Genomic DNA, 72,089 nt, shown 5'->3' with positions numbered 1-72,089 from the left:
CATGATGGTGGTGAAGATGTGTGTGGGCAGCGGCAGAGCCCGTGTCCTCGTCGGTACACGCGCCGCTGTAAGCGTGGCCTGTGCTGCGGCCTCGCCCGCCCTCGCCGTCGCGCCTCGTCGGTCTTGATCGGCGATGATGAGTGTTGTTGAAGTAGCATGATGCAGTCCGTTTAGCTAGGACTTCTTGACGACTTAGCGGCATCGTCGGGGTGCGCAAGGGGTACGCCTCGCGAGAGTATTTTTATCAGGAGACCGGCGTCGGTGTAAAACCAACACACGCTCATGTCGGCATGGCCGGTGTGGTCGGCGCCGTGACTGGGTCCAACGCCGAGTATACAGCAGTCGGCGCAGCTTGGGCGCCATCTCACGGGGTCACGATGAAGTGGTGTCATAGCCGCCATCCAGCGGCGTCCCGAAGTGGTGCGGTCCATGAAGCAGCACCACGGCGACCTGTACGCCGCGAGCATCCGCAGCTCTTGGTTGTTATCCTGTTGGCCACGCACGCACTCGCCAAGTCCTGTGCATGAGACATGCGTGAAGCGTGAACGTGTGTTCGGGAGCCATCATCCATCCACTTCAACCTGTACGACCTGTTCGCCGAGCTGAACCACGCCCATCCGCCGGTTTAATTTGCACACCAAGTGCCGCCTTGAACCTGTACGTCGGCTTGTTCTTGTGCGCTCGCTGGGCTGTACACCATCAACCGAGCCATGCCTATCGGTCACGGCCGAGCTGCTCCTGTCCGCCAGCGCCGAGCTGCACCTATATTGTCGTGTCACCCGCTGCACCTGTACGTCAAGCGCCGAGCTGGACCTATATCGCCGCGTTGCCCGCTGCACCTGTACGTCAAGCGCCGAGCTGGACCAATATCGCCGCGTTGCCCGCTGCACCTGTACGTCAAGCGCCGAGCTGGACCTGTACGCCAAGGGCTGCACCTGCATGGTGACCGCGTGGCTCTCCTCGGTCACTGCCTTCAGCCTCCGATGCATCGCGGCTTGTGGTTGTGTTGATGGTGTCGCGCTGCATGCCGGCAGCCTCGTCGCGGACGCCGTCGCCGCGGCTCGTGGGTGTGTTGATGGCGCCGCGCTGCACGCCGGCAGCCTCCTCGCGGGCGTCGTCGTCGAGGCTCACTCACGGGTGGTGGAGTTGGCGCCGCGCTGCATGCCGGCAGCCTCCTCGCGGGCGTCGTCGTCGCGGGTGCCATGGAGATGGCGCCATGCTACGCGCCGACAGCCTCATCGCGGACGTTGTCGTCGAGGCTCACACACGGGTGGTGAAGTTGGCAATGGGCTGCGCGCCGACAGCTCCAGCGCCTGCACTTCGTCGTCGTTCCCGGTTGTGCAGGATGAGGGCGAGCGACACCGGTTGACGTGTATGCTGCATGGAGAGGAAGAAAAAGAGAGAGAGAGGCTGACTATATCAGCCATGATTCTCACCGTAGGAAAACGATAGCTTCGCCTCCATTGATCTCGTCCGATTTTGCTCCTGACCTGCACGTGCACGTAGTGCTGCTCTTGCTCTTGGCTTGGTGGATGTATAGAGATTGGATCGGTTTTGTACGAGAGCTGAGCTTCTTCTCCCGGACGTCTTTTCTCTTCTTCTCCTCTCTTTTCTCTCTGTCCTTGGCACGGTGCATGGTTGCTTCTATTTATAGGCGGCCCGGCCAGCATCAAGATAAAGATCGCAGCGTGTTTTCCGGAACAAACTCTCCGATGGATTCCTCTGATTTCTTTCGTCGACCGCACGTCTACTGTTTAAAATTTTATCTGTTTTGCTTCTAGAAACTCCACGTACGTATACAACATATTCTCTTCTGAACCAAGTTGTTATGCATCGGACTCTCGGCTGATTGGCTCGTCGCGTGCGCGGGGAGATGCTGGGCCGGACAGCATCATGCTCGTATACGTGCTAAATCCATTAGCATACCAGAGGTATAAATACACACGTATTTAAATGGTTTCTTGGCTGACGAGTGGACCTGGCCGATCGATACGACGCTCGCATGTACGTGACGAGCTAGCTCGCGTATTCGTTAGATCCTTTCAGACTAACAGAGCTACTCATACGTGTATATACCTGGTTGCACTTGTACAGCACAACTCTGACAATTAAACGCCAAAAATCCATCGAACAATGCTACCGTCGCGTTCTAAGCAAAATAAGATGCATAAAGGATTAACATCACATGCAATTCATATGTGATATGATATGGCCCTTTTGTCTTTGCGTCTTTGATCTTCATCTCCAAAGTACGGACATGATCTCCATCATCAACGGGCATGATCTCCATCATCGTCGGCATAGCGTCAAGGTCCATGGCGTCGTCTTCATGGTTGTTCACCTCATGTAGCAACTATTACAACTACTTTGAAATACTACTCAACATGAAATTTAAAGACAACCATAAGGCTCCTGCAGGTTGCCACAATACAATAATGATCATCTCATACATATTTATCATTACATTATAGACATATCACATCACCAAACCCTGCAAAAACAAGTTAGACGTCTCTAATTTGGTTTGCATATTTTACGTGGTTTAGGGTTTTCGAGTAAGATCTAATCTACCTACGAATATGAACCACAACGGTGATACTAGTGTTGTCAATAGAAGAGTAAATTGAATCTTCACTATAGTAGGAGAGACAGACACCCGCAAAGACTCTTATGCAATACAAGTTGCATGTCGAACGAGGAACAAGTCTCATGAACGCGGTCATGTAAAGTTAGTCCGAGCCGCTTCATCCCACTATGCCACAAAGATGCAAAGTACTCAAACTAAAGATAACAAGAGCATCAACGCCCACAAAACCATTGTGTTCTACTCGTGCAACCATCTATGCATAGACCTGGCTCTGATACCACTGTAGGGATTCGTTGCATAGAAAACAAAAAATTTCCTACCGCGAGAACGCAATCCAAGCCAAGATGCAATCTAGAAGATGGGAGCAACGAGGGGATGAACGAGACTAACCCTTGAAGATTTCCAAAGCCTATAAGAGTAGGCTCTTATTGCTGCGGTAGACGATCACTTGCCGCTTGCAAAAGCGCGTAGAAGATCTTGATCACGGTGCCACAATCGGGCAGCACCTCCGTACTCGGTCACACGTTCGGTGTTGATGAAGACGACGTCCTTCTCCCCGTTCCAGCGGGCAGCGGAAGTAGTAGCTCCTCCTTGAATCCGGCAGCACGACGGCGTGGTGGCGGTGGCGGTGGAGATCTCCGGCGGAGCTTCGCTAAGCGTGCGGGAGAAGAGGAGGAGAGAGGGGGCGGCTAGGGTTTGGGAGAGGGGGTGGCGGGCCTCAAGGGGTGCGGCCTAGCTATGGCTCTGTGGTGGCCGGCCACCTCCCCTATGCCCCTCATTATATAGGTGGAAGCCCCAAGAGTTGTAGTCCAAATCTTCGAATAAGACCCCAACACCAAAACTTCCCAAAGGTGGGAAACCTACTCAAGGAGGGAGTCCTACCCAAGGTGGGACTCCCACCTTTTCCTTAGGTGGGGTGGCCGGCCACCTCAGGTGGAGCCCACCTGGGACTCCTCCCTTAGGGTTTGACCGGCCAAGCTTGTGGAGTCCTCCTTCCATAGTGCCTTTCTTCCGGACTTTTCTAGAACCTTCTAGAACCTGCCATAAATGCACCGGATTATTTCCAAACTTGGAATATGACTTCCTATATATAAATCTTATTCTCCGGACCATTCCGGAACTCCTCGTGATGTCCGGGATCTCATCCGGGACTTCGAACAAAACTTCGAACTCCATTCCATATTCAAGTTCTACCATTTCAACATCAAACATTAAGTGTGTCACCCTACGGTTCGCGAACTATGCGGACATGGTTGAGTACTCTCTCCGATCAATAACCAATAGCGGGATCTGGAGATCCATAATGGCTCCCACATATTCAACGATGACTTCAGTGATCGAATGAACCATTCACATACGATACCAATTCCCTTTGTCACGCGATATTTTACTTGTCCGAGGTTTGATCATCGGTATCACTCTATACCTTGTTCAACCTCGTCTCCTGACAAGTACTCTTTACTCGTACCGTGGTATGTGGTCTCTTATGAACCATTCATATGCTTGCAAGCTATTAGACGACATTCCACCGAGAGGGCCCAGAGTATATCTATCCGTCATCGGGATGGACAAATCCCACTGTTGATCCATATGCCTCAACTCATACTTTCCGGATACTTAATTCCACCTTTGTAACCACCCATTTACGCAGTGGCGTTTGATGTAATCAAAGTACCTTTCCGGTATAAGTGATTTACATGATCTCATGGTCATAAGGACTAGGTAACTATGTATCGAAAGCTTATAGCAAATAACTTAATGACGTGATCTTATGCTACGCTTAATTGGGTGTGTCCATTATATCATTTACATAATGACATAACCTTGTTATTAATAACATCCAATGTTCATGATCATGAAACGATGATCATCTATTAATCAACAAGCTAGTTATACAAGAGGCTTACTAGGGACTCCTTGTTGTTCACATAACACACATGTATCAATGTTTCGGTTAATACAATTATAGCATGGTATGTAAACATTATCATAAACTCAAAGATATTATAATAACCATTTTATTATTGCCTCTTGGGCATATCTCCAACAGAAGAGGGGTTTGATTAAATTAAATGATGAAGATATGAGGGAAGCCAAGAAATCTCTTAAGGAGAAAGGTATTAAATCTGAAGATGTGAAGAATTTACCTCCCATAGAAGATTTATGTAAGATAACTCCCCCTTCATCCATGATTGAGGTACATTCTCTTCAACGCTTTAGTAGGGAAGATATTCCGTATTCAAAACCTCCTGATCAATCCTTAGATGAGTTTGATAATTATATTGTTAAGCAAGACAATTTTAATATGAGAGTAGAGAATCATTTAATGGAAATTTCTCAAGCTATTAGTAAATTGCATGATATTGTGGAGAGAACCTCCAATGATGTTAAGATGCTTGTTAAACATTTTCATATGATTCAAACTCAAATTGATCAACTCACTAAAGTGCAAAATGATTTGTTAAAAAATAGTTCTAAAGAAAAACATGCTTATGAAGTAACAACTAGAGGCGGTGTTTCTACTCAGGATCCTCTATATCCTGAGGGGCATCCCAAAAGAGTTGAACAAGATTCTCAACGAACTGATACTAGTGCTCCTTCTAAGAAAAAGAAGAAGAAACATAAAACTGTTGTAGAATCCTCTGAGCCTGTTAATGATCCTAATAGTATTTCTATTTCTGATGCTGAAACTGAAAGTGGTAATGAACATGATAAAGATAATGATAAGAATGATGCTTCTGATAAAGAAGAGGTTGAAGATGAACCTGAAAAGCATGCTAAAAATAAAAAGTATACTAAAGAAGATTTTATTGCTAAGAAACATGGTAATGAAAGGGAACCTTGGGTTCAAAAGCAAATGCCTTTTCCTGCTAAGAAACTAAAATCAAAGGAAGAAGAACACTATAATAAATTTTGTGATTGGATGAAACCTTTGTTCTTGCAAATCCCTTTGACTGATGCTATTAAATTGCCTCCTTATTCGAAGTATATGAAAGATATTGTCTCTAACAAAAGGAAAATTCCTAATGAGGAGATTTCCACTATGCTTGCTAATTACTCTTTCAATGGAAAAGTTCCAAAGAAGCTGGGCGACCCAGGTATACCGACTATTCCTTGTTCCATCAAAAATAATTATGTTAGAACTGCTCTATGTGATTTGGGAGCAGGAGTTAGTGTTATGCCTTTTTCTCTTTATAAGAGACTCTATTTAGATAAGTTGATACCAACTGATATATCTTTGCAAATGGATGATAAATCTACTGCTATTCCTGTTGGTATATGTGAGGATGTTCCTGTTCAAGTTACTAATAATTGCTTAATATTAACTGATTTTGTTGTGTTGGAAATGCCTGAAGATGATAATATGTCTATTATTCTTGGGAGACCTTTTCTTAACACTGCAGGGGCTGTTATTGATTGCAATAAAGGAAAAGTTACTTTCAATGTTGATGACAAGGAGCATACTGTTTATTTTCCCAAGAGGATTTATAAAGTATGTGCAGTTAACACAATTTCTAATGTGAGAACTATCAAAGTGGGAGTTATTGATTGTCCTATATATGAGCCTAAAGAAGGATATCAAAATATTATGATTGGATCCATATCAATACAATACAAGGTAACATGATTGATTTGAGGTTTATTTCTTCTTATGTCATGTAAAATTTATTTGATGGAAAGACTTGATCAACCTTGTTAACAAGTACATTTTATATACATAGAGGAGCTAAACAACATTTCTTTCTTCCTCCACTTGTTCTATTTGCTGTAGCACTACTTGTTTTGCAAGGTTCTTTAGTTGTTTAGAGGTTTGAAAATCTTTCTCTGCCCTGTAATAATAATTTTAACACCCAGAAATGTGCATTTTTCAAAGTTTTCAAAAATTTACAAAAATTATACCGTTGGTCTTATTTTTCGAAGAGCTACCTGGGAGTGCCTGGGCCTGACCAGTGGGGCACCCCAGGGCTGCCCCCCATGAGCCGGCGCGGCCAAGGAGGGGGGGCGCGCCACCCTATGGTGTGGGCCCCTCCTTGCCCCACTAAGTCATCTCTTCCTCTCTCTCTCCCGAAAAAACTCGTACCAACTTTCTCTCACTCGCATTTTTGCTCAAGAGCTCAGGATTTCTCGTCTTTGCTCAGCCCAGATTTCCGTCTGAAATTTGGCACATTTGCTCTCCGGTATGTGACTCCTCCGATTATCCAAATAGAATTTTGTTTGGTTGAGTATATCTTGAGTATTTTGCTGCTGTAGGTAACATGTTAAGTGAGCTTGCATGCTTGTTCTAAGTTGTAAAAATTAGTTTTGATGCATGTTTAGTACTCTACCAAGTTCCTATAGTAGTTTTCCTCATTTATATGTCTCCAAATCAACTTTTATAATGTTTGTTGAAAAATTTCAGAAAAAGAAGATGCATAACCATACCTTTGGAGAAGTGTTCGAAAGAGAGACGACAGGCACGGGGAGGCCCTCAAGGGTAGCCACTCGAATTAGACGATCCTATAATGAGGATGTCATTGCACCGAGCTTCGAAGTTGAAGAGGATAATGGAGTTCCTAATGCTTCATCCTTTCCATGCTATGACTTTCTGCGTAATGCAGGACTGCTTGATGACTTCTTGTTCCTCATCAATAATGTGGGCTTATCTACCTATATGGAAGATGAGACGAGTCAATACTACATGCTAACTAAAATCTTTGTTGAAAGCTTTCAGTTCAACAACACACACTTCCAACCATCAGTTACATTCAGGATTTATGATAGGCCTATTACTATGAAGTTGAAGGATTTTTGTGCTGCATTGGATATTGCTCCTGTAGGTACAGCGAAGAAGATCGAAAAAAGTTCCAAGGCTTTGACGGAGCTCTATCGAGAAGTTACCAATGATGATAGCCGCACCATTCAGCGCGGCAAGATAAGAAACATTCAACTCCCTGCCATTAGATATTTTGCTTACTATCTTGCTACTAGCATTCTTGGTAGGGAGAACACTAGCAACATTTCTAGTTATCATCTTGCTTTTATAGTTTCTGCACTTACTGGAAAGACACCTTATCATCTTGGTGCTCTTGTTGCTCGTCGTTTATCCAACAAGGGGCCTATTTTTGGAGGAATTGTTGCCTCACGCATTATGGCATATCTAGATCTTCCTCTTGACCCTACTGATGAGAAATTAACTCCTATAAGGCTTGATATTGCTGCTATGAAGAGTCACCAATTTGTTACAACTGACTCTAGTTTAGAAAATATTGTCTATAAAATGTTGTTTATTGACGGGGATGAGAGGGAAATCCCTTTGCCGCAGACCGATTTGTTCAGTGTTCACAGGAGACCGTGATCGCGCTCTAAGGAGGAGGTGGATGAGCAGCTGATGATACATGGTTTTCACCAGCAGCATGACTCCGAGGACGCCGAGCCCTCCTACGGGTACACCGTCACGTATCCTGGTCCGTCTTCCAGCACATACCCAGAACAGGATCCTTCTTCGTCATACTACGGAGGTTCCACTTCATGGGCACCGTGGGATTGATCTCCACTTAGGCCAAAAGCTTAAGCTTGGGGGGAGGTATACCGGCATCACTCATTCATTGCATATTACAATTGCTGGATACTTGTACATACTTGTTTAGCTTCTTAAGGTGGTTTCTAATAAGAGGGAGATGATATTTGGGGAAGTGCTGTTTGAAAACAGATTCTGGACTGATACCAAAAAAAATTCCCAAAAACAGCAAGAACTTTATTTTGCAAAGCCAATTTTTCGAGTTGAGAATTTTTCGAGTTGAGAACTTTATTTTGCATGTTCCCCAGGTTATTATCTAACTTTCATTAGTTGAAAACTTTTCGAGTTGAGCAGCGGAAGATTTTCGTAAAAATTGATTACTGTACTGCTGTCAAGTTTGACGAAAATCTGCTACTTTGTGTTTATGTGACTCTTTTAGCTTTCATTTTCTTGTTTTTGCTTTGTTTCCTTCCTAAAACACAAAAAGACCAAAAATATTTTTGTTGTTTCTCTTTACCATTTGTTTATCTTGGTTTCTTGCTCCTGTTTTGCTTTATTTGCTATCGTTGGTTTGCTATAAGAAAATCCAAAAAGATTTTTCTTTGTTTGCTTGTTTCCTTTTGTTCTTGTTTCCAATTCGAAAACACCAAAAATATTTGTTGTTCTTCTTTGGTTTTGTAAATTTCATTATGGCGTTCACCGGTCTTCGGTGGCTGGAGTTTGGTTTTCATTCCATATTATTCAAGCTACACAAGTGAAAGGCAATAATGACGATCTACGACAATTCGACTGTGGTGAGAGGATGGTATGAACTCTATTTGTTTTCATTTTTGTACATATACTCATCCATGTGAGCATGCTTAGTTGGTTCATGTGAGGTATATGTCATTTAATGAAAGTCTAGTAGTTCATGATCTCTCATGTTTAGCTCAAGTTTATTAATATGAGTAGCATCTTATAGATATTTGCTTGCATTGTCTTATTCATAAATGGGTATGACATTGTGGTATCCTCCTCTGAATAATTCACTTGAATCGACTTGGCACATGCTCACGCATGCATATGACTGAACAAAAGTCAATTAAGCCTCGATGATTTACTTAGCCTCAGAGTTCTTGTATCACTTTTATGCCTCCGTTAATTTATTTTGCCGCAAGCATGATTATGACAGTTATTGCTCTCTTGATTGTCGCTCCCCAGTCTATTGCTAGCCTTCACTTGTACTGAGCGGGAATGCTGCTCGTGCTTCCAAACCCCTGAAAACCAAGTTATTCCAAAGTTTCCACCATACATACCTATGCATGGCATTTCAAATCATTCCAAGTAAATTCTCATGCGCTACCTTTAAACCTTCAAAATGCTTCTCAATTTGTGTCGATGTTTTATAGCTCATGAGGAAGTATGTGGTGTTTATCTATCAACCTTGTCATTTACTCCAGACAGACTTTCATAATGGACTAGTGGCACATCCGCTTATCCAATAATTTTGCAAAAAGAGCTGGCAACGGGGTTCCCAGCCCCAATTAATTAACTTTCATCAATAATTCTCTTCACATGTTTTGCCCTGATTTATCAGTAAGCAACTTAATTTGCAAATAGACACTCCTCCATGGTATGAGAATGTTGGAAGGCACCCGAGGATTCGGTTAGCCATGGCTTGTGTAAGCAAAGGTTGGGGGGAGTGTCATCCATAATAAAACTAAAGTACGTGTGTAAACAAAAGAGAAGAGGGATGATCTACCTTGCTGGTAGAGATAACGTCCTTCATGGGAGCCGCTCTTGAAAGTCTGGTTGACGAGGTAGTTGGAGTGCCCACTACCATTCGTTGACAACAACAAACACCTCTCAAAATAATTTTACTCCTGTTTAAAAAAAATGAATAGCTCTACCGCATGTTAATCCCTGCTTCCCTCTGCGAAGGGTCAATCTTTTACTTTTACATTGAGTCACCATCCTTTCTTTGAGCACTTTCTTGAGAGCACAACTGTCATTCTTAGTATAATATGCTTGTCCCAAAATGTGATTAACTGTGGTATAACTTTGATGCTTTTATATTTGATAATCTCTACTTCCAGTCTTTCCATGAACTTCAAAGGTGCCTGAGCATTTATGTTTTGCTGTACAAATACGGGCAAGCGAGATACCACTTTATCATATCCTTTTATGAACATTGCAATCTTGCTGATAGACATGATTCATGATGCTTATTATTAATTTGTTGGTACCTTTTCCATGATTGACATAGCTATTAGATGACTTTATTTGCATGTATCTTATTATGAATTGCCTGAGTACTTGTCCATATCATGAGAATATTTACATCATATGAGCAAATGTGTTCGTGAAAGTTCTTTTATCGCACTCAGTTGTTAACTGAATTGCTTGAGGACAAGCAATAAGCTAAGCTTGGGGGGAGTTGATACGTCCAAAACATATCTACTTTCCCGAACACTTTTGCTATTGTTTTGCCTCTAATTTGTGTATTTTGGATACAACTAACACAGACTAACGCTGTTTTCAGCAGAATTGCTCTGGTGTCTCGTTTTTGTGAACTTTCAGGAAAATCCCCGGGATTAATTCAATTGGGCCCATTTTCCCATAATATTGACGGAGCCAGAAGACCAGAAGGAGGGGGGCCACGAGGCGCCCACCCCACAAGGCGGCGCGGCAGGCCCCTAGGCCGCGCCGGCCTATGGTGGCGGCGCCTCGGCCAGCCTCTGACGCCCCCTCTGGACTACTTAAGGGTTTCGACCTAAAAACGCACGGGGGTTAGACGAAATCGCCAGAAGACATCCAAAATACCGCCGCCATCGCGAAACTCCGTATCGGGACCAGAAACTCCGTTCTGGCACTCCGCCGGGACGGGGAATTGGAGGGGATCATCACCACCGATGCCTCTCCATCGACCAGCCATGTTTCCCCCATCCATGTGTGAGTAATTCCCCCGCTGTATGCTGAAGGGGATGGTAGGGATTGGATGAGATTGGTCATGTAATAACATAAGATTGTTAGGGCATAGTGCCTAGTGTTCGTAATTGGTGCCGAGTGGATCGTCGTCAATGCGGAGGAGGAATTCGAAGCAGCGGTCCTCCTGCGAAGACGAGGAGGCCGCACTACAATCCCTTTGCGGTACCTTGAGCGGTAGTACCGCTTGAGAGCGGTAGTACTGGCCCGGTACCGCTTAAGTACCATAACATAAGTTACGGCACTACCTCTTCGGTACCGCTTGCGATCCAAGAACCCACAGAGGCCATTGCGGTACCTCAAGCGGTACCGCAAGCGATAGTACTGCAATGTGTCCACGTGGATAAGTTCTGTCGGGATTTCGAATCCGAGCGGTAGTACCGCTTACCAAAGTGGTAGTACCGCTTAGGGCGAATCTGACCGTTTTCTCAGCCCCAACAGCTATATTTTGGAGCCCCTATTTATACCTCTCTTCCACCTCCGACCCAAACACTTCTTCCCCTCCATTCTCTCTCCTCCAATGTTGACCTTGAGTTGTTTCTTCCTCCTCTTGATCCCTCCACTATTTCTTGCATATTTTTGGGGGAAAGGAGAGAGGAGACCTAGATCTAGAGCTTCACCAATTGAATCCCTCTCCAAGTGAGGGGATCTTGCTAGATCTAGGTCTTGGAGTTATTTGGTGTTTCTCCACATATTTGTTCTTTGTAATGTCCCAGGTTTAGAGACGATCGAGGGGTGGATTTTAGAAAGGGATGTGCATTGCATAGTAAATTCTGGGGAAATTTCGCGCTTTTAAACAAAAACTGCATCGAAGGGGGACAAGTTTCTCTCTCGACACCTTACAGGGTTAGGGTTTCGAGAGTGCGACAAACTTGTTTCTTACTTCACTAGTTTAGGGTTTTGAGATGAGAGAGGAGGGTTTACTTGATTGAATTCCAAATGATATGACATGGTTGAATTCAAACCAAGGTTGAATTTGAATTTCAAATTTAAACAGCATATGAATATCTCATAATTCAAAATTGAGGAAATTCATTAAACAAATATTAATAATCAAGAATATAAACATTACATTTATTTAGTAAAGCTCATTAAGGAAACTTTGAGCTTTATTGATCATCACACACATTACAATGTCATTACAATATCCATAAGTGAAATAAAAGAACAATACAACACATTACAAGAATTGAAAATAGAAAATGAAAATTACAAAGATATTGTAAATGGCTAAACTAGATAAGAAAATCTTCATGAATTTCTTGGACATCACTTGATTGAACTTCTTGATCATTTCCTTAAACCTGTATAGCAAGACAACGAAGACAAGAAAATAGGGATTATGCCAAGTGGTAAAACCACTTGGCAGGTTAGCAAATATGATCAAATTGAGAGGATAACTCAAACACTGCCGGGGTGTCAAGCCAAAGGACCAAGTCCCAACCTGTGAAGCACACAGGCAGCTCACAGGGATAGCTGCATGCCTCACAGCACACACAAACCAGGGGAGAGTCACCAAAGTGACCAGACACAAGCTGTCGACCAGGGAGAGTACAGCAGCATCATATATAACCTTTTCAGTGCTCAAACCCTAGCCATTTGCTCATCCATCGACAGCAGCAGTAGTAAGAACACCAAGAACAGCCAAGAACACCAAGAACAGATGAACAGCTAGAGCTGTTTTATCTATTCCCAATCACCAGAAAATAAACCAAGCTTCACAAGCTCACCAGGAGGAGCAGGGCAAGCAACTCAACCATCAGATCAACACTGAAGAAAATCCTCTACACCAACACTCTATTTCTAGGAGCTGGAGTGAGGTATACAACTCAACATGAACAAACCAGATGGTTTTGTTCATAAATAAGCATATGCATCAAACACACAGAAGCAAAAGGGTGTGAGTACCCTGTTTGTGTCATCATCTGGCTACTAAGCCATATGGTGCAAGCAAGAGTAGATAGGCCACTGGTTAAGCATCTAAAGGGAACAACAGCCATGTAAATTAATGCATAACTGAAGAAATCCAGCAGCAGATGAAGACACAGCTAGCCTGGCCACATACTCAACACCTATAGCTATTGATTCCATCGGATCGATAGACAATATATGTCTATTTAAGTTTGTCAACAGCAAAGAGCCACTGGAAGTCCAAATCTGGATCAACCAGTAAGCATCCAGTAACCACAGCAAGCCAACAAGATGTGGGAGCTTCCTGAACAGTCAAGAATGGCTGTTGAGGCAACCTCTACCACTTAAGCAATCAAACCATCAAATCAGCACATATATCATTACCCAGAAGGGTTCAAGTGAAGCTAGGGTTCCCAATATATGATTGGCATCCCTCTAGCTTAATTAAATTCATTTATAAGATCATTACTGCTAAACAGTTCACATCATTTATCCATCTAATAAAGCCAGGAAACACAGATAAATGAAACAGTCAAGTAATCCAAGCATCAGTTGATGCTTGAGCAAGCATCACCTGGCACCAGCACAAGATATGGTGTCACACAACTCAAAAACAAACACCAGAGAGGCACATACAGTAGATTAGCCAGCAACAATCAAGCAGCTGATGATCATAGGATCATCAGAGCTTGGCATGCTATGCAAGTGATTGTCAGAGACAAGCCTTGCATCCATTCATGAATTATATAAACCAAACAGTCACAGTTAAGCAACAATTGAATTACAGATAATTACATAAATCATTTTATGTTTGTATCCAGAAGCATATCAACAAGAAGTTAATGTATATGGATAACAATGAAGCAAGGCAGAGCCTACCATGAGCCATCAATATTTAATCATCACACAAACAACACTGGTTCTTGCTAAACAGCAAGAATCACTCACAGTAGTGAACCAGGGGAGCCAGAGCATAAGCATAGCACCAACAGGCAAGCCACAGCAGTGGTTAGGGATGCTCAATTGAGCATCTAGATAGATCATACCATGCATAACCACTAGGGTGAGCAGAGTCAGTAGACAAAGGAAGCATACGCCACAGTAGGGTGAGCACACGCGTTTAGACTAGGGCAAGTAGAGTAGCAAGACAAATAAGAAACAGCAAGAAAGACGCAAGCTTGCACAAATAGCTAGACTGGGCGGCAGAGCATGGGCACGGCAGGCATCTCCACGGATTGGAGCAGCCGTGGCCAGAGCTAGAGATGGAAGAAGGTCAGGCACAGGAGGGGAGCAGGAACGGAGGCGCACTTACCCGGAGTCGAGGAGAACAGCGCAGCCATGGTGGCCACGGCGGCACACGCCGGAGCGCGGCAGCGCCAGGCCAAGCCAGGCCATGGCAGCACCATAGCACCACGGCCTGGCACAGCAACACCGCAGCATCAGGGGCGCCGGCAGGCGGCGCATCGCCATGAATCCATGCGGCCAGGGTTGCAGGCGAGTTGGGGCCGCATGGTAGCGTGGATGAAATCCAGATCGACGCGGACCACCGTGTCCGCCGTCGAAAGGCGGATCAGATCCATCTGATCTCGCCGGTGGCGGCGGCCTGAGTTGGCCGGAGAAATTCCGAGAAGGGGGCGGCGACGAGGAAATCGCCAGAGAGGCGAAGGGGATTAGGGTTAGGTCGAGCGGCGCGGGGAGAGGAAGTGAGCGACCGACCGCTCGGGTCGGTTGGACCCGAGCTAGTCTAAACCAACCCACTGGGCTCCACTGACATGTGGGCCCAGGGGCAAAATTGGTATTTCACAAATTCTATAAATACTGAAACTTTGAAAATTCATACTAAATGTTTAAAAGCTCCACAAAAATAATTAAAAATATGAAAATCACTCAGTATAAAAATCTCTATCATAATAAAATATGAAATAGAATTTTTGGAGTTAAACAAGAATAAGTTAAAATTTGATGATTTAAATAATTATTTAAATCACATATATTATTTTCAATAAGGAAAATAAGTCCATTAATGCATTTGGACTCCAAAAACACCTTGACAACATTTCAAGGTTGTATTTTACTTTAAATCAGGTATTCCCAAATTATTCTTAGTATTACCCTCTTACATGAAATAATAACGATATCGGAAGGGGGGAACAAACCCTAAAAATGGAATCATGCATAATTGCTTCTTTAACCATTGCCCTTATCGGACAATGATGCTATTTTTTAGAACAAGAGGACAAGGGTCAGTCCATACCTACCAACTCCAGAACTTTGCAGTGTTCAGGCAAGTTCATCACTTGCTCATGTCATTTGAGTATTTCTATCAAATTACTTGCAAAGTATTATGGTTATCACTATTGCATAAAAATCAAAACCACTACTTTCATAACTATGAATATGACTATGTGGTGGGCAATGGAACCATGGATTGTGTTGAAATGGTGGAGGTTCCATTGCACGGGCTTATATCCATCTAGGATTAAACAACAAATGTCGCCAGTGATTCTTGTGCCGTAATATCCGTGTTAACCATAAGATCCGGAGTGGGACGGAATAGTCAAAAGTGTTTCCACCTCTCGTTCATCAACGGATGCGCTTTACCGTAGACACTTGTATCTGTCAGGGCAAGCGGTGGGCTGGGGAAGCCTAAAGTCCCCACGGCATAGTCCGTAGACACTTGTCGCTCGAAGTGCAAGCGGTGGGCTGGGGAAGCCTAAAGTCCCCACGGTATCGCGGTCTATGATGGGTTGCAGCTACCGGCGAAGGAGTTTGGTTAACGAGTCCCAAACTGTTGTCGTGGTCGGGGTCCATCCTTAAGTGGTATAAGAGGACCGACGAGGACCCAGGGTCGGGGTATGCAACAAAGGGTGGGTGTTCGAGGTAGCGGAGGAACATGATTGGCTAGACCTTATACCGGGCCTCACACCTAAGGAAGTGTGGACGGGAAAGCTGCCCGGTTGGCACCAAGGTTAAGATCTCTTATGGGTAAAGCAACACACCTCTGCAGAGTGTAAAGAACTGTGACCTGTCACTCCCTGTTCCGGGATTGAGGAACTGCGAACGCGGCCGGAAAGGAGCTCCATGAAGTTCTAGTAAACCGGTGAAGGCTGACGGACATAGCTCTTTGAAATAAAAGCAATCTCTTGAAGAAATGTTTATCAAAACTTGCATTGGTATTAGACTTTCTGGTCTAATATCGTAGCTAGTGCATTAAACACCTCTTATCTATAATGAACTTGTTGAGTACGCTCGTACTCATACCACTCTTAAACCCCATGCTTAGATTGTCTGAACCGTCTGGAGGAGGAGGACAACGACAGCAATGATGGAGCCGAGATCATCGGCTACGAGGAACCAGACCTCTCAGGAGGAGTGGAAGGCGTAGACTACATCATCGTCTACGGATCCGGGGAGGCTTCCGGAGGAGAGCAAGCCTAGAGATCTCTGAGGAGTAGTAGTAGCCAAGCAGCACAAACTCTTACTACAGAGCTGCTTGATTAAATAAATGTTTAGTTTAATGAGACAATGGTATTGTAAGTTAAGTTGGGTTCGCCTTGAACCCAGGAGTTATCCTCTTAGGACCCAAGAGGAGCTCCGAGACGACTTGTGTATGATGATTGTAATAATATGTGAATGAGTTATGGACCTTGCTATGTTCTGTTGTACTACTCTGAGGGATGTAATATTTGCGGAATGGTACTTCGCGAATGTTATATCAACGAATGTCATACTACAACATGCTGTGGTATGCGGGGTCACCACGGTTGAGTATCGAGCAAAAGCTTTGACCTTAGGTTGGAACCTAGTAAATGGGACTAAACGTTAGGAGTCTAATAGGATTAGTAAAGAATTCTCTAAAAATATGGTGTATATTCAATTGAGAATACCACAATCATATCTTTTAGTGCGATAATTCTTTATTATCTCTATTATGATGCATTATTACTAATCTTATAATCTTTCTATTTCTACAGCCAACATGGCAAGTGCACGACCTGGAAGAAATGTGAAAGTTATGGATTCCACATTGAACGAGTACCAAGGAGGACTTGCTGATATCCTACGATCCATGTTGCTGGAATTTGGGTGTGATCCCCAGATTCCGGTAAAGAAGTACATGTTCTATGATGGACCGGTGTTGGCCAAGTGCAGAGTAGGACTGCGACTTCCCGAATCTTTGGGAATGAGCGTAGTCATGCCAGCTGGAGAAGCTAGGACAACCAACACAGCCTATCATATCGCTGTTATGAGAGCCATAACCGACATACGGGAACATAAGACAAAAGAGCTTATGGATTCCGAGTTCTCCCATATTCCTCATAATCAGGAGGAGGAAGATCCCTTGCTCAACCACTACAAATACGCCAAACGCAAACCCATAGCAGCGGCAAAATATATGGATAATAGCCGTAACTTCATATCATTACTCTTTCAGCTGAATCATCATCTGATAGGAGCTATTGATACGATGCTAGAGGAATTTACCGAACCCAAGGAGGAGAGTAGGGGGAAAGAACCTATGGAGAATGTAGTGCACACACCAGTTTATTCAGCTGGTGACTACATCAGCTTTGATCCACTTGCACGTGAACCTACACCTGCTACACCTGGGAACTACCTGAATAGTTCCTATGGGGATACGAAGGCGGAGCGGAATCCGGAAACAACCAGCGTTCCGAGACTCCGATCGAGAATTCTAGGGGTTGGCGTTGGGGTAGTGATACTGGAACCCATAGTACTACTGAGTACTATGATAGAGAGATGAACGATGATGCAACAACCCAGAACCAGAGCTATCCTAGTAATGAAGGAGTGGATGGAGGATATCCGACACAGGTTGAGTCGGGTATGGGTTTTGGTAACCCTTATGGTGGGGCTACAGGAGAGTACACCCGATGGGTGGACTATGATGCACTCAACGATCAGTTTGTGAACACTGATTTCTCCTTAGGGTCATCATCGGATTCGGACTACAAGCCAACGGGGAGACCTTACGTTCCAGGGTCTATCAGGAGGACGACACGTTCGACCGGATGGAAGCCTGGAATGTATCGGGAATGAAGACCGAATAGAAGTCCACCAAGGGAGGCGTGGCTATAATACACAAGTACCACGTGTATTATAGTTTGTAATATTTGTATAAATTTGTACATATACTTTAATAAGTGAGTTTGCATACTCACATCGACTTGAGTATTGTAATAAGACCACTTATGTATGTATATACAGGGTATATGTTTTGTATGATTTGGATTTGCTTCTTGATTTCCATTGCGTGACTAGTTCTGTGCACAAAGTTGAGCTCAGAAAACTTGCGCATGGAGTAATTATGAGTATCATCTTGTGTTGCAGAACTAGGGGGATATGTCGGGAACGTTAGGAAACGAGACGGAAGCGCAGCGCATGGAGCGCGAAGCAAAGGAAAAGGAAGAGGCTGAGGGTGCAGCTAGAGATCAGTTTCCACCACCACCACCACCCATGACGCAGCAAAACTTTATCCAGTACATGCAACTGGCGGAAGAGAGGCAACGTGTAACACTGGAGCTGCAGAACAAATTCCTTCAGGATCTGATGCAGCAGAATAGGGTGGAGAGACCTGAGAACCAGGGAGTCACATTAGCAGACTTCCAAAACACCAAGCCGATATCTTTCGCATACGCGCCCGAGCCGATGGACGCGGAAGATTGGTTGATGGATACTGAGCGCAAGCTCAACACTGTTGGATGCAATGACCAAGAGAAGGTCCGATATGCTACCCATCTGCTATGTGGACCTGCCGCATCATGGTGGGACAACATTGTAGCCGTGTATCCGGCAGGAAAGGTATTCACCTGGGAGGAGTTTGCAAGGAAGTTCAGGGAATCCAATGTCCCTGAAAGTATTGTGGAACTGAAGCGTCGAGAGTTTGAGAGTCTCGAGCAGAAGGATAAGGCAATCCTGACTTATGTCAGGGAGTTTTCAAAGCTGTCCCGGTATGCGGTTGAGGAAGTCAATACCGAGGACAAGAAGAAGAAGAGATTTCTGAGGGGGTTAAGTCCCCAGTTTAAGGTGCAGCTACGGATGATGAGAGCAACGGAATTCCAAGAGTTGGTGGATGCAGCCATCACTCTTGAAGATGACTTCAAACAACTGCAAGAAGAGAAGAGGAAGAAGGCCAAGTATGAGCCTAAGAGGTTTGTTAGTAACAAGCCCAATACCAGCTTGAGTTTCAAGCCACGGTATAACAACAACAACAACAACAACAACAGCAATCAGAGGAGGAACCAAGGATATCAGTCTGCAAATCAGATTATATGCCATTCCTGTGGTTTAAAAGGACATGTCATGAAGGATTGTAAGAAACCAAGGATTATATGCTTTGGTTGTCGTCAGGAGGGGCACATGCTGAAGGACTGCCCCAAGAAGAATAGTGGAGGAGGAGGAAATCGAGGAAACACCGGAGGGAATTGGAAGAATAAGAAGCCCTTCGGCAAGCTGAACTGTACCAGTCTGGAGGAGGTGGTCAACTCTGACCAAGCGGTGATAGGTACGCTCCAGATACTCACTCATCCTGGCAAAGTACTTTTTGATACTGGTGCAACTACATCATTCATTTCTCAACAATTCATCATCAAACATGGGATTAGTTGCACTAAGTTAGATACACCCATAACTATACTTTCTGCGGGGGGAACGATATTAGTAACCCATGCCAAACAAAAACAAGTCATTATGATCAATAAGTGCGCGTTTGACGCGGACCTGTTCATTTTACCGATGAAGGACATTGATGTCATTCTTGGTATGAACTGGTTAGAAGCTAATGGAGCATTGATCGACTGTGTAAGCAAGACGGTGTCATTGAAAAGTCCCGATGGAAGTAGAATGATCTACCAAGGCGGCAAACATACTCAGATTGAAGTGGAGCTACAGCTGAATAGCATGAAGGAGGTGAAGTTAGAAGATATACCTGTAGTAAATGAATTCCAGGATGTGTTTCCTGCGGAATTACCTGGTATGCCACCAGATAGGGAGATAGAATTCACTATCGACCTAATTCCAGGAACAGCTCCGATTGCTAAAGCACCATATAAAATGGGGCCTAAGGAATTGAAAGAACTGAAGGAGCAATTGGATGACTTGGAACAAAAGGGATTCATTCAAGAGAGTGTTTCACCATGGGGATCACCTGTGATCTTCGTGGATAAAAGGGATGGAGGAAGAAGGATGTGCGGAGACTACAGGAATCTGAACAACGTCACAATCAAGAACAAGTATCCACTTCCAAGAATACAAGATCTATTTGATCAGGTTAGAGGAGCGGGAGTCTTTTCCAAAATTGATCTAAGATCGGGTTATCACCAGATAAAGATCAAGAAGGAAGACGTTCCGAAAACGGCTTTTGTCTCAAGGTATGGACACCATGAATACCTTGTAGTACCTTTTGGATTAACCAATGCCCCAGCAATATTCATGAATCTCATGAATAAGATTTTCATGCCATATCTAGACAAGTTTGTCATCGTATTTATCGATGATATCCTGATATATTCCAAGAGCAAAGCTGAACATGCTGAACATTTGAGGTTAGTGTTGCAAACACTAAGGGAACATCAACTCTATGCCAAACTTAGTAAGTGTGAATTTTGGCTAGATCAAGTGGAATTTCTGGGTCATGTCATTAGCAAAGATGGAATTGCTGTCAACCCGAGTAAGGTAGCAGCAGTTCTAGAATGGGAAGCACCCAAGACTGTCAAGGAAATCCGAGGATTCCTAGGAATGGCAGGATACTATCGGAGATTCATTGAAGGATTCTCTAAGATAGCAGGACCTATGACAAAGTTGCTAAGGAAGAATACACCATTCGTGTGGTCAGAGGAGTGTGAGAAGAGTTTTCAAACTCTGAAAGAGAAACTCACCACAGCACCGGTGTTAGCAGTTCCGGAAGTTGGCAAAGATTACACCGTGTACTGTGACGCATCCAAACATGGATTGGGTTGCGTACTCATGCAAGATCGGAAAGTGATATCCTATGGATCGAGGCAACTCAGACCTCATGAAGTAAACTATCCAACACATGACTTGGAATTAGCAGCGGTCGTGTTTGCATTAAAAACTTGGAGACATTTTCTTTATGGAGCTAAGTGTGAGCTCTATACGGACCATAAAAGCCTCAAATATTTCTTCACTCAGAAGGAACTCAACATGAGGCAGAAAAGATGGCTAGAATTGATCAAGGATTATGATCTAACGATCAACTATACACCAGGGAAGGCTAATGTTGTAGCAGATGCCCTGAGTAGGAAGAGTACGGGAGGAGTGGAACAAGAAATATCACCGGAGTTGAGGAAGGAAATAAGCCAAGCCCAAATACAACTTTGGGAGAAGGAAGCCCATGAAGGATTATCGGCGTTGCAAGTAGCCGATGAACTTAATGTTAACTTGAAGAATGAGATAATGATGGGTCAGATGGACGATCCATTCATTATAGAGGAGATGAGGAGAATAGATGAGGGAAGACCATCAGAATTTCACCGAGGAGAATCTGGATCTTTGTGGTTCCAGAAGAGAATTTGCGTTCCGGATATTGCTGAAATTAAGGAAGTAATACTCCGGGAAGCTCATCAAACACCATATTCCATACATCCGGGAAGCACAAAGATGTACATGGATTTAAAGGAACTATTTTGGTGGAATAACATGAAGAGGGAGATAGCACAGTATGTGGCAGAATGCCATACCTGCCAGTGAGTGAAGGCTGAACATCAGAGTCCGGCAGGGAAGTTACAACCTCTACCTATTCCGGAGTGGAAATGGGAGGAGATAGGGATGGATTTCATCACCGGACTACCCATGACCAATAAAAAGAAGGACATGATATGGGTAATCGTGGACCGGTTGACGAAAAGTGCACACTTTTTAGCGGTAAACCAGCAGGATAAAGGAGAGAAACTTATCGATCTTTACATCAAAGAGATCGTGAGTAAGCATGGAGTGCCTAAGAAGATAGTGTCGGATCGAGGATCCGTGTTCACATCAGCATTCTGGAAACAGCTTCACGAAGCTTTAGGATCCAAGTTAGACTATAGTACCGCTTATCATCCACAAACTGGTGGACAAACCGAGAGAACCAATCAGATCTTAGAAGATATGCTTAGGGCTTGTGCCCTAGACTTCGGAGGATCATGGGAGGAGCATCTACCTTTAGCAGAGTTTTCATACAACAACAGTTATCAAAGTAGCATCAAGATGGCACCATTTGAAGCTCTGTATGGAAGGAAGTGTAGATCACCCATATGTTGGTATGAAGCCGGAGCTAGCAAAGAGTTCAATCCTGATTATGTCAAAGAAAAACAACAAATCATTGACATTATCAGAGACAGGCTCAAAATAGCCCAGAGTCGGCAAAAGAGTTATGCCGATCAGAAGAGAAGGACATGGGAGCCACAAGTTGGAGACATGGTTTATCTTAAGGTAAGCCCGATGAAAGGACTTCAGAGATTCGGAGTAAAAGGAAAGTTGAGCCCTAGATACATAGGACCTTTCAAGATACTGAGTCAGAATCGAGGTTTAGCCTTTGAGTTGGATCTACCGGGAAGGTTAGCTCAAGTTCATAATGTATTCCATGTGTCACAACTTCGGAAATGTTTGAAGACTCCAGATGAACCAATATCACATGAGGAGCTTGCGTTACAACCAGACTTGACATACATCGAGAAGCCAGCCAAGATTCTCGAGGAAAGCTGGAAACAACTCAGAAATAAGGCAATCAAGTATTGCAAGATACAATGGAAGCACCACCCCGAGAGGGAAGCCACCTGGGAAAAAGAGGAAGATCTGAGGAAAACATACCCCGAGCTGTTCAGGTATTACAACCACAACTTCGGGACGAAGTTTTCTTTAAGGGGGAAAGGCTGTAATGTCCCAGGTTTAGAGACGATCGAGGGGTGGATTTTAGAAAGGGATGTGCATTGCATAGTAAATTCTGGGGAAATTTCGCGCTTTTAAACAAAAACTGCATCGAAGGGGGACAAGTTTCTCTCTCGACACCTTACAGGGTTAGGGTTTCGAGAGTGCGACAAACTTGTTTCTTACTTCACTAGTTTAGGGTTTTGAGATGAGAGAGGAGGGTTTACTTGATTGAATTCCAAATGATATGACATGGTTGAATTCAAACCAAGGTTGAATTTGAATTTCAAATTTAAACAGCATATGAATATCTCATAATTCAAAATTGAGGAAATTCATTAAACAAATATTAATAATCAAGAATATAAACATTACATTTATTTAGTAAAGCTCATTAAGGAAACTTTGAGCTTTATTGATCATCACACACATTACAATGTCATTACAATATCCATAAGTGAAATAAAAGAACAATACAACACATTACAAGAATTGAAAATAGAAAATGAAAATTACAAAGATATTGTAAATGGCTAAACTAGATAAGAAAATCTTCATGAATTTCTTGGACATCACTTGATTGAACTTCTTGATCATTTCCTTAAACCTGTATAGCAAGACAACGAAGACAAGAAAATAGGGATTATGCCAAGTGGTAAAACCACTTGGCAGGTTAGCAAATATGTTCAAATTGAGAGGATTACTCAAACACTGCCGGGGTGTCAAGCCAAAGGACCAAGTCCCAACCTCGTGAAGCACACAGCAGCTCACAGGATAGCCGCATGCCTCACAAAGACACACAAACCAGGGGAGAGTCACCAAAGTGACCAGACACAAGTCGTCGACCGGGGAGAGTACAAGAAAGATCATATATAACCTTTTCGGTGCTCAAACCCTAGCCATTTGCTCATCCATCGACAAAGCAGCGGTAGTAAGAACACCAAGAACAGCCAAGAACACCAAGAACGGATGAACAGCTAGAGCTGTTTTATCTATTCCCAATCACCGAGAAAATAAACCAAGCTTCACAAGCTCACCGGGAGGAGCAGTGGCAAGCAACTCAACCATCAGTATCAACACTGAAGAAAATCCTCTACACCAACACTCTATTTCTAGGAGCTGGAGTGAGGTATACAACTCAACATGAACAAACCAGATGGTTTTGTTCATAAATAAGCATATGCATCAAACACACAGAAGCAAAAGGGTGTGAGTACCCTGTTTGTGTCATCATCTGGCTACTAAGCCATATGGTGCAAGCAAGAGTAGATAGGCCACTGGTTAAGCATCTAAAGGGAACAACAGCCATGTAAATTAATGCATAACTGAAGAAATCCAGCAGCAGATGAAGACACAGCTAGCCTGGCCACATACTCAACACCTATAGCTATTGATTCCATCAGACTGATAGACAATATATGTCTATTTAAGTTTGTCAACAGCAAAGAGCCACTGGAAGTCCAAATCTGGATCAACCAGTAAGCATCCAGTAACCACAGCAAGCCAACAAGATGTGGGAGCTTCCTGAACAGTCAAGAATGGCTGTTGAGGCAACCTCTACCACTTAAGCAATCAAACCATCAAATCAGCACATATATCATTACCCAGAAGGGTTCAAGTGAAGCTAGGGTTCCCAATATATGATTGGCATCCCTCTAGCTTAATTAAATTCATTTATAAGATCATTACTGCTAAACAGTTCACATCATTTATCCATCTAATAAAGCCAGGAAACACAGATAAATGAAACAGTCAAGTAATCCAAGCATCAGTTGATGCTTGAGCAAGCATCACCTGGCACCAGCACAAGATATGGTGTCACACAACTCAAAAACAAACACCAGAGAGGCACATACAGTAGATTAGCCAGCAACAATCAAGCAGCTGATGATCATAGGATCATCAGAGCTTGGCATGCTATGCAAGTGATTGTCAGAGACAAGCCTTGCATCCATTCATGAATTATATAAACCAAACAGTCACAGTTAAGCAACAATTGAATTACAGATAATTACATAAATCATTTTATGTTTGTATCCAGAAGCATATCAACAAGAAGTTAATGTATATGGATAACAATGAAGCAAGGCAGAGCCTACCATGAGCCATCAATATTTAATCATCACACAAACAACACTGGTTCTTGCTAAACAGCAAGAATCACTCACGATAGTGAACCGGGGAGCCAGAGCATAAGCATAGCACCAACAGGCAAGCCACAGCAGTGGTTAGGGATGCTCAATTGAGCATCTAGATAGATCATACCATGCATAACCACTAGGGTGAGCAGAGTCAGTAGACAAAGGAAGCATACGCCACAGTAGGGTGAGCACACGCGTTTAGACTAGGGCAAGTAGAGTAGCAGCACAGCAGCGCAAACAGCAGCAGCACGCAAGCTTGCACAGCTAGCTAGACGGCGGCAGAGCATGGGCACGGCAGGCATCTCCACGGATTGGAGCAGCCGTGGCCAGAGCTAGAGATGGAAGAAGGTCAGGCACAGGAGGGGAGCAGGAACGGAGGCGCACTTACCCGGAGTCGAGGAGAACAGCGCAGCCATGGTGGCCACGGCGGCACACGCCGGAGCGCGGCAGCGCCAGGCCAAGCCAGGCCATGGCAGCACCATAGCACCACGGCCTGGCACAAAGAACACCGCAGATCGTGGCGCCGGCAGGCGGCGCATCGCCATGAATCCATGCGGCCAGGGTTGCAGGCGAGTTGGGGCCGCATGGTAGCGTGGATGAAATCCAGATCGACGCGGACCACCGTGTCCGCCGTCGAAAGGCGGATCAGATCCATCTGATCTCGCCGGTGGCGGCGGCCTGAGTTGGCCGGAGAAATTCCGAGAAGGGGGCGGCGACGAGGAAATCGCCAGAGAGGCGAAGGGGATTAGGGTTAGGTCGAGTGGCGCGGGGAGAGGAAGTGAGCGACCGACCGCTCGGGTCGGTTGGACCCGAGCTAGTCTAAACCAACCCACTGGGCTCCACTGACATGTGGGCCCAGGGGCAAAATTGGTATTTCATAAATTCTATAAATACTGAAACTTTGAAAATTCATACTAAATGTTTAAAAGCTCCACAAAAATAATTAAAAATATGAAAATCACTCAGTATAAAAATCTCTATCATAATAAAATATGAAATAGAATTTTTGGAGTTAAACAAGAATAAGTTAAAATTTGATGATTTAAATAATTATTTAAATCACATATATTATTTTCAATAAGGAAAATAAGTCCATTAATGCATTTGGACTCCAAAAACACCTTGACAACATTTCAAGGTTGTATTTTACTTTAAATCAGGTATTCCCAAATTATTCTTAGTATTACCCTCTTACATGAAATAATAACGATATCGGAAGGGGGGAACAAACCCTAAAAATGGAATCATGCATAATTGCTTCTTTAACCATTGCCCTTATCGGACAATGATGCTATTTTTCAGAACAAGAGGACAAGGGTCAGTCCATACCTACCAACTGCAGAACTTTGCAGTGTTCAGGCAAGTTCATCACTTGCTCATGTCATTTGAGTATTTCTATCAAATTACTTGCAAAGTATTATGGTTATCACTATTGCATAAAAATCAAAACCACTACTTTCATAACTATGAATATGACTATGTGGTGGGCAATGGAACCATGGATTGTGTTGAAATGGTGGAGGTTCCATTGCACGGGCTTATATCCATCTAGGATTAAACAACAAATGTCGCGATGATTCTTGTGCCGTAATATCCGTGTTAACCATAAGATCCGGAGTGGGACGGAATAGTCAAAAGTGTTTCCACCTCTCGTTCATCAACGGATGCGCTTTACCGTAGACACTTGTATCTGTCAGGGCAAGCGGTGGGCTGGGGAAGCCTAAAGTCCCCACGGCATAGTCCGTAGACACTTGTCGCTCGAAGTGCAAGCGGTGGGCTGGGGAAGCCTAAAGTCCCCACGGTATCGCGGTCTATGATGGGTTGCAGCTACCGGCGAAGGAGTTTGGTTAACGAGTCCCAAACTGTTGTCGTGGTCGGGGTCCATCCTTAAGTGGTATAAGAGGACCGACGAGGACCCAGGGTCGGGGTATGCAACAAAGGGTGGGTGTTCGAGGTAGCGGAGGAACATGATTGGCTAGACCTTATACCGGGCCTCACACCTAAGGAAGTGTGGACGGGAAAGCTGCCCGGTTGGCACCAAGGTTAAGATCTCTTATGGGTAAAGCAACACACCTCTGCAGAGTGTAAAGAACTGTGACCTGTCACTCCCTGTTCCGGATTGAGGAATCGCGAACGCGGCCGGAAAGGAGCTCCATGAAGTTCTAGTAAACCGGTGAAGGCTGACGGACATAGCTCTTTGAAATAAAAGCAATCTCTTGAAGAAATGTTTATCAAAACTTGCATTGGTATTAGACTTTCTGGTCTAATATCGTAGCTAGTGCATTAAACACCTCTTATCTATAATGAACTTGTTGAGTACGCTCGTACTCATACCACTCTTAAACCCCATGCTTAGATTGTCTGAACCGTCTGGAGGAGGAGGACAACGACAGCAATGATGGAGCCGAGATCATCGGCTACGAGGAACCAGACCTCTCAGGAGGAGTGGAAGGCGTAGACTACATCATCGTCTACGGATCCGGGGAGGCTTCCGGAGGAGAGCAAGCCTAGAGATCTCTGAGGAGTAGTAGTAGCCAAGCAGCACAAACTCTTACTACAGAGCTGCTTGATTAAATAAATGTTTAGTTTAATGAGACAATGGTATTGTAAGTTAAGTTGGGTTCGCCTTGAACCCAGGAGTTATCCTCTTAGGACCCAAGAGGAGCTCCGAGACGACTTGTGTATGATGATTGTAATAATATGTGAATGAGTTATGGACCTTGCTATGTTCTGTTGTACTACTCTGAGGGATGTAATATTTGCGGAATGGTACTTCGCGAATGTTATATCAACGACTGGCATACTACAACATGCAGTGGTATGCAGGGTCACCACATTCTTCCTCCCTTATTCCCCCAATAGCTTTTGTAGCTTTGTTGGAATTTGGGAGAGAAGAACTTGGGCATCTTAGTGGTGTTCTTAGCCATTGCATTAGGTGCATCGGTTTGGGTTCTCTCCGGGGTTTCGATCTCGTAGAGGGCGTGTTTGACCTTAGTGGTGTTGTTGCCTTAGTGGCCTTGTTGCCTTTGTGGTGTTATAGCCTTTGTGGCCTTGTAGCCTTTGTGGCATTGTCGTCTTTGTGGCGTTGTAGCCTTTGTGGCATTGTTGCCTTTGTGGAGTGTGGTAGCCTTTGTGGTTTTTGGAGACGGTTGTGGCGCGTTGGTGTCTTGGTGGCTTTGTTGCCGGTGTGGCGTGTTGTAGCCTCTTGTGGCCTTGTACTTGAGAGCCTCCGTGTTGTGGAGTTGCCTCAAGCTTGATACTTGGGGTTTTGCCCAATCTTGTACGGGTTCGGTGACCACTGATACATCCAAAACGTATCTACTTTCCCGAACACTTTTGCTATTGTTTTGCCTCTAATTTGTGTATTTTGGATACAACTAACACGGACTAACGCTGTTTTCAGCAGAATTGCCCTGGTGTCTGATACGTCTCCGACGTATCGATAATTTCTTATGTTCCATGCCACATTATTGATGTTATCTACATGTTTTATACACACTTTATGTCATATTCGTGCATTTTCTGGAACTAACCTATTAACAAGATGCCGAAGTGCCAGTTGCTGTTTTCTGCTGTTTTTGGTTTCAGAAATCCTAGTAACGAAATATTCTCGGAATTGGACGAAATCAACGCCCAGGGGCCTATTTTGCCACGAAGCTTCCAGAAGTCCGAAGAGGAGACGAAGAGGGGCCACGAGGGGGCCACACCCTAGGGCGGCGCGGCCCCCCCCTTGGCCGCGCGGCCCTGTGGTGTGGGGCCCCCGTGCCGCCTCTTGACCTGCCCTTCCGCCTACAAATAGCCTCCGTCGCGAAACCCCCAGTACCGAGAGCCACGATACGGAAAACCTTCCAGAGACGCCGCCGCCGCCTATCCCATCTCGGGGGATCCAGGAGATCGCCTCCGGCACCCTGCCGGAGAGGGGAATCATCTCCCGGAGGACTCTACGCCGCCATGGTCGCCTCCGGTGTGATGTGTGAGTAGTCTACCCCTGGACTATGGGTCCATAGCAGTAGCTAGATGGTTGTCTTCTCCCCATTGTGCTATCATTGTCGGATCTTGTGAGCTGCCTAACATGATCAAGATCATCTATCTGTAATTCTATATGTTGCGTTTGTTGGGATCCGATGAATAGAGAATACTTGTTATGTTGATTATCAAAGTTATATCTATGTGTTGTTTATGATCTTGCATGCTCTCCGTTACTAGTAGATGCTCTGGCCAAGTAGATGCTTGTAACTCCAAGAGGGAGTATTTATGCTCGATAGTGGGTTCATGCCTGCATTGACACCTGGGACAGTGACAGAAAGTTCTAAGGTTGTGTTGTGCTGTTGCCACTAGGGATAAAACATTGATGCTATGTCTAAGGATGTAGTTGTTGATTACATTACGCACCATACTTAATGCAATTGTCTGTTGCTTTGCAACTTAATACTGGAGGGGGTTCGGATGATAACCTGAAGGTGGACTTTTTAGGCATAGATGCAGTTGGATGGCGGTCTATGTACTTTGTCGTAATGCCCAATTAAATCTCACTATACTCATCATGATATGTATGTGCATGGTCATGCCCTCTTTATTTGTCAATTGCCCAACTGTAATTTGTTCACCCAACATGTTGTTTATCTTATGGGAGAGACACCTCTAGTGAACTGTGGACCCCGGTCCAATTCTCTTTACTGAAATACAATCTCTTGCAATCTTTGTTCTACCGTTTTCTGCAAACAATCATCTTCCACACAATACGGTTAATCCTTTGTTACAGCAAGCCGTTGAGATTGACAACCTCACTGTTTCGTTGGGGCAAAGTACTTTGGTTGTGTTGTGCAGGTTCCACGTTGGCGCCGGAATCCCTGGTGTTGCGTCGCACTACATCCCGCCGCCATCAACCTTCAACGTGCTTCTTGGCTCCTACTGGTTCGATAACCTTGGTTTCATACTGAGGGAAACTTGCCGCTGTACGCATCACACCTTCCTCTTGGGGTTCCCAACGGACGCGTGTTGAACGCGTATCAAGCAGCTTTTTCTGGCGCCGTTGCCGGGGAGATCAAGACACGCTGCAAGGGGAGTCTCCACTTCTCAATCTCTTTACTTTGTTTTTGTCTTGCTTAGTTTTATTTACTACTTTGTTTGCTGCACTAAATCAAAATACAAAAAAATTAGTTGCTAGTTTTACTTTATTTGCTATCTTGTTTGCTATATCAAAAACACAAAAAAATTAGTTACCTGCATTTACTTTATCTAGTTTGCTTTATTTACTGTTGCTAAAATGGCCAACCCTGAAAATACTAAGTTGTGTGATTTCACAACCACAAATAATAATGATTTTTTATGCACACCTATTGCTCCACCTGCTAGTACAGCAGAATTATTTGAAATTAAACCTGCTTTACTGAATCTTGTTATGCGAGAGCAATTTTCTGGTGTTAGTTCTGATGATGCTACTGCCCATCTCAATAATTTTGTTGAATTATGTGAAATGCAAAAGTATAAGGATGTAGATGGTGACATTATAAAATTAAAATTGTTCCCTTTCTCATTAAGAGGAAGAGCTAAAGATTGGTTGCTATCTCTGCCTAAGAATAGTATTGATTCATGGACTAAATGCAAGGATGCTTTTATTGGTAGATATTATCCCCCTGCTAAAATTATATCTTTGAGGAGTAGCATAATGAATTTTAAACAATTAGATACTGAACATGTTGCTCAAGCTTGGGAAAGAATGAAATCTTTGGTTAAAAATTGCCCAACCCATGGACTGACTACTTGGATGATCATCCAAACCTTCTATGCAGGACTAAATTTTTCTTCACGGAATTTATTGGATTCAGCTGCTGGAGGTACCTTTATGTCCATCACTCTTGGTGAAGCAACAAAGCTTCTTGATAATATGATGATCAACTACTCTGAATGGCACACGGAAAGAGCTCCACAAGGTAAGAAGGTAAATTCTGTCGAAGAAACCTCTTCCTTGAGTGATAAGATTGATGCTATTATGTCTATGCTTGTGAATGATAGGACTAATATTGATCCTAATAATGTTCCATTAGCTTCATTGGTTGCACAAGAAGAACATGTTGATGTGAACTTCATTAAAAATAATAATTTCAACAACAATGCTTACCGGAACAATTCTAGTAACAACTATAGGCCATATCCTTATAATAATGGCAACAGTTATGGTAATTCTTATGGGAATTCTTACAACAATAATAGGAGTTCACCCCCTGGACTTGAAGCCATGCTTAAAGAATTTATTAGTACACAAACTGCTTTTAACAAATCTGTTGAAGAAAAGCTTGGGAAAATTGATATACTTGCTTCTAAAGTCGATAGTCTTGCTGCTGATGTTGATCTTTTGAAATCGAAAGTTTTGCTTAATGAAAATCATCATAACAAAATTGTTACTACAGCAAATGCCATCCAAGTTAGAATTAATGAGAATATAAGATTAATGGCTGAACTGCGTGCTAGGTGGGATAGAGAAGAAAATGAAAAACTAGCTAAAGAGAAGAATGTAGCTAAAGTTTGGACCATTACCACCACTAGTAATGCTAATGCTACACATGTTGCTGCACCTCCTACTATTAATAATAAAATAATTGGTGTTAGCAATGTTTCCACTTCTAATGCAAAGCGAGAAACCGCTTTAAACTGCTAAAATCATTAAACCGCCTGTGATAAAGCTGCTGAAATTTTTTCCAACATTGGGGATGATGATCCCATTGCTTTAGATTATAATGGTTTGAATTTTGATGATTGCCACATCTCTGAAGTTATAAAGTTCTTGCAAAAACTTGCTAAAAGTCCTAATGCTAGTGCTATAAATTTGGCTTTCACAAAACATATTACAAATGCTCTCATAAAAGCTAGAGAAGAGAAACTAGAGCGCGAAGCCTCTATTCCTAAAAAGCTAGAGGATGGTTGGGAGCCCATCATTAAGATGAAGGTTAAAGATTTTGATTGTAATGCTTTATGTGATCTTGGTGCAAGTATTTCTGTTATGCCTAAGAAAATTTATAATATGCTTGACTTGCCACCGCTGAAAAATTGTTATTTGGATGTTAATCTTGCTGATCATTCTACAAAGAAACCTTTGGGGAAAGTTGATAATGTTCGCATTACCGTTAACAATAACCTTGTCCCCGTTGATTTTGTTGTCCTGGATATTGAATGCAATGCATCTTGTCCCATTATATTGGGAAGACCTTTTCTTCGAACTGTTGGTGCTATCATTGATATGAAGGAAGGTAATATAAAATATCAATTTCCTCTCAAGAAAGGTATGGAACACTTCCCTAGAAAGAGAATGAAGTTACCTTTTGATTCTATTATGAGAACAAATTATGATGTTGACACTTCGTCTCTTGATAATACTTGATACACACTTTCTGCGCCTAGCTGAAAGGCGTTAAAGAAAAGCGCTTATGGGAGACAACCCATGTTTCTACCTACAGTACTTTGTTTTTATTTTGTGTCTTGGAAGTTATTTACTACTGTAGCAACCTCTCCTTATCTTAGTTTAGTGTTTTATTGTGCCAAGTTAAGCCGTTGATAGAAAAGTAAGTACTAGATTTGGATTACTGTGCAGTTCCAGATTTCTTTGCTGTCACGAATCTGGGTCTACCTCCCTGTAGGTAGCTCAGAAAATTAAGCCAATTTACGTGCATGATCCTTAGATATGTACACAACTTTCATTCAATTTGGGTATTTTCATTTGAGCAAGTCTGGTGCCATTTTAAAATTCGTCAATACGAACTGTTCTGTTTTGAGAGATTCTGCCTTTTATTTCGCATTGCCTCTTTTGCTATGTTGGATGAATTTCTTTGATCCATTAATGTCCAGTAGCTTTATGCAATGTCCAGAAGTGTTAAGAATGATTGTGTCACCTCTGAATATGTTAATTTTTATTGTGCACTAACCCTCTAATGAGTTGTTTCGAGTTTGGTGTGGAGGAAGTTTTCAAGGATCAAGAGAGGAGTATGATGCAACATGATCAAGGAGAGTGAAAGCTCTAAGCTTGGGGATGCCCCGGTGGTTCACCCCTGCATATTCTAAGAAGACTCAAGCGTCTAAGCTTGGGGATGCCCAAGGCATCCCCTTCTTCATCGACAACATTATCAGGTTCCTCCCCTGAAACTATATTTTTATTCCATCACATCTTATGTGCTTTTCTTGGAGCGTCGGTTTGTTTTTGTTTTTGTTTTGTTTGAATAAAATGGATCCTAGCATTCACTTTATGGGAGAGAGACACGCTCCTCTGTAGCATATGGACAAGTATGTCCTTGGTTTCTACTCATAGTATTCATGGCGAAGTTTCTTCTTCGTTAAATTGTTATATGGTTGGAATTGGAAAATGATACATGTAGTAATTGCTATTAATGTCTTGGGTAATGTGATACTTGGCAATTGTTGTGCTCATGATTAAGCTCTTGCATCATATGCTTTGCACCCACTAATGAAGAAATACATAGAGCATGCTAAAATTTGGTTTGCATATTTGGTCTCTCTAAGGTCTAGATAATTTCTAGTATTGAGTTGGAACAACAAGGAAGACGGTGTAGAGTCTTATAATGTTTTCAATATGTCTTTTATGTGAGTTTTGCTGCACCGGTTCATCCTTGTGTTTGTTTCAAATAAGCCTTGCTAGCCTAAACCTTGTATCGAGAGGGAATACTTCTCATGCATCCAAAATACTTGAGCCAACCACTATGCCATTTGTGTCCACCATACCTACCTACTACATGGTATTTTCCGCCATTCCAAAGTAAATTGCTTGAGTGCTACCTTTAAAATTCCATCATTCACCTTTGCAATATATAGCTCATGGGACAAATAGCTTAAAAACTATTGTGGTATTGAATATGTAATTATGCACTTTATCTCTTATTAAGTTGCTTGTTGTGCGATAACCATGTTCACTGGGGACGCCATCAACTACTCTTTGTTGAATTTCATGTGAGTTGCTATGCATGTCCATCTTGTCTGAAGTAAGAGAGATCTACCACCTTATGGTTAAGCATGCATATTGTTAGAGAAGAACATTGGGCCGCTAACTAAAGCCATGATCCATGGTGGAAGTTTCAGTTTTGGACATATATCCTCAATCTCAAATGAGAAAATTATTAATTGTTGTTACATGCTTATGCATAAAAGAGGAGTCCATTATCTGTTGTCTATGTTGTCCCGGTATGGATGTCTAAGTTGAAGAATAATCAATAGCGAGAAATCCAATGCGAGCTTTCTCCTTAGACCTTTGTACAGGCGGCATAGAGGTACCCCTTTGTGACACTTGGTTAAAACATGTGCATTGTGATGATCCGGTAGTCCAAGCTAATTAGGACAAGGTGCGGGCACTATTAGTATACTATGCATGAGGCTTGCAACTTGTAAGATACAATTTACATGATACATATGCTTTATTACTACCGTTGACAAAATTGTTTCATGTTTTCAAAATCAAAGCTCTAGCACAAATATAGCAATCGATGCTTTTCCTCCATGGAGGACCATTCTTTTACTTTCAATGTTGAGTCAGTTCACCTATTTCTCTCCACCTCAAGAAGCAAACACTTGTGTGAACTGTGCATTGATTCCTACATACTTGCTTATTGCACTTATTATATTACTCTATGTTGACAATATCCATGAGATATACATGTTATGAGTTGAAAGCAACCGCTGAAACTTAATCTTCTTTTGTGTTGCTTCAATGCCTTTACTTTGAATCATTGCTTTATGAGTTAACTCTTATGCAAGACTTATTGATGCTTGTCTTGAAGTGCTATTCATGAAAAGTCTTTGCTTTATGATTCACTTGTTTACTCATGTCATATACATTGTTTTGATCGCTGCATTCACTACATATGCTTTACAAATAGTATGATCAAGATTATGATGGCATGTCACTCCGTAAATTATCTCGTGTTATCGTTTTACCGCCGGGACGAGCGTAACTAAGCTTGGGGATGCTGATACGTCTCCGACGTATCCATAATTTCTTATGTTCCATGCCACATTATTGATGTTATCTACATGTTTTATGCACACTTTATGTCATATTCGTGCATTTTCTGGAACTAACCTATTAACAAGATGCCGAAGTGCCGATTCTTTGTTCTGCTGTTTTTGGTTTCAGAAATCCTAGTAACGAAATATTCTCGGAATTGGACGAAATCAACGCCCAGGGCCTATTTTGCCACGAAGCTTCCAAGTCCGAAGAGGAGACGAAGAGGGGCCACGAGGGGGCCACACCCTAGGGCGGCGCGGCCCCCCTTGGCCGCGCGGCCCTTTGGTGTGGGGCCCCGTGCCGCCTCTTGACCTGCCCTTCCGCCTACAAATAGCCTCCGTCGCGAAACCCCCGATCGAGAGCCACGATACGGAAAACCTTCCGGAGACACCGCCGCCGCCGATCCCATCTCGGGGATCCAGAGATCGCTTCTCCGGCACCCTGCCGGAGAGGGGAATCATCTCCCGGAGGACTCTACGCCGCCATGGTCGCCTCCGGTGTGATGTGTGAGTAGTCTACCCCTGGACTATGGGTCCATAGCAGTAGCTAGATGGTTGTCTTCTCCCCATTGTGCTATCATTGTCGGATCTTGTGAGCTGCCTAACATGATCAAGATCATCTATCTGTAATTCTATATGTTGCGTTTGTTGGGATCCGATGAATAGAGAATACTTGTTATGTTGATTATCAAAGTTATATCTATGTGTTGTTTATGATCTTGCATGCTCTCCGTTACTAGTAGATGCTCTGGCCAAGTAGATGCTTGTAACTCCAAGAGGGAGTATTTATGCTCGATAGTGGGTTCATGCCCGCATTGACACTGGGACGATGTGAGAAAGTTCTAAGGTTGTGTTGTGATGTTGCCACTAGGGATAAAACATTGATGCTATGTCTAAGGATGTAGTTGTTGATTACATTACGCACCATACTTAATGCAATTGTCTGTTGCTTTGCAACTTAATACTGGAGGGGGTTCGGATGATAACCTGAAGGTGGACTTTTTAGGCATAGATGCAGTTGGATGGCGGTCTATGTACTTTGTCGTAATGCCTAATTAAATCTCACTATACTCATCATGATATGTATGTTCATGGTCATGCCCTCTTTATTTGTCAATTGCCCAACTGTAATTTGTTCACCCAACATGTTGTTTATCTTATGGGAGAGACACCTCTAGTGAACTGTGGACCCCGGTCCAATTCTCTTTACTGAAATACAATCTACTGCAATCTTTGTTCTCTTGTTTTCTGCAAACAATCATCTTCCACACAATACGATTAATCCTTTGTTACAGCAAGCCGGTGAGATTGACAACCTCACTGTTTCGTTGGGGCAAAGTACTTTGGTTGTGTTGTGCAGGTTCCACGTTGGCGCCGGAATCCCTGGTGTTGCGCCGCACTACATCCCGCCGCCACCAACCTTCAAAGTGCTTCTTGGCTCCTACTGGTTCGATAACCTTGGTTTCATACTGAGGGAAACTTGCCGCTGTACGCATCACACCTTCCTCTTGGGGTTCCCAACGGACGCGTGTTGAATGCGTATCAGTGTCTCGTTTTTGTGCAGAAACTCAACTTTCAGGAAAATCCCCGGGATTAATTCCAATGGGCCTATTTTCACATAATATTGACGGAGCCAGAAGACCAGAAGGAGGGGGGCCACGAGGCGCCCACCCCACAAGGCGGCGCGGCAGGCCCCTGGGCCACGCCGGCCTATAGTGGCGGCACCTCGGCCAGCCTCTGACGCCCCCCTCTGGACTACTTAAGGGTTTCGACCTAAAAACGCACGGGGGTTAGACGAAATCGCCAGAAGACATCCAGAACACTGCCGCCATCGCGAAACTCCGTCTCGGGACCAGAAACTCCGTTCTGGCACTCCGCCGGGACGGGGAATTGGAGGGGATCATCACCACCGACGCCTCTCCATCGACCAGCCATGTTTCCCCCATCCATGTGTGAGTAATTCCCCCGCTGTAGGCTGAAGGGGATGGTAGGGATTGGATGAGATTGGTCATGTAATAGCATAAGATTGTTAGGGCATAGTGCCTAGTGTCCGTAATTGGTACTTTTATGATATTGTTGCAACTTGTTATGCTTAATGCTTGTCACTAGGGCCCGAGTGCCATGATCTCAGATCTGAACATGTTATTGTTTCATGATGATATTCATTGTTTTATGATCTTACCTGCAAGTTGTATACACATATTGCTGTCCGAAACCTGAGGCCCCAAAGTGACAGAAATTGGGACAACCGGAGGGGAAGGCGGTGATGTGAGGATCACATGTGTTCACGGAGTGTTAATGCTTTGCTCCGGTGCTCTATTAAAAGGAGTACCTTAATTTCCAGTAGATTCCCTAGAGGCCCGGCTGCCACCGGCTGGTAGGACAAAAGATGTTGTGCAAGTTTCTCATGGCGAGCACGTACGACTAAATATGGAACACATGCCTATGGATTGTTTAGTACCTGGATACAATTTTATTACTATCTGCAAATGCCCTACTTTGATTGTTACATGAGTTTCTCTCATCCATGCAACGCCCGTTCATCCATCCCTGTGCCTACAGTATTTTAATCCTGTTGTTTACTATAATCAGTACTGCTGTCTTTGTTATACTGCTGCTGATATTTCACTACTGCTACTGCTATAAAACTGTTGCTGCTGATAAACTCTTGCGAGCAAGTCTGTTTCCAGGTGCAGCTGAATTGACAACTCCGCTGTTAAGGCTTACAAATATTCTTTGGCTCCCCTTGTGTCGAATCAATAAATTGGGTTTTACTTCCCTCGAAGACTGTTGCGATCCCTATACTTGTGGGTCATCAACCACCCTCAAGGGTCCCTTAGTGGATTGAGGCTTTCCCCTTGGTGGATAGGCTCGAGGAGAATACGGTGGCCCTAGTGGCTCATTGGAGTGCCTTGTGCCTCCACACCGCTCCAGACGGAGACGTAGCACCCTTGGGTGTGAACTTCGGGATACATCGTCATCTCCTCGTGCACCGGTTACTTCTCAACCCGAGCTCCTATACCTATGCGCTTTACCTTGTTATATCTATCTTGCTTGATGTGCTATACCTAGCTTGTTATCACCTTGTTGCTCATCATGCTAGCTTAGGTTGTTGGTGCTCTTAGGAAAACCCCTAGTTGATAGTCTTTGAGCTAAACTAGTAAACACATGTGTAGTTTTATTCCGCCTAGTTTAGCTCTCAAGTAGAAGTTTTTATACACCGCCTATTCACCCCCCCTCTAGGCGACGTCCTAATACATTCACCTTATATGAATCTTATTCTCCGGACTATTCCAGACCTCCTCGTGACGTCCTGGATCCCATCCGAGACTCCGAACAAACTTCGTCTCCATACCATATTCAAATCTACTTATGCGACATCGAACCTTAAGCGCGTCACCCTACGGTTCGCGAACTATGTAGACATGGTCGAGACTCCTCTCCGAGCAATAACCAATAGTGGGATCTCGAGATCCATAATGGCTCCCACATATTCAACGATAACTTAGTGATCGATTAAACCATTTACATACGATGCTGATTCCCTTTGTCACGCGATACTTTACTTGTACGAGGTTCGATCATCGGTATCTCCATACCTTGTTCAACCTCGTTACCGACAAGTACTCTTTACTCGTACCATGGTATGTCATCTCTTGTGATCTTAATCACATGCTTGCAAGCTAATCAGACGACGTTCCACCGAGAGGGCCCAGAGTGTATCTCTCCGTCATCAGGATGGAAAAATCCCACTGTTGATCCATATGCCTCAACTCACACTTTCCGAATACTTAATCCCATCTTTATAACGACCCATTTACACAATGGCGTTTGATGTAATCAAAGTACCCTTCTGATGTAAGTTATTTACATGATCTCATTGTCGAAGGACTTAGGCAACTATGTATCGAATGCTTATAGCAAATTGAACTTAATGACTTGATCTTATGCTAGACTTATTTGGGTGTGTGTCCATTATATCATTCAACTAATGACATAACCTTGTTATTAATAACGTCCAATGTTCATGATCACGAAACCATGATCATCCATTAATCAACAAGCTAGTTATACAAGAGGCTTACTAGGGACTTCTTGTTGTGTACATAACACACATGTATCAATGTTTCGGCTAATACAATTATAGCATGGTATGCAAACATTTATCATAAACACAAAGATATTATAATAACCACTTTATTATTGCCTCTTGGGCATATCTCCAACAGTCTCCCACTTGCACTAGAGTCAATAATCTACATTACATTGTAACATACCTAACACCCATGGCATTCTGGTGTTGGTCATGCTTTGCCCTAGGGAAAGCTTTAGTCAACGGATCTGCCACATTCAGATCTGTGCGCACTTTGCAAATCTCTACTTCACCATCTTCGATATACTCGCGAATCGAATGAAAACGCAGCTTGATATGCTTCAACTTCTTGTGTGACCTTGGTTCCTTTGCATTGGCGATGGCACATGTGTTGTCACAATAGATGACTAACGGGTCCAATGCACTAGGAACCACACCATGCTCAACAATGAACCTCTTCATCCATACCGCTTTCGATGAAGCCTCCGAAGCCGCTATGTATTCAGATTAAGTTGAAGACTTCGCCACCGTGCACTGCTTGGAACTCATCTAGTTGTATTCAAATGATTTCTTTAATTACTTATTAGTTTTTACTTAATTTAAAGGGATTTCTATTTTCGTGCCCCTGGTTCCTTAGTTGTGCTCAGTTTTCCCCAGCCTCTTAACTTTTCCTCAGTTTTCTCCTCCCTCTAGTTTGAAACCCCTCGGACGGGAGGGTTGCCGTTAGGTCAGAGGCCTTACCGTTACCGTTAATCTGACGGGTGGGGCTGCACAGAGGTGGGGCTGCACAGAGGGCAGTTCCTCTCTGACCGTCTCGTGCTGACGGGTAGCCATCCATTTGTCGCTGACGCGTGGGCCGTTTTATTTCCTGATTGTATACGCGGTGTTGCCAATGACAAATGGGGCCGCTCTATAGGGCTGCCGCAGCCAATGACCAGTGGGGTCGTCTATTTTTCAAGAAAATACATATATAACCGCTCTGTGTGGCTGCCGCAGCCAATGATCAGTGGGGTCGTCTATTTTTCAGGAAAAGACATATATTACCGCTCTGTGGGGCTGCCGCAGCCAATGACCAGTGGGGTCTTCTATTTATTTAGAGAAAATCATATATTCCCGCTCTGTGGGGCCTCCGCAGCCAATGACCGCCGGGGTCGTCTATTTATTTAGAGAATATCATATAGAGCCGCTCTGGGGCCGCCTCAGCCAATGGCAGTGACTATTTTCGCAGCTTAATCTAAAGTGACTCTTATACTAAACAGGGTGCTTCCCGACAGTGACCTAGCAGTGGCGGCGAGGATAGCTGCTTCGACCATGCCGATATCGGCATCGTTTGGAGGCTGTGGTGCTCGAATCATGGTGGAAATTGCGATATAATTTTTTAAATGCATAATATATAGGAAAATAGCTAGATCTCTAAATCGATGCATATGAAGCTACATATATATTCTTGGTCATAATCCCCTTATCTAAAGGGGATGGATGCATGGCTTCACGCCGTCGTCGCTTTCATCGTCAGTATCTTCGTCGTCCGAGTAGTAGTACTTCCTGCACATTGTTCGTCGAACACCTTCACTGTGAGCATATCATCGCCTTCATATTTGAAGTGTACGAAGCAGCCGAAATCCACACCGTGCGCGATGGCGAAATTCTCCCAGCCCTTGTCGAGGTACATCCGGCCTTGACCGTCAAATAGGACCTCCACGGTCCAGAGACGAGGACCACAGTCAGCTGCTCGCAGATACACCTTAGCTGGCTCCTGGCCGTCAAGATAGTCCGCAAACTTTTTTGGGAGTGCCTGCAAAGAGATCGAGCGCCGATCCGTTTGAAATTAGGTTTTTTAGAACATGCCCATAATTAATCACATGCATCATACATGTGGGAACGCGGACGTACCTTCTTGACCAAAGGGTCTTCATAGACGACGATGAAGAACTCCTCTATGATCAATGGCAGTGTTGACGGTGGTGGTGGCAATGATGATGATCCACCACCCCGGCCACCCCTTCCCCTTCCCCTTCCGGTCCGCGTCCGAGACGTGGAAGCCATGGCAATGGATCAAGTGTATGTGAACGAAGAAGAGAGAAGCAGAACCTATTGACACAAGGGATGGCCGTTGTGGGTGTTTATAAGGGAGAGATGACCGTTGTAGGGGTTTACACAATAAATTAAGGAGGAGGTGACCGTTGTGGGGGTTTACACAATAAATTAAGGAGGACATGATCGTTGTGGGGGTAGTCATCTAGGTTTTGTGTTTAGTCAAACTTCCCTTTAAACTTTGACCACATATATAGGAAAAGTAGTAGCATTTATGACACTAATTTAGTATCCCGAGATTCGTTTTGAAATGTAGTTTCAAATTATACCAAAATCTCATCATATATTTGACTTAGTACAAAAGCTAAAAGTACACTTATTTGTGGACGGAGGGAGTATATCTCAACAAAAAAGTAATTCGGACTATCTTGACGGAAATGGAACATCGTGATATAGTTTATCATCTTACCGTGAAAAGTAATGCCTAAAAGAAATGGTAATTCATGATAGTTTATCATTTTACCGTAATGGCTACAAGAAATCGGTGATTGTTCATCATTTTTTGCGTGGAAAGTAATGGCTACAAGAAATTGGTGATGGTGTATCATTTTTTGCGTGGAAAGTAATGGCTACAACAAATGGGTGATGGTGTATCATTTTTTGCGTGAAAAGTAATGGCTACAACAAATGGGTGATGGTGTATCATTTTTTGCGTGAAAAGTACAAATCGGTGACGGTTTATCATTTTTTGCGTGAAAAATAATACCTAAAAGAGTTTATAATTTAGCTCGTGAAAAATAATACAGAAAACCAAACTTTAGCGTACTGGGTAACCGCACTTTAGCATACATAGAGGGTGGAAGCTAACCGCCGACAGAGAGAGAGAGAGAGAGAGGGTGGTGGCCCCAACCAGAGAGAGATAGGGGTTATCCTGCCCGTTAAATCATACGATCAACGGTCGGCGGGCACGATCCGCGTGACATGGGCTAGACCAATTAGGGCAATGTTGGGCGTCTGTGAGAATTTGTGAAGGGAGAGGGCAAAACTGAGTAGTATCAAGAAACCAAGGGCAAGTGAGTAGTAAAGAGACTAAGGGATTCAAATATGAGATTTAAAAAATGAAAAATGTGTGTTTTGTACAATGAAACCCATCTTGGCCTACCTCAAACTATTTGCAATACAAATATACATGAGTGTGAAAATTATGGCCTCATTCAGACAAAGTATGCTTTGGGGAAAGCTGTTTTGGGTAGGGCTTATTGTGGAAAACCATGCACCTTCATAGCTACTAGGTGATTTGAGAAGTGGCAGTTTGTGGTAAAACTTGATTTATCTATGATTTGAGAAGTGGCAACTTGTGGTAAAGACTCCATGAGTAAGTGCCACTCTTTTTCGGAATGTTTTGCACATTAAATAACTCATTTAACTGGTTAATCCCATTTATTGACTCTCTGTTGACCAGCCACTTGAGGGTAAAACTGAGTATATTGCACTAGCTAGTATTAGCACCCAAGGGGAAAACTGAGCACAAAAAAAATGCTAGTATATGACTCGAGGGTATACATGAGTATATCTAAATTTCCAAGGTTAGACTCGAGGATGCGTGTTGCGGTGCAGAAGTGGAAGACGTGCCATTATTGATGCGTGTCGCGGTGCAAACGTGCACTAGTGGACGCGTAGGACGCGGGTCGCATTTAGGACGCGTAAGCCCCTCTCTCCCTCCCTCTGCACACAGTACGTCTCATTCTCGCTCACGCACGAAACCACGCCTCTCACGTCCCATCAACTTCTCCAAATCGAAGGAAAAACCCCAACCGCCGTACGAGCCATGCCGGTGATGGAGAAGAAGAATGCGCCGGCGGCCATCGCCCCCGAGCCCGTCGCCTCCGAGCCCGTCGCATCCGAGCCCGTCGCTGCCGAGCCCGTCGCTGCTGAGCCCGTCGCATCCGAGCCCGTCGCATCCGAGCCCGTCACTACCGAGCCCGTCGCCTCCTAGCCCGTCGCCTCCGAGCCCGTCGCCACCGAGCCCGTCGCCTCCAAGACCATCGCCTCCAAGCCCGTCACCGCCGAGCCCGACGCCTCAGAGCCCGTCGCCGCCGAGCCCGTCGCCTCCGAGGGCGGCGCATCCAAGCACGGCGCCTCCGTGAGCTGGGCCTCTCTCATGGGTGACGGACCACTTCACAAGATCGGCGAATGCTTACTGGCGAATGAGGAGTACGTGGACGCCTACTCTGCTATGAGGCAAGTCTGTAGAAATTGGCGCTCAGGTTTACCTGAGCCCGACGTGCACCTGCACGAATGGATCATGGTAGACCACGCCCTTCCATGCGCCGCTGAGTTCACCTTCCTCCAACTCGGCACATCCCGCTACGTCACCATAGATCTATCGGAAGTTCGTGCAAGGTTCAAATTCCTCCAAATTCCTCCATATCTATAGGGTTAATCTATTCTTATTTTCAATCTTAGTGTTGAATGTTATCGTCATCAATATATTTTAGATACTACTTCGTTGGCTTTTGCCGTGATGTCATCGTGCTTGCCCAGAAAAACCGTCCGCACAAGATACAACTTCTGAACCCACTCACAAAGGCATCGAACACTATGTTTGAGGCGCAGATGCCATCTATTTTTCTGAATTCAGTCGCTGTAATCAAATCCCCGACTATGGTCTTCGTTTGCTCACATTACCCGAACGAAATTAGTTGGGTCGATGAGAGCACTCCAACTAAGGATATATATGAAGATTGGGGAGATGGTAGTTTTTCGATGGAGAACCATGGTTTGCGTTGCATTACCCCGTTCAATGGTGAACTGTATGCAATAGCTGTGGATAATTTTGAGTCCGGAAGAATAGTGTGCACCAATGTACAGTTGCAGCAGCGCGCGAGCACTGTCAAGATGGAGACACTAATTTCATTTCCTCAACTTGGAAATGACAAGTTCTATCTTGTGAAGTCGGATGGTGATCTGCTGCTTGTGTTGTTGGACAACATGCTTTTGGAGGACCAACCATTGGTGTACCGTGTGGACACTCAGAGCCGCTCTCTCCATCCGGTCAGTAACATTGGCAGTCATGCCTTCTTCGTGCATTATATCCGGTGTATCTCCAGCGACACCAGAGTGCACCCGACACTTCTACATGGCTGCATCTACTACGCCGATGTGGGTTATATCAGAGAGTACATTCATGATACAAAGGCCTGGGATGAGTGGCCACGATATGTGGATAGAATGGGAAACTACGGTCTGAGAAATGAACACAGGCCATACCGTCTGGAGGATGTATTGGCCGCACACTGCAGACGGAAGGAGTTCAATGAATATTTCCTTGGGATAATGCACGAATGGGGCGACGAAGAAATATATGAGAAATGAGGAATCTTCTAGCTGGCCATACATTGCGTGCGTCTTGTATTTTTTTCATCTTAGTTTTTCGTGAACATTAACAATGTTATTGGCTGCTTTTGGCTGCTGTATGCAGTTTATGTATTATACTTAGTTTTCTGATTATGCTGTTGTGAATTTATCATATACTAGCTTCTAGATTTGCTGCCATATTGGGCAAAAAACGAGGGTCAAAAGGCAGAAATAGAAGCTTCTCTAGATTTGATACTAATTTGGTGAAAAAGACAGAGAGAGAAAGAGGGGAAAAGGTGCTCTTAAAAGGGAAAATGCCAATTTGGGCCGAGAGAGACAAAACTCAGCTCCTACTCACGTGCAACCGAACGCTATCTCGTCCTATCCCATGCGGTCCCTTTCTACCAGCTCCACGCGACGAGGGCCCACACGACGCGGCCCCACACGTCAGCACGGAATGGTCAACTTAACGGGAATCCTGCCGTCTGAGCAGCTTCTGCGGGTTTCAAACAAGGACTTGGGGAAAACTGACGAAAAACTAAGGAGTTGGGGAAAACTGAGCACAACTAAGGAACCGAGGGCATGAAAATAGAAATCCCTAATTTAAAATGGTTTCCTAACTATTGAATTTTAATTGAATTTAGGATAAAAGAAAAGACTTAAATAGTAAGTTTTAAACAATTAAATTTTTATTTAAAATAAAATTTTCATATTATATTTTTATTGGATAGACTTTATTTTTTATCAACATTTTGATATCTCATTTGTATTTTTCTGAGCTAAGATGAATTTTATATTTATCTGCAAAGTTTTAGTAATTATGGAATTTTAATTAAAACAAAATATTACTAAACCTACTCGGACTAGTGCTACCCATATAGGCTGACTGGTGGGCCAGTGGCCACGTTGGCTGCCACGTGAGCGTGGACTGGTCAAGGTTGAGGACGTGGCGAAGGAGGTCTATGCCGGCGGGATGTCGGCGACAACGCCGCCGTTCCCGGGCTCGCGCGGATGGACTACAGTTACCACTCGAACCATCACACCGTGAAGAGTCTAACGGTACCAGTGCCGCCTCCTGATGGTCGACGGAGCAATCTCAACGGCGAGGCCGAGCGGTGGCGCTCGCAGACGGTTGGTGCGGCGAGGCTACGAGACGGTATCGAGCTAGGCGAGCGTGCTACGAGGCTCAGGAGCTCACCAGGGCTATGCCGGGCTTGACGGCGAGGTCGGAGCTGGCCTGAGTCGCCGGAATCGATGGCTCCGGCCATCGGAGAGGATGAGCCCGGTGGGGACTCTACAGGACGCTCCGGCTCAATTCCTTATGTGGGCTGAGCAAGAAGAGCATGGCGGTGACGATGGCGTCCACGGCGAGGCCTAGGGCTTCCCCAATCGACGTCGAGAGGTGGTGGTCCGGCTCAGCTAGGGTTCCAGCATGGGGAGGAATTGGAGCAGAGAGGGAAGAAATCGGAGCTAGGGTTCGTCCAGGGACCTTTATACGGCGTAGGAGCACACCTCGTCACACCGCCGAGCGAGGAGAAGTCGCCAGCGACGAGGAGAAGAGGAGCACACCGACATGCTGTCCTCCATGCGCACGAAGGGGATGAGGACGACCTCCTCCCAAATATTTTGGACGAAGGGGTAAGTTGGGCTAGGCTGGGCTACTCTACAGGCTGTTGCTGGGCTGCGTTGATGGGCTGCTCGGTGGGCTGCACGGCCAGGTGAGTCTGGTAAGCCCTTTTCTATTTCTCTTTTATTTCTGCTTTGCAATTTCTATTTTCAATTTCATATTTGAATTCTAATTTGAATTTCAATTTTGTTTGCAGATGTTTCTATCTATTTTAATTGGGACTTAATAACAATGATCACTGCATTGTTTTGTGGTTCAGAACAATTATTAAATATATGTGAGCTTTATTGCAATTTCAATTAGGCATGATTTTATGTATTCATTTTTTATTTCCCTTTTCTTGTGGAATCAAATCTGTTTTGAATTATTAGAGTTGATAATTTCAACTCAAAGTATTCCATAGGTTGTTATTAGGACTTGGTTTCTTATTTGAGAAGTTGATTACTTACATATGATTTTATGTGAGCACCAATTTATTAGGGTATTGTAAGTTCTATTATAACCCCTTTTTAAGGTTAACACTATCATTATCTTTGAAATTATCTAAGGTAGGTATTGTTTTCATCATGGTTTGGTCTTGGTTACAAGGATGAGTGGTTGATCACCACACATGGGTTTTAACTATAGGATTTAGCACTAGGTTCATCTTATGTTCCATAATTAAACATAAGTTTTAATTAGAGGGCAATTCTAGGATTCTATTCATATTTACCTATTGACACATGAGTTGAAACTCAAATGTGGCCTAGGTTTTAATTGTGATCACCCAAGTGATGCACAAACTAAGGTTGAGATATAGGCCTAGGTTATAGATATGGATTGATACCATACTGAATTAGCTAGGTTTAGTCTCCCCCACTATTGAGAGGATATTTATCTCAAAATATTGTTAAGGTTCTCACAAAGCTTGGCTAGGCAAGGTCTTGACATTCTTCATGTGTTTCACTACTTAAGATGTGGAGAATAATCTAGAGTTGCTCACTTAGTAGTCTCCCTATGATTTCATGTGATTGATGATATATGCTTATTATAATAGGTTTAACTTATGGCTTACTCTCCTATTTATCCAAAGCATGATCATGGCATTATCATGATCCACTTATTCTTAATAGCTCATTTCTTAAAATTCTTAGGGTTTATGATCATTACCCAATGGTGATGATCATGCATGGTATGGGCTTCCCTAAGTATCACTAGAAGTATTTGGCTAGGGTTATTGTTGATCGCCAAAACCCACCGGCGGGCAGCGGCCTGTCAACACGGTAGAGCCGGGAAGAGCCTAGAGCTGCGGCTGGCTGAGACCCCTCCGAGCGACGGCCCGCAATGCTCTTCTGGTCACACGCGGCGATGCGAAGTGCAAGGGCGTGCCACCTGACCTATACCTGGTCAGGAAGGTGATGGGGATGCCTCGCTTAATTCCTGCATGGCATACACGTAAACATTAAATACGAGCCTCGATCGGCTCTCAGGTTATCCTGTGAATCGGCTCAAAGAGCCGATCCACCCATGATTCGTACGGGGTGCACGAATACTTGGTGATCCTGCTTGATCAAGATAAAGCTAATGAGATCTACGACGATTTAGGGTTTTCACCGCATAATCGGATCATCCTACTCCAGGTTGGGCCTCGCGGCCACGCACGGTGCTCATAAGCCGATCCTAAACAAGGCCAAAGAACCAACAATGATGTTGATCCGCGGAACATCCTGTTTAGGACTTGCGAACGCCACCCTACGTGCCACTGGATCCTCCCCCCCTTTGTAAGGCCTAACTATTGCAGATATTAAACTAATCCTTGCATAACAAGGAGCAATCGTAACGGATCAGATCTACTAGATAAAGAACAAGCAGGGTGCCGCCCCCACGCCTGAGATAGGCGTGAGGGCGGCTAGACATGCAAGGGTTGCACTACGTAAGCATGTTATACGAAGAACTATGCTAACCCTAACACATCTATGATAACTACGTTGCCCGCCATCAACGACGCTTCAGTACGGGCAACGCATGAACAACGTGGAGCTTGTGCTGCCTAGATCGCAAGATGCGATCTAGGCAGCATGTCGCTTACCTGATTGAAACCCTCGAGACGAAGGAGTTGGCGATGCGCCGAGATTGGTTTGTTTTTGGGGTGAACGTTGTGTTGTTGTTTATTCCATAAACCCTAGATACATATTTATAGTCCAGCGGACTTTCTAACGTGGGAATATCCCACCGTGTGCGATACAAACTCTAAATCTTGATCTAAGATATAACCTACTACAATTAAAGATACACGGGCAAACTAGCCCAAATTCTCCGTGCAAGGCCGCTTCAGAGATCTTCCACGTGTAGTCCTCTAAGCCCATCTCTCTTACGGCCCACCTCTGGATTTGTCCAAAATCTGGTGATAACACATGCCCCCCTGGTTTTGGAAATAATTTTTCCAAAATCATTAAGCGTTCCTCCGTCGGGTCATGTCGTGGCAGAGCAGAGCTGTTGCAGTATCCGTTATCATTATGCCCTGTCTTTTCAGCTTCTCTGCAAAATTCGATAGCTCGCGTCATCTCCTTGGAAACCGTAATGACAGAAATTTCCACCAGGCTCCTCATTATTTAACTGTGCCGATCGATTAGCTTTCTTCATCCCCTTCCTCTGTTCCAGCCATCGGCACCCAAAAACCCTCTTCTCCCTCAGCAATGTCTTCCTCTTCCTCCTCCTTCTCAAACCTCTTCCCCCCATTCTCGCCGAAGAAGAACGAGGACAAACCTTCTTCCGAAGTGGACCCCCTCCCCTCCGATGAGGAGAAGAAAGAAGGAGAAGTAGCGAAGGCCAAGACCTTCCCTCCGCCAAGCTCCCGCTGAAGAAGCGCTCCCGCATGTGGGCGGACAGCGAGGATGAAGATGACGACGAAGAAGAAGAAGAGGAGGAGGAAGATGAATCTTCCTCTTCCGCCGGGTACCCGCCAACCAAGCGCTTCCGCTCCTGGGCGGACAGCGAGGACGATGATGATGACGAGGAGGAAGAGGCTCCGGCCATGGGCTGGGGTAGCAGCGACGAGGAGCTCCCCGGGAGCAGCGCCGACGACATCGACGGCGGTGACGACGAGGACAGCGACGACTAGTAGAATAGGACTAGTAGTAGCAGTGCGCTAGGCACTAGATCCCTCTTTTGAGAGCCATCGGCTCTTTCTTGTAAAGCCGCTCCTCTGAATTAATGAAATTGTTCTTTTGATTCATCCTTCAATTGCCCCAATTTCATTCCTTCCGCCTGTCATATCAAGACCGATAGCAATGTATCGATTTTTTCTTCTTTTGGACGCCCATGAAGCTGGATTCTCATGTCGATTAGCTCGTAGGCCGAGAACTTCTCAATTTCAGGCTGCGATTTGGTATCTGACCATATTTTCTTCGCAATCCCTTAGCCGATGACCACTCATCGGCTATTTTGAGAATCCAATCCCTTTGCAGCGACAGACAGTCCAAAATCTGTAAAAGCCGACGGCCTCCCTTCCCGATTCCTCTCCATAGCTTCGCAATCTTCTTTCGCGACCGTAATCGTCTTCCAGAGAGGATCACGACGCAGGATCAACCGATGCAACTCCAATTGGTTTCTAAAGAACCAAATCTTCATGTAGTCCGTTGCCCCCCGAGTCTTCATCAAGGCGAGGACAATCGTGAGCCAACCACATGTGTCACCATCAGCCTCCGAATCGTAACGCAGAATCAGCCGATTCCATCAAAATCGGCTCTCTGAAGAACTTCCAGGGCGAGCTGCCCCCCGAGCTTTCATCAAGGCAAGAATACCGGCGAGGATGCATAAGTCGTTGATCAGCTTTCTTTCTACTGAACATCGACGTTGATGTAAACCCTTGAGCACAGAGCCGTGAGGTCTTGGTCCGTGCAATCGTACTAAAGTCGATGGCTGCGCATCGGCTTTGCTTCTGAAATTTTTTTATTTGGCCGATTTTTCCTTAACCGGCCCCCAATGTTCCACCGCACGCATGTCTCGCACATGTTTATCTCTGCATATGTTCATCTGACTATATGCCCCCCGAGCCGAATCTGCTGAATGACTGCAGATATCGGCTTTCTTGGTTAGTCAGGGCACTGTACTTGCACGTCGGCTTCGCAAAGACTTATGCTGACTTTCATCTGCCGACGTGGCCACTGCCCAGTAGATCGTTGCTGACCACAAACAGAATATGTGCAGAAGATAATTTTGGCCGATTGCTGGAATCGGCCTCCACCTTGCTCGTTCGATGAAGGTTTTGTAATGTCCCTCCATAAACTTTTTGGGGCCGATCACAAGGATCAGCCTCGCACGGTTTGCTCATTGGTTTAATCTTGCTACTCGGTTAGGCTGGATAAAACCAACCCAACCTCTGACTTGACGCGCCTGCTGTCGTCCACCTTAAGTGCATCGTATAATCGTGGAACACTAAGCTCCGTCGGCAAGACAAGCACCATGTTTGTGCCAGCCGATGTTTCATCATCGGCTTTCTTTTGCTTGGGACGCCACTCCATTCTTCGTGGACGACCCTCTTCATCCAGGGCTCGCTGAACCTTTGCGGCCAGATCAGGCCGTGCCTTCCTTAGCGTATGCAGGTATAACCTTTCGGCTTCCTCCAGGCCGCGCAACCGCTGAACCCTGCGTTTTTGTGAACGGCTGAGTCCGTCAGGGCACCACCTTGGACGGTGGCACCTGTCTTCTTCTTCTTCTAGTCCTTCGTCTTCGGAATCCTCAAGATCTGCCCAACGAAGTGACTCAAGACGTTTGCTTGGTGGTGGGAGAGGCCCTAAGCGCTCAAACACGGACACGTTGGCTGCCTCCTTCTTCTTCTTGTTGCATTAAGGCAATTGCCGATTGTGGGCAATCGGCTCATTCCTGAATCCCAGCAGTGTCTGAAGAAAGGGTAGTCCCAAGACCGGCGTTGTCATCTTGCTCCCTTGATGTGTCCGTGGCACGGCGCTCGTGCTCCTCCTCATCGCGATCCTCGCCGACGATGTCTTCTCGCTTCTCTAGCCGCACGATCTCCTTCATCATCATAGTTGGACCGTCGGCGTTGGTCATACCTGTCTCACATATTTGTTGAGGAGGTGATCAGTAGAGAGGTCGTTGATATCTTATGTTCTTCACTTCTCCCTCCGTAACGTAGCGCTTGCCATCATGATGGAGCCGATCGCGTGGAGCGGCCTCCTCTCGTATCCTTGCTATGAGAGCAGCTGCCCTCATCTCCATCTTTGCCGTAGAGTGGTTCCCGTGTCCTACCATGTTGATGCCGAACGTGGGACCTGGCTGGCAACTCTCGTGGTAGATGACTTCTACCATGTTAACGGCGGGAAGGGCTGGGTGTCTACCTTCATGGCGTACTCGGTTGAAAATTAAACGCCCCTTCTCTATCGCCGCTTGGATGTGCCGACGCCACACCTGCGGTCGTTGGTGGCATGGGAAAGCGAGTTGTGGAACTTGCGGTATGGCTTTCCGTTTAGCTCTTGCGCCGTAGGGAACTTGAGACCTTCGTGAATCGTCAACTGTTTCTCCTTGAGCAGGAGGTCGAAGATTTGTTCAGTCTTGGTCACGTCAAAATCAAATCCCCGGGCGGCCCCCGGTGGCTTTACCCATTTGCAGGACACAGGGTTCCTCCCGAGTCCATTCAGCCATCGCTACTTCTTGGTCTCCCCGCAGCACTTCACCTTCCTCTCGTATCGACCATGACTATCGCACGCTTGAACTTGTCTTGGTACAGTCCTGGGTGGCGCTGTTCATATGCTGATAGTTTCTCGAACCATGTGCGCCAACAGGGATAATCTGCTTGGGAGGCCATGTCCTTGAGCTGTGTTGCAAGGCCAGCTACCGCCAACTCGATCGCTTCCTTTTCAGCTTATACGAACCGAATAACATCGGTTCCTAAGATTCCTGAAGCGCTGGATGTACTCTGTCACCGTTTCTCCGCGCTTCTGACGTAGTTGTGCTAGATCGGCAATGCTAGACTCGGAAGCTTCTGAATGATATTGCATATGGAACTGTTCTTCCAATTGCTTCCAAGACTGGATGGAGTTTGCTGGCAAAGAGGTATACCATCCAAAAGCCGATCCCGTGAGGGACTGTGAAAAGAGCCTCACACGTAGCTGATCCGACACCGAAGCCGGTCCTAGTTGCGCCAAATATCGGCCGATGTGCTCGATGGAGCTGGAGCCATCTGATCCACCGAATTTGGAGAAGTCGTGGAGCCGATATTTAGGTGGCAGCGGGATCATCTCGTACTCGTCGGGGTACGGCTTAGAATAGCCGATTGCCCTCCTTTTCGGCATAATGCCGAACTGGTCTCTCGCATGGTACTGATCTGATCCGCCGTCGGGCTGCAGGAGATGCACTCGAAGATTCGCCGGTGGCGTACTTAGCCAGCCATGTTTGCTTTTCCAGCTCGAGCCAACTGCAGGAGCTGGGCTTTGGAGTTTCGTCGGGTGGCGTACTTAGTTAGCCACGTCGCTTCTCAAGCTCTGTCGCCGACGTTCCTCCTGTTTGTCTTTGGAGTCCCCGACGTTGTGGCCTGGTTTGAGAGTGGCCAGTTGCCACAATCTGGCACATACGTGCACGCGTATCCTTGAGGGATCTCCTTGGGCGCCTAAGCCAAGAACTGGTAGTCACTAGGGTCACCACCGATCTTGTAGACGACGAATGCCGGTGTAGCCGACACTTCAGGTGGTGCTGCCAACGCATATGGCAGCGGTGGCCCGGGCTGGAGTGGCACCTCTCGTTGATGCGTCCCGAGCGCTGGGCCTGACGGCGAGTACCGGTGGCTCATGATCTCCTGGATCACGCGCAGCAAGACGCTCCAACACGTTGACCAAGTTTTCGCAGTGGCGGTGTAGCGAGTGAGCCACCAAGTAGTTGATCTCCTGCCGTAGGCCCCGGTGCGTTCCTCCGACGGGCGCAGAGATCTATCCCATCGAGTGCACCTTGCGGTGAGAATCCCTTCCATCCGATGCCATGGGAACGGGTTCTTCGAAAGAGCCGATGAGGTCGGCTTCGAGGGTGACCTTGATCTCGTCATATCTCTTCTTGAGCTCGTCGAGCAGCTCCTCGTAGGTGATCAAGGCGTGCCGTCCGCCGCCATCTCGGATGTAGATGGCGATGTGGTTGATGTAGATGATAGTCCCACCGGCGTGCTGCGTAATGTGTTGATCGCCAAAACCCACCGGCGGCAGCGGCTCGTCAACACGGTAGAGCCGGAAGAGCCTAGAGCTGCGGCTGGCCGAGACCCCTCCGAGCGACGGCCCGCAATGCTCTTCTCGGTCACACGCGGCGATGCGAAGTGCAGGCGTGCCACCTGACCTATACCTGGTCAGGACTGTGAAGGGGAGGCCTCGCTTAAATCCTGCATGGCAGACACGTAAACATTAACTCCGAGCCTCGATCGGCTCTCCGGATATCCTGTGAATCGGCTCAAAGAGCCGATCCACCCATGATTCGTACGGGGTGCACGAATACTTGGTGATCCTGCTTGATCAAGATAAAGCTAATGAGATCTACGACGATTTAGGGTTTTCACCGCATAATCGGATCATCCTACTCCAGGTTGGGCCTCGCGGCCACGCACGGTGCTCATAAGCCGATCCTAAACAAGGCCAAAGAACCAACAATGATGTTGATCCGCGGAACATCCTGTTTAGGACTTGCGAACGCCACCCTACGTGCCACTGGATCCTCCCCCCCTTTGTAAGGCCTAACTATTGCAGATATTAAACTAATCCTTGCATAACAAGGAGCAATCGTAACGGATCAGATCTACTAGATAAAGAACAAGCAGGGTGCCGCCCCCACGCCTGAGATAGGCGTGAGGGCGGCTAGACATGCAAGGGTTGCACTACGTAAGCATGTTATACGAAGAACTATGCTAACCCTAACACATCTATGATAACTACGTTGCCCGCCATCAAAGACGCTTCAGTACGGGCAACGCATGAACAACGTGGAGCTTGTGCTGCCTAGATCGCAAGATGCGATCTAGGCAGCATGTCGCTTACCTGATTGAAACCCTCGAGACGAAGGAGTTGGCGATGCGCCGAGATTGGTTTGTTTTTGGGGTGAACGTTGTGTTGTTGTTTATTCCATAAACCCTAGATACATATTTATAGTCCAAATGGACTTTCTAACGTGGGAATATCCCACCGTGTGCGATACAAACTCTAAATCTTGATCTAAGATATAACCTACTACAATTAAAGATACACGGGCAAACTAGCCCAAATTCTCCGTGCAAGGCCGCTTCAGAGATCTTCCACGTGTAGTCCTCTAAGCCCATCTCTCTTACGGCCCACCTCTGGATTTGTCCAAAATCTGGTGATAACAGTTATACCAATTACCTCTCTCACTCCACAAGGACTTGGGCTATAATATAGGGGTCTACTCAAGGAATGATGATGTGATTATCTAAATATGTGGTCTGCCTAAGAATTCTACCTGGCTATCTTCTGTAGCTTGTTCCTCAGGAAATCTGATAAACCTGCATCTTGTGGTATGCCTCCACCTCCTAGCTGCTTCATCTTGATTCTATCTAAAGCATGGAGTGGCTTCATCCTTTGGTAAGATTGTACCATGATGCTAGATGCATGATCAAATGGCTAAGGTAGGGGTTCCTTTTATAGGCTTGGGCATGCTCTAGTATCATGACACACAGGTGGGTGACTCTTGTTTTGTTTTGATGAGTAAGGTGCTTTGTGTCATGCTCTCATCCATAACAATCCTTTAAGCATGAGGTGGCATAGCTTAGGATTCAAGCTATGTAGATATTTTCATCCTATGTGGCATGGGTATTATCCTCTCATGTGATTTGTTTTTGGATAGCCAAGTGGCTTTTGTTACTAAATATCCCGTGAATGATTTTATGCTTGTGGGTGAGTCACTATATCATATGTGATTGTATTTATATTATAATTGTTGGAGATATACCCAAGAGGCAATAGTAAAGTGGTTATTATAATATATCTTTGTGTTTATGATAAATGTTTGCATACCATGCTATAATTGAATTAATCGAAAAATTGATACATGTGTGTTATGTAAACAACAAGGAGTCCCTAGTAAGCCTCTTGTATAACTAGCTTGTTGATTAATAGATGATCATGGTTTCGTGATCATGAACATTGGATGTTATTAATAACAAGGTTATGTCATTGGATGAATTATATAATGGACACACACCCAAATGAGCGTAGCATAAGATCAAGTCATTAAGTTCAATTTGCTATAAGCTTTTGATACATAGTTACCTAGTCCTTCGACCATGAGATCATGTAAATCACTTACACCGGAAGGATGCTTTGATTACATCAAACGCCACTGCGTAAATGGGTGGTTATAAAGATGGGATTAAGTATTCGGAAAGTGTGAGTTGAGGCATATGGATCAAGAGTGGGATTGTCCATCCCGATGACGGATAGATATACTCTGGGCCCTCTCGGTGGAATGTCGTATGATTAGCTTGCAAGCATGTGACTAGGTCACAAGAGATGACTACGAGTAAAGAGTACTTGTCGGTAACGAGGTTGAACTAGGTATGGAGATACCGATGATCGAACCTCGGACAAGTAAAGTATCGCGTGACAAAGGGAATCGGTATCGTATGTAAATGGTTAAACCGATCACTAAGTTATTGTTGAATGTGTGGGAGCCATTATGGATCTCCAGATCCCGCTATTGGTTATTAGTCGGAGAGGAGTCTCGACCATGTCTGCATAGTTCACGAACCGTAGGGTGACACACTTAAGGATTGATGTCGTTTTAAGTAGATATGGAATATGGAATGGAGTTCGAATGTTGTTCGGAGTCTCGGATTGGATCCAGGACATCACGAGGAGTTCCGGAATGGTCCGGAGAATAAGATTCATATATAGGAAGTCACTTTCCAAGTTTGGAAATGATCCGGTGCATTTATGGAAGGCGCTAGAATGTTCTAGAACCATCCGGAAGAAATCACCATGGAAGGTGGAGTCCCAGATGGACTCCACCAACCCTAACAAGCCAACCAAGAGGGAAGGTGGAGTCCATGGTGGACTCCACCTCCTTGGCCGGCCAAGGAAGAAGGAAAGGGGGGAGTCCCACTCCCCCTAGGTTTCACCCTTTGGTAAGTTTTTGAGTTGGACTCTTATTCAAATCTTTGGGCTAACCCTTGGGGTTCCACCTATATAATGAGGGAGAGAGGGAGGGGGCCGGCCACCACACCAGCCGCACCACCCAAGGGCACCAAGTCCGGCGCCCAAGAGCACCCCCTCTCCCAAACCCTAGCCACCTCCCTCTTCCCGATTCTCCCGTAGTGCTTAGGCGAAGCCCTGCCAGAGATCTCCACCACCACTGACACCATGCCGTCGTGTTGTCGGGATTCTGAGGAGGATCTACTACATCCTCTGCCCGCTGGAACGGGGAGAAGGACGTCGTCATCAACACCAAACGTGTGACTGAGTACGGAGGTGCTACCCGACTGTGGCACCGTCAAGATCTTCTACGCGCTTTTGAAAGCGGCAAGTGATCGACTACATCAACAACGAGATCTAATCTCGTAGGCTTTGGAATCTTCGAGGGTTAGTCTCATGATCTTCTCGTTGCTACCATCTACTATATTGGATCTTGGCTTGTTATTCATTCTTGCGGTAGGAATTTTTTTGTTTTCTATGCTATGAATCCCATCAGTGGTATCAGAGCCGTGTCTATGCATAGATTGGTTGCACGAGTAGAACACAATGGTTTTGTGGGTGTTGATGCTTTTGTTGTTTTTAGTTAGTGTACTTTGCATCTTGCGGGATGGTGGGATGAAGCAGCCCGGGCTCACTTTACATGACCGTGTTCATGAGACTTGCTCCACGCTCGACATGCAACTTGTATTGCATAAGTGGCTTTGCGGGTGTCTTTCTCTCTCACCATAGTGAAGATTCAATCTACTCTTTCTATTGACAACACTAGTATCACCGTTGTGGTTCATGTTCATAGGTAGATTGGATCTCACTCGAAAACCCTAAACCACGTAAAATATGCAAACCAAATTAGAGGCGTCTAACTTGTTTTTTCAGGGTTTGGTGATGTGATATGGCCATGATTTATTGATGAATATGTATGAGAAGATCATTATTGTATTGTGGCAACCGGCAGGAGCCTTATGGTTGTCTTTATATTTCATGTTGAGGTATTATTTCAAAGTAGTTGTAATTGTTGCTACATGGGAGAACAACCATGAAGACAACGCCATTGACCTTGACGCTACGTCGACGATGATGGAGATCATGCCCGTTGATGATGGAGATCATGTCCGTGCTTTGGAGATGAAGATCAAAGGCGCAAATACTAAAGGGCCATATCATATCACATATGAATTGCATGTGATGTTAATCCTTTTATGCATCTTGTATTGCTTAGATCGCGACGGTAGCATTATAAGATGATCCCTCTCACTAAATATCAAGATAATAAAGTGTTCATCCTTAGTATGCACCATTGCTAAGACTTGTCGTTTCGAAGCATCACGTGATGATCGGGTGTGATAGATTCTACATGTGCATACAACAGGTGCAAGCCAGATTTGCACACGCGGATACTAAGGTTGCCTTGACGAGCCTAGCATGTACATACATGGTCTCGGAACACGGGATACCGAAAGGTAGAGCATGAGTCATATGAATGATATGATGAACATTTTGAGTGTTCGCCTTTGAAGCTACATCTTTTCTCGTGAAGATCGGACTTGGTGTAGTGGATTTGGTTCGTGTGATCACTAAGACAATGCGAGGGATGCTATTTTGAGTGGGAGTTCACCTAGTTAATTTAAGAATTAAAATTGAACTCAATTTATCATAAACTTAGTCCAAATTTGTTGCAAATATGTTGTAGATCATGGCGGCCCCCACCATCAATTTTAACCAGTTCCTAGAGAAAGAAAAGCTTAAAATCAATGGTAGCAACTTCATCGACTGGTTCCGTCATGTGAGAATTTTCCTCACTGGTGGAAATCTGCAGTATGTGCTCGAAGCTCCGCAAGGTCCCCCACCACCACCTGCAGTATCTGAGGATGTAAAGAATGTTTACGAGACTCGGGTAACTCGGTACTCCCAAGTTCAGTGTGCCATCCTGTGCAGCCTAGAGGCGGAGCTCCAAAAGCGTTTTGAGCACCACGACCCTTATGAGCTGGTCCATGAGCTAAAAGCTATCTTTGAAACTCATGCGGCCGTGGAAAGCTATGAGGCCTCGAAACACTTCTTTGATTGTATGATGGAAGAGGGTAGCTCCGTTAGTGAGCATGTGCTCGCTAAATTCCATATTTAAACCCTCTCAAAGAGATTGTCATCAATTACCAAAATGGGGGAGATTGTTAGAACATGTCCATTGCCCCATGTGTGGTTTTGGTAATTGATGACACTCCCTATGGACTAACGGTTGCTTTGAGATTATATCTTAGGTCAAGTCCATAGCCATGTGTTGGTCTCAAGGTTGGAAGATGGAGAAGACCGATGAAGATGGTGTCGAAGAGAGACGAAGACGGTGTTGAAGATGAAGAGAGAAGACGGCGTACAAGATGGATGAAGACGGTGGCGTGTATGTTGGCGGAAGACGGTGGCATGTACAAGGTTGAAGAGGATTAAGATGGAGCTTGCCGACTCGAGAGGAACGCGCAAGGACAAGGTTTGTGCTCGATAGGATAGTAGGTCGCATCATCGGAGAGAGCTCAAACCTTGCATGCATTGCATCGTGTTTCTTGGTTGTTCTTGGTTCTTGTCCATGAGATGGGTTAGAGCTTGTGTTCATTCTCAAGACAAGCTCTAGCTCATCGGAAACGGATTCCGGATGCATCGCATGTTGCATATTCCGTTGTTTCATGTCATTCCGAGTTTCCTAGCTCAAGATATCGCATTTTCCGTATCGTCATATTTGAAAAAGAAAAAAGGAAATTGCTTTTGTCCCGGGCGGTACTACCGCTGGCGGTACCGGCCCAAGTACCGCTTCAGCCTTCCAGGCTTACTGGACTCGAAGCGGTACCAGGGCGGTACCGGCCCGGTAGTACCGTAACCCATTTACGGTACCAGACCGGTACCGGGGCCAGTACTACCGGCCGGCCCGTTTTCTCTCTGTGCCGCCCAGTTTTCAGATCCAGATCTGCGTTATTGACACAAGCGCTAGTACCGCTCCTCAGAGCGGTACTACCAGTTTGGGGCATCTTTTCGTATGTTATTTGCTCAGTTTGTGCGCGAGCGGTAGTACCGCTTTGACGAGCGGTAGTACCGCTCGGGCGCGAATCTGACAGTTTTTCTGCCCCAACAACTATATTTCTGGGCCCCTATATATACCTCTCTTCCACCTCCGACCCAACCACTTCTTCCCCTCCATTCTCTCTCCTCCATTGTTGACCTTGAGTTGTTTCTTCCTCCTCTTGATCCCCCCACTATTTCTTGCATATTTTTGGGGGAAAGGAGAGAGGAGATCTAGATCTAGAGCTTCACCAATTGAATCCCTCTCCAAGTGAGGGGATCTTGCTAGATCTAGATCTTGGAGTTTCTTGGTGTTTCTCCACATATTTGTTCTTCCTCCCTTATTCCCCCAATAGCTTTTGTAGCTTTGTTGGAATTTGGGAGAGAATAACTTGGGCATCTTAGTGGTGTTCTTAGCCATTGCATTAGGTGCATCGGTTTGGGTTCTCTCCGGGATTTCGATCTCGTAGAGTGCGCGTTTGACCTCAGTGGTGTTCTTGCCTTAGTGGCCTTATCGTCTTTGTGGCGTGGTGGCCTTTGTGGCGTTGTTGCCTTTGTGGTGTTGTAGCCTTTGTGGCCTTAGTGGCCTTGTCGTCTTTGTGACGGGGTGGCCTTTGTGGCGTTGTTGCCTTTGTGGTGTTGTATCCTTTGTGGCCTTATAGCCTTAGTGGCCTCATCGTCTTTGTGGCGTGGTGGCCTTTGTGGCGTTGTGGCCTTTGTGGAGTGTGTTAGCCTTTGTGGTTTTGGAGCCGGTTGTGGCGCATTGGTGTCTTGGTGGCTTTGTTGCCGGTGTGGCGTGTTGTAGCCTCTTGTGACCTTATGCTTGAGAGCCTCCGTGTTGTGAAGTTGCCTTAAGCTTGATACTTGGGAGTTTGCCCAAGCTTGTACGGGTTCGGTGACCACCCTCAAGGGTCCCTTAGTGGATCGAGGCTTTTCTCCTTGGAGGAAAGGCTCGAGGAGAATACGGTGGCCTGATGTCTACGCACGCTTCTATTCTTGTAAGACAGTGTTGGGCCTCCAAGAGCAGATGTTTGTAGAACAGCAGCAAGTTTCCCTTAAGTGAATCACCCAAGGTTTATCAAACTCAGAGGTGGGCGTCGCAGAGGATGACCTCATCATCGTCTTCATCAAGAACGTCGTCCGTGACCTCCTCCACGAGCGCCAAGGACACCGAGGAGTAGTGCCCTCTACATCGACGAGGCCACTTCACCGAAAACGGCAGGGTTGAGGCGGTCGAAGTGTGGAGGACAACGTCGGTGGCTTCTCGCGGCTGAAGAAGGCGAAGGCGGAAGAGGTGTGGAAGTCCCCGCCGAAGTTTACTGGGCGAGCTAGCTCCAATTCGTAATGGCGGATGGCCTGGAGGAGTTCCAGGGGCAACGAGCGACCATGTTGGTGTCGTACAATGACGTCCTGCCAGCCACTGACGACTTCACGTTTGGGTGGTCACGCTACAAGGCGAAGAAGAAGGCGTCGATCCTCGTCGAGCTTGAGGACTCTCTGTCCTAGTGTGATAGCGGCCGGCCAGGGCTGCAGCAACCAGCCGCCGCCCACGGACGACAGCTCCGACGACGATGATAGCGACTACAACGCAACTAGTTATTTTTTCTCTTTTTATTTATATTTTTATATAGTTTGTATGAGTTGCGATGTGTTCGCACCATATATATGCTATGTTTTTCTCCCGCGCCCCCCGTACGACTCGTAAATCGGCCCTACCAGAGCCGGAGGCCGTATAGGAGGCACGGGTGAAGATGCTCTTATCGGCCTGACCTAATACTTAAACAACGTTAATACCTTATTAATTTTGATTTTTTTCCAAAAATGCGTATTATTTATTGAATTATATATTTTTAAGAAATAACACAGAAAAGATCCCAAACCCAAAGCCACTGTCATCATCAGAGGGGGGAATTTTACTTTTTGCCCTTCTTTACTTGGTACTTCTATAATTTGCCCTCCATTACTTTGCAATGTATCTTTGGCCCCTCATTACTTGCTACTTAAACTATTTGCCCTCTGACTGATTAGCCCCATTGAAAGGTCACCTTTGCCCATCAATCCCATATGAGTATTTGACCCTGGGATTCACGCGACTTGCACAGCCAACAACCGTTTTCTTCCATGGCGCGGACGCTCTGCCACACATCCCCCCAGCCGGCGAACTGCACCGGTCGCTATCCTCCCCTCCACTGCCCAGATCCTCCACCTTCTCGCCCTCCTCCGATGTGGCCTCGCTCCACTCCGCCCACCATCCATGGCTTCCCGTCCCGAGCGCCCAAATCAAGCAGTGTCGCTCGTGTCAGACCGGCGTTTCTTCCCCAAATGCTGATCCTTTCCCCTCTCTACTCCACTGCGACTCCCTACTCATCCTGACCACTTTCTTCTCTGTTCTATCGCGCGTAGCGGCGAACGAGCTCGCGAAGGTTGGGGAAGGCGACGCCACACGGGAGGGTGGTGGCGACGGTGTGCTCTTCGTGCTTGTTATGTGCTCTTCCTGCCATTCAATCTTAGCTGACAAGGAGCAGCTCGACTATGGCTGCAGGCTGCAGAGAGGGCCTGAGACAAGGCCCGACATTGGCGGCGCAGCCATGTGGATGAGAAATAAAACAAGGGGAATTTATGTTGGGGTATATTGGTCCAGGGTTCTTAGCCCGATCCTCAAAATAAAACAAAATAATTCAAAAAGGGCAAATTGTTAAAGTGCCAAGTAAAGAGGGGCAAAAAATCCATTGCAAAGTAATTAAGGGCAAATTATAGAAGTACCAAGTAAAGAGGGGCAAAAAAAAAAAAAATACCCCTCACCAGGGCGCTCTTGTTGCAAAAAAAAAAAAAAAAAAAAAAAAAAACAGTAACAGTAACAGGGCCCTCGCCTCCCGAGGAGCCGTCCCGAACTCCCAACTCCTCAGGCAGGAGTACCACTTCTCACACTCTCGCCCTGCTTCTAGCATTCCAGTACAGTTCCAAGTTTCCAAGCCAGCCAGCGCTCCAAACCTAGGTCTCCTGACTTACCTACCTACCGCCGGTGATCTTGATCTGGGAAAGGAAGCGTGTTGCCAAGACTGGTCGATTCCTCTTGTTGGTGAGGAACCCTGGTTTCCTGCATCGTCCTCTCTTTTCCCAAATTTCTTTTCTAAAAGTTAAAAATTGCTCTGTTTTCTCTTCACTGCGAGAAGCAATTTACCCAGGCATCTCTCCCTCCCCTGCAGATTTGTTTGCCGCGCTTGCTTTCCACTTTCTTCTTGGAAAGGACCGAGGGAACTAGCAGTCTGGACTCTGGAGCTGGAGTGACAAGGAAGATCTGCGAAACGAGGTTTGCTCCATGCATGTTTTCTCTCTGAAATGTACGAATTCGCCAGTAAATCTTGGAGTAGTCTTCAGTTATTTTAAGCATCAACACCCCTGAACTGAAGTTGGTAGTGACAAGGACAGTCTGAGAAAGAAGGGTTGCTCCATGCCTTCCAGATTTCTTCCTTTTAGACAGATCTCTCTGAGATTCATGAATTGATTAGTAAACCTGCCAGCAGTCTTCAGTCTTTTAGTAGCATCAACAGCTCAATCATCCCGACGCAGTCAACTTATTCTAGTAGTACGGTAAACACACATCTCCTGGCGTTGGTAGTGGTGCAACTTAAATAAATGATTTGTTTAGGCTAACCACATCCGTAGTCAAAGTACCTCTCTGGAACGCAGATCTGTATCCATGCTCTCCTAAACTGCTAGCAAAATATTCTCCACCAACCAGATACATCTTTGCTCGGAGATTTTCTGTACAAATTTGGTAGAAAATTCGGAATCCTAAGATTTATCACTCAAGTGTGAAATTCAGTAAATGAAACTCTATTTTTTGACGCAAAATTTGGAACTTTGTAAGTTGCAACAAAATACTTCAGTGTGTCTGTCAATCCTTTTCTTGTTAACCAGTTTGGGAACCATTTTTTCTTTTGAAACACAACCAGTAGGAAGTTGACTGCTCTCCATGTACACTGTAAATTGCACGGACGATCCAGAAATAAATCAGCTGCTAGAGTTTATGAAATCAAACTTCTTGGAATCGGAACACTGAATTATAAAGATGTTTGTAACTAGCCGTATGAAAATAGTGTCAGCACATTTGTCGCCAATAATACTTTGTATTGTTATGTTTACTTCAATTTATTAATATGAAGGATGCTAGGAGCTGAGTTAGAGAGCCTGTCAAGGTCTAAAGTATAATATACTTATGGAAATTTATTTTCTTAAATTTGATATGCTATCTTAGAGAGAGATAAGTTCCTGGTTGCCGACTTATTACAATTTTTCCTTTGCCCTTTTCTTAGAGAAAGCAGGCCAAGAACAGTCTGAAGCTTGAGTGAGAAGAACAGGCAGAGAAAGAAGGTTTGTCCAACTCTCCGAGATTTGTTCATTTTAGATAAATCTCTCTGGAACTTACGGATTGATTAGTAAACCTGCCAGCAGTCTTCAGTTTTTAAAACCATCAACAGTTCAATCATCCCAACACGGTCAACTTATAGTGGTGTGGTAAACATAGATGTCCTAAAGATGGCAGCAGTAAAATGATTTGTTTCCGCTACTTATAGTAGTACGGTTTAGCCTAAACAAATCATATTCAAATTGACCGTAGTATGTTGTAACCTAAACAAATCATATTTAAATTGACCGTACTTCTATAAGCAGCCAAAGAGCCTGCCTGGAAGGCACATCTGCATCCATGCTCTCCTGAACTGCAAGCAAGTTTTTCTCCACCAACAAGATGCATCTTTGCTTAGTGGTTTTATGTATAAATTTGCTAGAAGTTCGGAATCCTATAATTTTGTGACTTAAGTATGAAATTCAGTAAATAAAATTCTACTGTTCGACAAAAAATTGAAACTTCATTAAAAAATTGTTCAATGATGTTGTCAATCATTTTCTGTTAACCAGCATGTAATCCCTTTTTTTTAACTGAACCAGTAGGAAGTTGACTGCTCCATATACACTGTAAATTGAACGGACGTGTCAGAAATAAAGCAGCATCTACAGTTCATAAAATCAAACTTTTTAGAATCTTAACACTTAATTATAAGGGTGTTTGCAACTGGACTTATGAAGATAGTGATAGCAAATTTTTTTCATCAATAGTCCTTTGTATTATTATGTTTTTCTGAATGTATTAATATGAAGGAGGGTAGGAGCCAAGTTAGAGAGCCTGTCAAGGTCTAAAGTACATGCTTACATTTGATATGCTATATCTTAACTCTTAGAGAGAGACAAGTTCCTTTGGTTGCCGATTTACCGTTGTTTCCTTTGTCCCTGTCTTGTTTGTGTACCTTGGGGAAAAATATTTTATTGATGATATGGCATCAACTTCTTTTGATTGCTGCTGTCACTTTTCATTCAGCATTGCTCACGCTGTTTTACTATTTCAGGCTACACGATGACAGTTATAGATTTCATAGAAGTGAGTGATGATTTTATTGACTTGACCAGCGACGAGGAGACTGTTCAGCAGGATAACATTGCAACTCAGCCCCAGGCGATGTTGCTGGATAGGCAGGCTGTGTTTGTCCTAGCTGATGAAGGAAAGCAAGATGGGCAAGCTGCATTTGTCTCTGCTGGTGAAGAAAGTCAAGAAGCTACTGAATCTGGAAATGCTTCGGTGGCTACCACATCTCTCTCAGTTATGGAAAAGGCGCCTCTGGATATGGCTGAATCACAGAATTGTCCTAACTCCCCAACATCAGCTCCATTTGCCAGTATATTTTTTATTCTCCCTCAGTTCAGTTCATCAGTTTTGTGTTTATCATGCAAACAATCCACACCAAGCATGCATTGTGGAAATTTCCTATTCAAAGTTAACAGTGACATGCTGCAGGCCCAGCTTGTGCCACTCCGAAGGTTCTGTCCTCTGAAGTTGGCGACCCAAAGCAGGATGTGTTTGTCCTAGCTGGTGAAGGAAGTCAAGATGCGCAGACTGCATTTGTCTCAGTTGCCGAAGGAAGTCAAGAGGATACCGAGTCTGCAAATGCTTTGGTAGCTACCGCATTGCCCTCGGCTATGGAAAAAGTGCCTCTTGATACGGCTGAATCGAAGAGTTGTCCTAACTCCCCAACATCAGCACCACTCCCCAGTAAGTCCTTATCTATCCCCTGTGTCCATACAAACTATCCATATATCAAGCAAACATTGCAACAGTTCCGATTTTAAGCTAACAGTGAAATGCTGCAGGCCCGGCTTCTATCACTCTGAAGGCTGTGACCTCTGAAGATGGCGACACACAGCTGGGAGCTACCGTATCGCCCTCGGGTATGGAAAAACCGCTTCTTGATACTGCTGAATCAATGAATTGTCCTAACTCCTCAGCATCAACGCCACTCCACAGTAAGTTCATCTCTATTCCTTTGTAAGGTCAGTTGTGTGTTTACCATACAAACGATCCATCGCGAGCAAACATTGCAACGATTCCTAGTTTGAAGTTAACAGTGACATGCTGCAGGCCTGGTTTCTACCACTCCGAAGGTTCTGACCTCTGAAGATGGTGACACACAGCTCGGAGTTACTATAGCGCCCTCGGGTATGGAAAAGGCGCTTCTTGATACTGCTGAATCAAAGAATTGTCTTACCTCCCCAGCATCAGCTCCACTCCCCAGTAAGTTCATCTCTATCCCTTTGTAAGGTCAGTTGTATGTTTACCATACAAACGATCCATTGCGAGCAAAGATTGCAACGGTTCCTAGTTTGAAGTTAACAGTGACATGCTGCAGACCTGGCTTATACCACTCCGAAGGCTCCAACGTCTGAAGATGGTGGCACAAAGCTGGCTAGAGCGAAACATCCTAAAAAGAACTACCACACAAGTACTCCAAGGAGAAGTCCTAGATTGCGCGAATGTTGTAACAATCCTGTCGAGGAGCTGACAACCAGTCACAAGAGGTCTCGCATGCTCAAGCCAGCAGAAGAATTGGATGCCGCTAGCGACAATGCAGAATCTACAAAGACCTTCTCTACTGACAACGCAAACTAAGTTAGTCAACTGAATATGGTCCTCCATGAAACTGTCTAACTGTTGTACCTTTTAATTTGCCGCATTCGTATTTATGGAACCAGTATTGTTGCTCTAGTTTGTCTCATCGGTATTCAGGAACCACTATCGTTGCATTCTAGCATGGTGGGAGCTCGTGTTGCCCCATATATCTCAGATTTTTATGTGCCCTTTGTCTTTGACAACCTGAGTATCTTGCAACATAATGTATGAACAGTTTACTACGGAGTATGTACCTTGGTCATCACTTGGTTATCTCCAGATGCTTTATTTCTTCAGAAGTTTCTGAGTATTCCAAATTAAAACTAAAGAGAGATCTCTCAAGCTGCTGCTTCCAGCTTAATATCTCTCACACATAGATTTTCAGCTTGTTCTGTCATGCATATTACTGGATGTGTACTTGGGAAAGTCACACAGTTGATGTTACTTGGATGTTGAGAAAACCATTTGTGTTATTAGCATCCTGCCTTCAAGCTGATATGCAACCAACCAGCAATAGACTGAAACTCGCGAGAGCCGCAAATACATTGTGAAATTTTCATTGTACCAAAACTCTTGATGTTCTTGTGCATTTAACAGGCGGCACTGTCAAGTAAGATGACAGCTCCTCCACAACGACCTCACCAGGCCTGGTGCTGCTCTCTACATCCATGTCCAGCAGGAGCATGTGCGCCCTGCGGCCAGCCACCACCGGTGGCAAGTATGCCAAAATATTGAGCATGTACCGCGGCTGAGCTGAGGATGCTCCTAAGCGCACCGCGGACACGGCAGTAGCCCTGCTCTGGCCGACAGCTCCCACAACCAAGAGGAGCACACAATCTTCCTCCTCACCGAGGAGCAGATGCCGTGGCTCCGAAACCGGCACCTGAAGCCGGAGTTCCTTACCGTACTCGATGCTGTGGAGAGGCCAGGAGTGCTGAGTTGTGAGGTGGCTGAGGAGCGCCAGCGGAAGGCCGACAAAGCCGCAGCCAGGCTCGGTGCAGTAGCAGGGTGCACACGGGCACATGCTCTGGTGGAGTGGTGGTCATCAAGCTCATGGTAGCTGACATAGCTCTGGCAGCCACCATGCGAGCACTTGACCTTGGCAGACAAGACGATGGTGTCCATCATCATGTTATGGACGTCAAAGGCACCACCATGCTCACACTTCTGGCAGCGAATGACAGGGAGCTCAGCGATGCAGGTGCCACAAGCCAAGTGCCCACTTTTGCACTGCACAAACCGAAGTTTGTTATGAGATATTTCTAAGATCACAAAGAAAGAACGGGCGACAGAAAATTACTCCAACCTGGAAGACAGGAGGCTTGAAGGGACGGGAACAGAGGGGGCAGTTAAGTAAACTCGTGTCCACAACCGCGCCTACTCCAGCTGGCTGCACATAGCCGCTGGGTTGCTCCACCCTCGCCTTCTTGGCGGTCCGACAACCCTCTTCCATCGTCGACGGAGAAGCCCTGTTCCTTCCCAGGGAAACATCTGGAGCAACTTGCATCCCCTCGGCAATCTGTAAAGAAACCATGGAGTACTCATCACATCCATGTCATGCTGTGTAGAATTGTCACCCACTATGTACATGTAAATCATCTGCAAAATTCAAAATGCAGTGACAAAGGTGAAGTGTGATGACAAACTTGGGCAGCATAAGGTTTTGAAGAAGGCCCGTTGGACTGCAATTGCTGGCCATCTCTTGGAAAGTTTATGTGCTCTTGCTCCACGAAGTGATGACGTGTACTATCAGCATTGGCGGAGATATCCAATGTTTTGTGTCTGGTGTGAGTGTCTTCATGAGATGCTGATTCTGCGGATAAACTAGGTACTGCAATTCAAAAAGTGTTACAGCGTAGAGTTATCTGAGATGTATAAAATAATAAATCAACTTTAACAGAAAAAATGCTTCCATTTCATAGCCATGTACTTGTATCAGGTGAGCTTACCAAAGAAGAGCGTTTTGCAAAGATAACAAAATAATATTTTTACTTATAACATAGTTATCGATAATGTTATTATGAATGAGTGTCTGGTTTGAACCTGCTGACGGAGTTGAGGTGTCTAATTCAGGAGCTTCAACAATGGCCAAACTTAATGTATTAGGAGATGATGTGGCACTGCCAAGCTCTGCTGAAACGAGATGTTCCTTCTGAGATGCCCCAAGAATAGATCTGCCATGATCGAGAGGATCTTCTGGCTGTTTAAACATCCCGGAGATATATACCACCCAGATAAATATAAACATGAGATCAATTTAAAAAAAAATTATATGCACCTTGCAACTGATTTCAAGCTTCACAAACAAAAATCAGTTACCTCCTTATGAGATCTTGTGGCTCGTGAGTAATGGACAGTTACCTCCTCATGAGATCTTGTGGCCCGTGAGTAGTGGCATGTTTCCATTAGCTTGGTGCTGTTGCATGTGGTATCTTCCACATTTGTACCAAACTGATCAGTTCCAGCATCAGTATTTGTATCAGAGTCAGCACATTTTCTCCCTTCTATAATGTTATCTTTCGGTATTTTATCAAGCAGAGAAGCATAGACCGATTCTTCTAGATGACGTACCTATCCGATCAGAATACACATAAGTTTAATTGTAGCGAACATGTATGCACCATAGGGGGAACATAAGTACGTATGACAGATGTTGCTTAAATGTAATTCCACAAAAGTAATAAACTTGAACGATCATTACATTTGGTAAATAAATGCTAGATGAGACGCAAGTTGCAAAAAGTATTACTTTATTTGCATGTATACATGTTACAGGGCAGGATAGAGAATGCTCCTATCTATGATTTGCTTCCTGCGAAAAAAGGGGACCTACGATTTTGAATCTTGTTATTCAAAGCAAAAAAATTGTATTACAAGTAACTTACAAGATTTAGTGCATGAGTGATGAGTTCATACCTGATAGTCACGGAAGGGATGTGAACACGAAGTTGCCAATTTGTTATGCCGAGTAGTGACAATGCCAATTCGTGGAAAACCCCCTGGTATTTTTAATGCACCAATTTTCACCAAATCGATGAATATGACCTGCATTGCGGTAGCAATGGAAATATTTTTAAAAAACATGAGCACATTACAACAATTGTTTAGACTAAATGAGTAACTAATTTCCACCAGTGCGATTGGAATATTTCTTACGCTGAGTATGTGGACACAACCCTTTACTTTGATGAGTGGCTTATTAGATTGTTTGTATTCCTTGATTCCTTCAAAGAGGTAGCTAGCAGTGAAATTGCACCAATCCATCTGACTTAGCTTATCAACCTGTTGAGCAGCTCCAAAAACGCGTTTGGTGGTAGAAGAAACTCTATTTGGTGTTAGATAAATTGCTAGAATCGCCATGATGTAATGAAAACAGGACGGGCTTAAAACGCTCTCGCGTCGCTCGACCTGGGCGGCTCGGGAGCTAACCCTAGCGCCGCCAAGGAGCTCCCCGCCGCCGCTGCCGCCCCTCGCCGCCGCTGCCGCCGGCCATCGCCGCGGTGGCGGCGGGCCCTGTCCCCAAAGGTGGGCAGGGGTCTTCTCGCCGTGGCTCGCGCGGGAGAATCGGTAGGCCGGGGCGGCGGCCCCGGGTCGCTGGTGTTGGTGGCGGCGTGGCCTGCTGCTGCGGCCGCGCGGGCGGCGTGGTAGCCTGCTCCGGCGCCGGCCTGTGCCGCTTGTGGTCGCGCGGGATGGGGAGCACGGCCTCTGGCGCGGGGCAGTGTGCGGCGGGCCGGATCTGGGCCACGAGGGCCGGCTTGGGGGCGCGGGTGGTCTGAGCGATGCGGCGGTGCTGCGGCAGGCCGGCACGGGCCCCTTGGCGTGGAGGTGCTGCAGGGCATCGGCAGCTGGATGGTGGTGGTGTGCCGGGGCGGCGCCCCCGGGCAGTGGCGGCGTTTTGGTGGATGGCGGTGATGGCATGCTGGCTGTCCTGCCGGTGAAGGAGTTCTCGATGGGAAGGTGCTTGCTCTGGGTGAAAGCTCTACCCGACTTGATCGGTGCCGGCGATGGCGACGCCCTAGGGCGCCGTTCCCCTTCTTGGAGGCATCGTCGTGGAGCTCCCACCTCTCCTGCCTTCGAGACTTCGTGCCCTCCGGGTGAAAACCCAAGCTCTTGCCTCGGCCGGAGCGAGCGACGGCGGCGGTCTCGTCGCTTCCCTTCTTGGAGGCGTCGTCTTTGGAGTGCATGACCTTCATTCGGCGATGGTGGTTTGTTTGCCGGGCTGCGTTGCCTTGCCGTCTGTGTTGGAGGATGCCGAGGCGGCGGCCTCAGGATGGCTGTGTGCCGGGGCGGCGGCCCCGGAAGGCGGTGCGGTAACATCTCTATGGTGCGGGGATGCGGCTTGCCACAGCTTGGGTGGCGGCCCTGGCCGTGTGGGCGGCAGGGCAGTCGGCTCGGTCGGACGTGTCCTTGAGAGGACGGTCGGACGTTATGTCGGGGCGGCGGCCCCGGATGAGTTGGTGTGATGCCCGTGGTCTGCGGCCGTTTGCCCTGTGCAGCTTGGGCTGCGGGTTCATGGTTCGTGCGGTGTTGCAGCTCGAGAGCGAGCGGTGGTATGTCGGGGCGGCGGCCCCGGAAGGTGGTGGTCTTGGTAGACGTGCAGGGCGCGATGGAGCAGCGTATGTCGGAGCGGCGGCTCCGAATGTTCGTCATCTTCGAGGGTGCTTGACCTTGGGTCACGTGGGCGATAAGGTGACTCTCGACGGTGGGCTTGGGTGGCAACGACAATGGTGTTGAGCATGGTTTGGTTGCTACAAGACCGTGTTAGTCGGCTCCGTCCCGGCGTGTCCGAATGTCTTCAAGTTGGTCTCCTCTTGCTGTGAAGTCGAAGCTGCCTTTGGGTGGTGTACGATGACCTTCGAGGGGCGGTCTGGCGGTGAAGGTCCTTTTCGGCGCAGGTCTTGTGCATCTCCTCTCCAGGGCTCGTCGTCAAAATCGGAGCTACCGGTTTTTCTTGGGGAGCCACCTGTTTGGCATAGGCCAACTCGAGCTTCGCGTTTGTGTAGCTTCTGTGGGTAGCCAGGGTGGCTCGGTATGCCCTTCGCGGCGTCGTGTGGGTGGGTGTGGGCTTGGCCCTGTCTTTGTAGGTTTTTGTCCGATTTTCTCCTAAAAATCGGGCACCTTCTTCTTAATTAATGGATGAGGCAAAGCTTTTGCCTCCGTTTCAAAAAAAAAAAAAGAATCGCCATGATGAAAGTTATACGGAAATGTTTCTCCTCAGTTTCTGTGCAGATTTGGGTGCCAGCTGAATCTATGCTCTTATCCCATTTTCCAGTATAACTACGATGCTATGGGCCCAGGCCGTACCCACCGCAGGAAGCGCGATGCAAGGCGATCCCATGAGAGGAAGATGGCCCAAGTGGCCCAAGAAGTCATGACGGAGACTAAAGGCACCGTTCCAGAATAGGGAGGCATGGATGATAATTGTAACGAGCTGCTGCACTCCTTTCTCCTCTCTCCCTGGATCTCACTCCCTCTATGTAAGAAAATCTGAGACTATGATCCAGCTACCTGTGCGTGACGCGAGGGCAGACATCTAGTACCTAGCAAGTGGTATCAGTAGCAGTTTCGATCCCGGATTTTTTTTCCATCTTCTCAGTCGCGAGATCGCTGAATTCTGTCGGTAAAACCAATCGAAGGGTGCGGATCCTCAACGGATTCGCGCAAAACACCTCGCGTGTACCCTAGATCGGTGTGATGGGAGGCTAGCTAGGCGCGACGGTGAGATCCGGTCGCCCCAACCTCGCTCAGCGGGTGGAGATGGCGGAAGCATCGAT

The 72,089-nt window shown here is 45.5% G+C and overlaps 2 protein-coding genes across 2 annotated transcripts; one reads left to right on the top strand and one right to left on the bottom strand.

Moving 5' to 3' along the window:
• The first annotated feature begins 62,199 nt into the window (after positions 1–62,199).
• On the top strand, positions 62,200–66,614 carry LOC127341035 (uncharacterized). The gene is made up of 8 exons (XM_051366803.2): positions 62,200–62,394; positions 62,522–62,625; positions 63,632–63,689; positions 64,721–65,047; positions 65,167–65,421; positions 65,520–65,672; positions 65,788–65,940; positions 66,056–66,614. Exons 4-8 carry the CDS (start codon positions 64,729–64,731, stop codon positions 66,313–66,315), a joined length of 1,140 nt encoding a protein of 379 aa, XP_051222763.1. The 5' UTR covers positions 62,200–62,394; positions 62,522–62,625; positions 63,632–63,689; positions 64,721–64,728; the 3' UTR covers positions 66,316–66,614.
• Positions 66,615–66,871: 257 nt separating this feature from the next.
• LOC127339186 (uncharacterized) lies at positions 66,872–69,685 on the bottom strand. Its single transcript, XM_051365063.1, has 8 exons — positions 69,472–69,685; positions 69,232–69,360; positions 68,635–68,886; positions 68,359–68,515; positions 67,962–68,146; positions 67,622–67,834; positions 67,219–67,545; positions 66,872–67,114 (listed from the first exon to the last, which is right to left on the bottom strand). The coding sequence occupies exons 1-8, from the start codon at positions 69,673–69,675 to the stop codon at positions 66,872–66,874; spliced, it is 1,710 nt and encodes a 569-aa protein (XP_051221023.1). The 5' UTR covers positions 69,676–69,685.
• Between the last annotated feature and the right edge of the window lie 2,404 nt (positions 69,686–72,089).

This window comes from Lolium perenne, chromosome 3 (assembly GCF_019359855.2).
Source record: "Lolium perenne isolate Kyuss_39 chromosome 3, Kyuss_2.0, whole genome shotgun sequence".
Classification (NCBI taxonomy): Eukaryota; Viridiplantae; Streptophyta; class Magnoliopsida; order Poales; family Poaceae; genus Lolium; species Lolium perenne.
This window is presented reverse-complemented; position numbering and strand designations above follow the sequence as displayed.

Excerpts from the sequence above, each read along its gene's own strand:
- LOC127341035 (XM_051366803.2), top strand. The coding sequence starts at position 64,729 with ATGACAGTTATAGATTTCATAGAAGTGAGTGATGATTTTATTGACTTG. Across the intron at positions 65,422-65,519 it reads AACATCAGCACCACTCCCCA|GCCCGGCTTCTATCACTCTG; the intron begins GTAAGTCCTTAT and ends GAAATGCTGCAG. Across the intron at positions 65,673-65,787 it reads AGCATCAACGCCACTCCACA|GCCTGGTTTCTACCACTCCG; the intron begins GTAAGTTCATCT and ends GACATGCTGCAG.
- LOC127339186 (XM_051365063.1), bottom strand. The coding sequence starts at position 69,675 with ATGGCGATTCTAGCAATTTATCTAACACCAAATAGAGTTTCTTCTACC. Across the intron at positions 68,887-69,231 it reads ATCCCTTCCGTGACTATCAG|GTACGTCATCTAGAAGAATC; the intron begins GTATGAACTCAT and ends CTGATCGGATAG. Across the intron at positions 67,835-67,961 it reads CAAAACCTTATGCTGCCCAA|ATTGCCGAGGGGATGCAAGT; the intron begins GTTTGTCATCAC and ends GTTTCTTTACAG.